This window comes from Euphorbia lathyris, chromosome 3, assembly GCF_963576675.1.
Source record: "Euphorbia lathyris chromosome 3, ddEupLath1.1, whole genome shotgun sequence".
NCBI lineage: Eukaryota > Viridiplantae > Streptophyta > Magnoliopsida > Malpighiales > Euphorbiaceae > Euphorbia > Euphorbia lathyris.
Window position 1 is genome coordinate 65,270,853 of NC_088912.1, and position 72,089 is coordinate 65,342,941.

Below are 72,089 nucleotides of genomic sequence, written 5' to 3' on the forward strand. Positions count from 1 at the left end.
TAATGAGATTCCTTAGGGTTAGATTGATATCTAGCACAGTAGCATACTGAAAACTGAATGTCCGGTCTACTGGCTGTTAAGTAAAGTAGAGAGCCTATCATACCTCAATATAATTTGTTGTCTACTGACTTACCATTCTCGTCAGCACAGAGGACAGTGTCAGTGCCCATAGGAGTGGATATTGGCTTGCAATTTTCCAAATCATATTTCTTTAATATCTCCTTGGCATACTTGGCTTGACTGATGAAGATGCCATTCTTTCCTTGTTTAATTTGAAGACCGAGGAAGAAATTGAGTTCTCCCATCATGGACGTTTCAAACTCAGTCTGCATTTGTTTGCTAAACTCCTTGCACATTGATTCGTTAGTTGCACCAAATATTATATCATCAACATAAATTTGGGCCAGCAGGGTATCTTTACCCTTTCTCTTAATGAATAAGGTTGTATCAGCTTTGCCCCTGACGTAATTTCTAGTCAGCAGGAAACTGGTCAGCCTCTCATACCAAGCACGTGGTGCTTGCTTGAGGCCGTACAGAGCCTTTTTGAGTTTGTAAACATGGTTTGGGAACTTAGAGTCCTCAAAACCTGGAGGTTGATTTACATAAACCTCCTCGTTTATAACTCCATTAAGAAATGCACTTTTGACATCCATTTGGAATAATTTAAAGTTCATGTAAGATGCATATGCACATAGAATTCTAATTGCCTCTAGCCTTGCCACTGGGGCAAAGGTCTCACCGTAGTCAATACCTTCTTGCTGACTGTAGCCCTGAGCTACAAGCCTTGCTTTGTTCCTGACTACATTCCCTTGTTCATCCATCTTGTTCCTGAAGACCCATCTTGTTCCAATGGTCTTTTGACTCTTTGGATGAGGCACTAGCTCCCATACATCGTTTCTTCTGAATTGATCGAGCTCCTCTTGCATTGCGTTCATCCAGAATTCATCGTACTCAGCTTCAGCGAAATTTTTCGGTTCTTGAACTGAGACGAAAGCAACATTACTGAGGTACTTCCTGAGTTGATTCCTCATCATCAGGGTATTCCCAGCAGAATCAAGGATCGCACTCTCTGAGTGCCCTCTTGGGATCCTTATCTCTTTAGGTAGATTCATGTCTTGTGCTGTTTCTGTTTCAACAATCTCTGCAGAAGTAGATGGGTCAGTAAAAGTAATTTTAGGTTCACTCTTACTCTTGGTCAGCCTTTTCGTGAATGACTCAGTAGCTGGTTCTTGGTCAGCGGTGGTTACTGAGTGTGGATCATCTTCGGTCAGCGGCTGGTATCTACCTGCAGGGTCAGTTTCGTCGAACTCTACATGTACTGACTCTTCTAAAACTTGAGTTCGCTTATTAAAAACTCTGTATGCTTTGCTGTTTGTTGAGTAGCCCAAAAAGATAGCCTCATCAGCTTTTGAATCAAACTTTGCTAAGCTATCTTTGGTATTTAAAATAAAACATCTACAACCAAAGGCACGAAAGTATCCAATATTGGGCTTTCGCCCTTTCCAAAGTTCATAGGGGGTTTTCTTTAATATAGGTCTAACTAGAGCCCTATTAAGAATGTAGCATGCTGTGTTAACAACCTCTCCCCAAAAATACTTTGGAAGCCTATGCTCATCCAGCATTGTCCTGGCTATTTCAACCAGAGTTCTGTTCTTCCTTTCTACAACCCCATTTTGCTGAGGTGTTCTAGGAGCAGAAAAATTGTGGTCAATACCGCTGGCTTCACAGAATTCAACAAACTTTTGGTTTTTGAATTCTCCACCATTATCACTACGGATGTGAGCTAATTTTAGGTCTTTTTCATTTTCAATTTTTCTAACCAAATTTGAAAATGTCTCAAAGGTTTCATCCTTGCTGGTCAGCAAGATGACCCACGTATACCGAGAGAAGTCATCTACAATGACCAAGGAAAATCTTCTTCCACCCAGACTCAGCGGCTGGACTGGACCGAAGAGATCCAAGTGTAGTAACTCTAACGGACGCTTAGTTGAGACAATATTTTTGCTATGAAAAGATTGTTTGGTTTGTTTTCCAGCTTGGCAAGCGTGGCATAATTGATCTTTTTCAAATTTAAGTTCAGGCAGTCCCTCAACCAATTGCTTTCTTGCTAGTTTGGCCAGGAGGTCCATGCTTACATGACCAAGTCTCCTGTGCCATAGCCAGGAATTTTCTTCCTTTGATACTAAGCACACAGTTTTTGAAAACTTTTTCTCTAAGTCTAGCATAAAGACATTATCTATGCGAGGGGCAGTTAAAATTAACTCATTTGTATTACCCTCGTATATTTTACATCCAGTAGCATCAAATATAAATTTTCTCCCATTGTCACATAGCTGAGCTACGCTGAGTAAGTTATATTTGAGTCCACTGACTAGGGAGACAGATTCAATAGTAGGATTACCTCCGATGGTTCCTGACCCTACTATCTTACCCTTCTTGTTGTCTCCAAAACTTACACTTCATCCTCGTTTACGCTCAAACGTGATGAACTGAGTTTCATCACCCGTCATATGCCTTGAGCATGCGCTGTCAATATACCACATCTTTGACTTCTCGGCACATCTCAGGCTTACCTGCATTGTAACTAGTTACTTTTAGGTACCCAATTCTTTTTGGGTCCTTGCTTGTTAGGTGTAACAGGTAAAGCATCATATTTTGTTTTATGGCGGCATACATGGACAGTATGGCCATTCTTTCCACAGAAGTCACAACTGACCTTCTGTTTAGGATGTTTTACTGACTTGTCAGCACCCCAGTGCTGAGCGTGCCAGCACACCTTAGTGGTGTGTCCTAACTTCCCACAAAAGTGACACTAGACCTTTCACTGGGGATTCCATCTCTGCTTAGTACCTTGGTACTGAGTTCTCAGAGGAATGTTTCCTTTATTTGGAACCTTTAGTTGGTTCTGGATAGTTGTGACGTCCTTTCTCAGTTTCTTTGAAACTGACTGGACTTCAGAGACAGACTCATGTATGATCTTTATGTTATCATGCAGAGTTGTATTGTCCTGAAGAAGGAATCTGAGGTCACTCAGTTTGACCTCTTCCACTTCGTCACAGCGCCTGCTGAGTGCTCTAACTTTATTATTACACTTCTTGACAAGTGTGTAGAGATCACTCAGGGCATTAACCATATCGTTTCTGAGCTGGGGAAGAGTAATTACCTCATTTGATTGCTCCTCGTCATCTGATGCGACGGATAGGTCAGCATGCTCAGAGATGCATGGCTCAGTAAGTTCGTCAGCCATGAAGCATATCTTCGCTGACTCGGTGGCCTCAGTTTCTGTAGATGAAGACTCATCACTGTCGCTCCAAGTAGCCACCATTGCCTTCTTCCCGCTCTTCTTGTCTTTCCTCAGTGTGGGGCAGCTTGACTTAATATGGCCAGTTTGATGGCACTCAAAGCATGTAATGGGCTTTGAGCTGTCCTTTTTGTATTTGCTGTCGCTTGAGTCAGCTTTATACTTATCAAACTTCCTGTAAGGCTTCTTAGAGTATTTGTCATTTTTCCTGAATAGCCTTTTCATCTTTCTTGTGAACATAGCCATCTCCTCATCATCAGTTGAGCTCCCGTCAGTGGAGTCAGCTTTCATGACAAGGGATTTCTGCTTCTTGTCTTCAGATTTTTCCTTCACCTCGAAGTTCTTCATAGATATCTCATGGGTCAGCAATGAACCGATGAGTTCGTCATATTTGTAGGTGGTTAAATCCTGAGCTTCCTCAACTGCTGTCTTCTTTGCTTGCCAATCTTTAGGAAGACTCCTGAGTATCTTTTTGACTTGTTCTTCCTCAGTGAAGATTTTTCCAAGTCTCTTGAGCTCATTAATGATGTTGGTGAACCTTGCATTCATGTCTTAAATGCCCTCATCATTGTTCATCTCGAACAGCTCGTACAGTCTCATCTGCTGATTCACCTTGGACTCCTTTACTTTATTTGTTCCCTCGTAGGTGACTTCCAACTTTCTCCAGATCTCTTGTGCCGACTCACAACCTGAGATTTTATTATATTCTGCAGCATCGAGCGCACAGTGAAGCATATTGATAGCCGAAGCATGGTTTTGGAGCTTCTTAAGATCATCCTCTGTCCATTTGGCCTCAGCTTTTACAACTGTTTGACCAGCCACAACTTCGACAGGTACAAATGGGCCTTGGACTATAGATAGCCAGGCACTCATGTTTGTAGCCTGAATGAAATTTTTCATCATATTCTTCCAGAAGGTATAGTTTGACCCGAAGAATAGGGGAGGCCTAGTAATGGACAGTCCCTCAGGCAGTATCTGAGTTGTTTGGTTTCCAGGGAGAAATCGAGTGCTGTTTTCGCCCATGGTAGGGATCAGCTCAAGGTTGTTAGACCTTTTACAGTGAGCTTTTAAGGCTCTGATACCACTTGTTGGTCCCTTGTAAGGTTGCAAGTATAGTTCCAAGGGGGGGTTAGGAACTATTTAAACTTTTTCGCAATTAGGGCAGACTTCTTTTTCTAAGGAAAAAGGTTTTAACAGCGGCGCTGAGTAAACAGTAAGATACTGGCTTAGTCAACTGGTGACTAGGCCAGTTTCTTAGCTTGAGTCAGGAGATAGCACTTAGAGTCTATTCCTGAGCTCAGACGTTTAACGCGCACAACTCAACTTGACCTCTTTACTTGGTCAGTTTTTGGTTATTTTAAGCAAGCAATATAAATAAGGAGTTAAAGGTAAGAAATACTTCACTCAGCAGATTTATCCAGGTTCGGCTTCTTCTAAGCCTACGTCCTGTCCCCGGAACACGTTCCGAGATTTCAAATCCTCTACTGAGCTCTTTAAAGGTAGAGCCTCAAACCTTTTACAATCTTAGCAACTGAGTATAACAAGAGTACCTTCCTCTATACCTCTACTCAATCCTAATCTCACGCTGAGTACTAAAACCGAGTACTCAGCCTCTCCTTTCTATCTCTAGAAATGATAGGTGTTTTGTCCTATACAAAGATTTGCTAAGACACTTTAGACGATTGAAACAATCACTCTAGACTTTTACACAAATGTATGAATTGTAGTGTAAGATTTGCTTTGCTTCTTTGCTTGCAGAACTTGTGTAGAAATTTGGTCAGCGTAATGGCTTGATCAAGTTCTGTGTAGAATGAAGCTTGTGATGGCACTATTTATAGAGACGTCTGGGCATCGGTCATTTCGAATTTCGAAATAACCGTTGGAGGGAAACGGCTTCCTGTCGTTGTCATCCTGACTTGCTCAGAGCTCTCGGCCAATCAGATTTGTGTATCTTCTGTCCTCGGTCAGCTCAGCAGACTGTCTCTCCTTTTATGGTAAAGTCAACTGGACAACATACTGTGTCGTCTGAACTTTACCCAAAGTAGAAATACTTTGTCTGGAAGTTTTCATTTGCCAGCTGCTGTCTTGTACGCTTTATCGAGACTACTCAGCAGCTTCATTTTGAAGTTGTTCCCGAAGGTCTTCTAGATCCTTCTCTTGCTGAGTTGCGTTTTGTCCAAAGCGACAGCGTTTTAACAAACGCGGGCCGAGTTGTACTGAGTTGTTTGACTTGGGCCTTGACTTCCATATTGGGCTTGGGCCTTTTAATTCTTGTGTCTTATAAACAATTTTAACTCAACATTGAACAAACACATTAGTAGAATAAATCAAAGCATTTAAACTTAGTGTGTTTTAGAATATGTATTTTAATTATACTTAAACAATTTTGTCAAATCAAAATTATGTGGAAAGGTGTTTCAACAAAAGGATCCGAAGTGGATTGCCGGTGTTTTCATTAAAACGTAGTTTAATTCAAAATCTTTACAAGGAAACTTTGTTGAACACTTAGACAAATTATTATCTCGGTAGAGTTTTAATTTGGTTAAGGTAGTGATCTAACCCGACCATAGGAGGATTGACTACAGTTCAAAGCCTAAAAATTAGAGGTTCCGTCATTTATTTCATCGTTATAATTTATACAAAGTTTAAAGTTGTTTTCTTTGCTTAATGCAAACAAATACACTTGTTTACTTTTCTAAAGAATTAAACAATCCTGTTTTGTTAATTTATTCCTAAATCAGAAATATTTTCTAACATTTTTATACTCTAATCTAATTCTCATTCTAGCAATTTCAAAACCAAATCCGATTTAACGATTTTCCATATTATAAACCTTAAAAGTATATTTAACCAATTCAAAATAAGTTTTTGTTAAAAAACATTCCCTGTGGGATCGATATCTTTTATTACTACAAGCGTATACCGTGCACTTGCGGAAATCGCTCAACAGGAACTAATATAACTTTTTCGCTTAATAATGCTGACTTAACTAAATGTTTGATAATTTAACTCAACTTTAGGTCAGCAAGGCTGAGTGAAGTATGAGACAACTTTAATCAGACGCTGACTAGAGCTGTTTCAATTGTGAGTTGGGAGATAACACTTTAGGTCAGCTTCCAACTCAGCATTCTGATTACTCAGCGCCGGCTTATACAAATTATATACTGAGTGATTTAAGCAAGCAACACATACATATATATCAAAGGAAAGGGTTAGAGATTACTCAACAGTCTTATCCTGGTTCGGCCTCACCGCCTACGTCCAGTCCCTAGAATCCCTCCTGGCTTTTTCAATCCACTACTGAGCTCTTTAAAGGTAGAGCACAAACCGTTTACAAAGCAATTGAGTATGCAAGAGTACCGTCCTATATTCGTCTACTCAATCCTACTGAGTGCTATAACCGAACACTCAGATTTTCTCTACCACTAAGTACTAAAACCGAGTACTCAGCTTCACTCTTCTATCCTTTACGATTGATACAAAATCGTTCTCTCTAAATGAAGAACACTTTAGATGAATACAGATTCACTCTAGACTTTTACATAATGATTGGAAATTGGGTGTAAGAACTTGCTTTGTTTTCAGACAGCTTCTATTTTGGATTTTCACTCTTGTGAAGATTTGCTTTTCTGTCTATATTGGCTTGTATGTGTCGTGAGGATCCAAGTGATGATCTTGTCCTTTTATAGTGAATTCTGAAGCTTCAAATCATTTGAATTCCGACATATCTGTTGGGAGTAACGGTCTTCAATCGTCATTCATTGGTCAGCTTCCAGAATCGCAGGCCAATCTTGTCGTCTGAATTTAGCAGGCATCAGGCTTGCCAGTTTCGTCTTCTTCCGCCAGGTTCGTCTTCTAGCGCCAGTTTTGTCTTCTTGCCAAATGCCAGTTGATCCATGCGTCTCAAAAAGGTCTCTAGGCGGATTTTCGAGGCTTCTGAATTGTTGCAGACCTGTGTCGGACTTTGTCTTCTAGTCAATGGATCATTTGCGTTGTCCTGACGAATGCTTAGCTTGATTGTTCGGCTTTGCCTTCAATCTTTTTCTTTATCTATGCTGAGTTACATTCTACTCAGCTTCTTCGGTCGGCTTCGCCTTCAAGTGTTATTCTGAAGAAGACTTTTCTTTTATCAAGGCTGAGTTACATTTTACTCAGCTGTTGCTGTGTGTCTTTGCTCATGCTGACTTCGTTCTGTCTTTCTTTTTGTTGAACTTTTAGTTCATGTTCTCGTTAGTAAATATACTCAATATTGAACAAACACATTAGTACAATTAAACCAAAGCACTTAAATTTAATTGTCCTGATCATGGGATTAACTTAAATAATTTCGTTAAATCAAAATCATGTGGAAAGGTGTTTCAACAATCACTTCCACGAATATTGCCACTAATTCCCTATTACCTCCCTCAATCACGTTACTTTCCTTTTGTAATTGTCCTATTTCAACCTCCATTGCAACCATTATTGGAGCACCTCCACCACTTCCTTCTCAAAAACTAGATTCTATAACCAACCGACGAGCCCTTTTACTTTGCTGTATTCTGCCTATTGGAGCCAATATATGAAAACTATAAGTCTTCTCCATAGCTTCTCCTTCAACTTCATGAACTTTTGGACATGAAACGTCAATATGGTCCAACCGTCCACAAATGAAACAAAAAAAATTCAATCTTTCATGTTTGAAATCCACCCAAAACTAGTCCCCTGAAGTTTTCTTCATCTTCATTCTCCTCATAAGAGGTTTCTAAACATCAACTGAAACCCCCATACGCATATATTCACGCAAAATACCCCGAAAGTTGTTTATGTCTTAACTAATGAAAACTCCCATAGGATTCCTAATCATGACAACAACTCTTTCTGACATAAACCCACTCGGAAGATTATACGCTTGTACCCAGATATCAATCTGAACTAGGGGAACTTCAAACCATTAATATCTGTTTAGACCAAACGTTTAACAATAAGAAGCTTATTATCAAAAACCAAGCACCACTCTAAATAACCCTCCTAATATCAATCTCATAAAAAAACTTGAAACAAAAATCGATTGGAATTTACAAATTTTACCAGAATTCTTTTAGTATGTCACCATAGGGAAGCTATAAGATCCTTCACGGAACGAAAATCCATAATCTTGTTACTAAGCAATCACCTAAAAACGCACCAACACAAATCTAAATTATCCATACTTAAATCATTCTCTTAAAAAGTACATTATTATTATTTTGATGTGCATTTCAAGTTATTATCCCAATTTAATTAATGATGTTTTAATTAAGTTATTCTTTTTATTAAAATTATTAATAAATTATTTTTATTGGTTTTAAACATTAGTTATATTACATCATAGAAAATCCACTATAAATATATAAAGTTATTTAGATATTTTTTCACATATGTGAATATATATAATTTTCTTATTATAATTAAATTTTCAATGAAATAACATGCTTTTATTCTATTTATTTTTTAAAAACTATTTTGATTATTTTAAATGTTTATTTTAATCGGTTTCATGATTAAATTTTATTTATGAATATTATTTTATTTATTATAAGTTTTATTTCAAATATTTATATTTTATTAAAAGAATTTGAAAAGGTTATCCTTTTATTTATATGTTTATTGATTCTCTTAATTTTTTTAAATACCTAGGTATAATTTAAGAGGTAGATTAATCCCCACTTTCGGAGTTTTCAATGATTCCCAAATTAATTAGTCATCAAAATACTCCAAAAAAATTAATTTAAGAGTGTTATTTCAAAGTTTTAGACTTTAACAGTTTATTTTGAAAGAGTAGTAATTGCAAAGCAAGAATTAATTTTCTCCCATCTTCTTCTTCCCCAAATTTGCTGCCCCCTTTCTTCTGCATAAAATTCATTTTACTCCAGTCACGCTTTTTTTCTCCACCTTTCCTCTCCTGTTATTCACAACAAAGTCCGAAATAATCGTAGACAACTTATAGATCAACTTGTTGTGCTCCATTTTCTTGTTGTTTTGGATTTCATTCTCGTTCGAGTTTGTATTGCTACTATCTAATTGAGGAGGAGGAAGGAATTCCTCCCACCATTTTTTATTTTTCTGTTTTCCTAGTTGTTTTTATTTTTTGTTTTTGTAAGTTTTATTTTAGTTGGATCTCATATATTTGATCAGATCCCTTACTTTGTTTGAACTACATCCGTTGTTTATAATCTTTGCTTTTGTAACCTTTTCTGTTTTAGCAAAGGCAGAAATGGTAGATCTTATCCGTGATCACTAGATCTACATGGTTGCAAAAGAAAGGATTCAGATCCGAATGTGTAGAGTTTAGATGATGAAGATTGGACTGTTGCGGAAACGACTAGCAAATTGAAAGCTAAAGCATAAAATAAATAGAGAAAACACCATAATTTAACGAGGTTCGACCAATATTGCCTATGTCCCCGGACACTACCAACTAATATTTCAAATGAGCAAATATTACAATAGAGAAAGGAAGAGAAAACAACAAAGCCTTAGAATTAGAGAAGGCTTGTTGTGGGATGCTTTAAGCCTAAAGCCCAATGCTCAATATATAGTATGAGAAAAGCTCTACTAAATTATGTTTTTCCAATGTGAGATAAAAATATATATACATCTCCTTTTCCTCTTCTACTATCTTGGCTTCCAATGCGGGTGTAGACACCGAGTCGGAGGACCTGTGATGAAAACCCGTAACAAGATGGTTGGAGTGGTTGATTCCGGGAGTTTTAAAGCAAAAATATATAATAATAAAAAGACGTGAGGTCAGTAGGAGTTGCGGTCGTCGAATGGATGGCTCGCGAGTGCTCGGCGACGTGGTGCGAGCGCCTAGCGATAATCGGCGCGCGCCCGACGACAGTTGGACGCGCGCCCGACAGCATGGGGCGCACGCCCGACGTATGCTGGGCGCCCGCCCGACGTCCGCTGGGCGCGCGCGCCCGACGGCCGTTGGGCGAACGCCCAACCTGCGTTGGGCGAACGCCCAACGCCTGTTGGGCATGCGCCCAACTAATGTTGGGCGTTCGCCCAACACATGTTGGGCGTTCGCCCAACCTAGTTTGGGCGACGCCCAATTTTAATCGGGCGTCGCCCAATTTTAATCGGGCGTCGCCCAAAGTTTCCGGGGATCCTTGCCTATATAAGGCACGGATCCCCATGCATTTGGGGGGAGGAATTTTTGGAGCTTACTCTAGACATTTTTAGAGAGAGAAAGTCAATTTTTTGGAGAAAATATTTTTTTTCCCAAAAAATCCAAATTTTCCAAAGTTGAATATTTTATCGGAAATACAAAAAACACCGGAAAATCACGATTCGCGGAATCAACCGACTTCGACTGTCAGATACCGATCTTGAGGTATTATCCGAGGACTAGACTCGTTTTATTTTATTTAATTTATTTCCTTTATTTATTTATTTTTATGTTATAGTTTTATTTATTTAAGTTATTTATTTATTTATCACGCTTTATTTAATTTTTCGTATTTATTTAATTTTCGCCTCGTGTTAAATAAATGTTCGGTTTTGTTTTGAAATAAAAACTTCGTTTTAATATCCCAATACGAACTGTGATCAGATTCAAAGGTAGTTCGGGATTAAAAAACGTTGTAATTATAAGTTTTCAAAATTTTTCTAAATAACGTTTTAAATAAAAAACATCGTTTAGGAACCTCCGTTATAGACTATGATCAATTTTTAGTAGTTCGGAGGTCCAAAACGATAGAATAGATCTAATTTAAAGTGTTTGAACAAATCTGGAAATTATTGGACTAAATCTGTAATTCTGCCTTTTCTGTAACTAACAGCAGATTAGCGACGGATTTTCCTCCGTCGGTAATCTGCTGGAATCCGAAAATACTCTTTTAAACCTATTTCTTCAACTTTTTTTGATATCTAATCTCTTATATATATATATGTATAATTATGTAATATGTTAGTTAAAATTATTTTTGAGGCATTCACCCAATAATTATCTATATACTTACTTACTTTGTATATTCAATTATAGTTTTCATTGTTTTGGTTTTATGGAATTATTTTTATATGTATATATATTTTTTTTGGTTTATTTAAATGGATTTAGCCATTATTGAGGATGGGATGTTTTCTATATATTCATAAACTATTTTGGGGATCCAAATTACTTTCCTTTTCTTTTAAAACTTGTATAGTTTTAGTTATTTTTACATAGTTATAATTAGGATAAAAATGTATTTTGTTTAGTACTTTTTTCTCATTTTCTTTATTATATCATATAGTATTTCTTATTCATTTTCATCTATAAATACATACTTATTTTTAGATAAAACTATGTATATATATATTCCTATCTTATTTTTGTATATATATGTTTATATTTCAAATATGTTTGATTGGGTAAAATTGGACCTTGATTTGTTAATTGTTGTAATTATGTTCAAGTAAGGTTCAATTGAGTGAAAAAGGGGAAAACAAACCACAAAAAGAGAGTTTAATTTGTTTGTTTAAATTAAAGCTTTTCTAGATATTCCTAAAGTGTAAATAACGTTTTCTTGTCATTTTTAAACCATTTCCAAAATATCACGTGTTGAAACCTTAATCCGTTCCAACGACGGATTAGGCGAACCTTGTAATTAAAATCGTTTTCATTGTAAATAATAGAGTTTTGAATCATTTTCTTAAATGGTTTGTACAAAATAAATGGACTTGTATACCTAATCACGTTTTTGGAGTTAAAGTTTTTTTTATCCCACATTTTCAAGCACTCGAGTCGTTCCAACGGCGATTCGAGTTGATGTCATGTAAATTAACGGGGTTTTAAAACGTACCTAAATCGTTCCAACGGCGATTAAGGTACGAACCATGTAAATAAACTCGTTTTGGGGAATGAGATTAGCTTAGAGTTAGTGTATAATATAAAGTATAAATCACACTATGAACAAATCAATTCTTCCTTCTCCCATTCTCTCTCCTATGTATTTTAATTCATGTAAATGAGTGGTTCTTTACTAAAGTGGCTTTCAATAATATATGCTCAAAACGGTTTTCAAAACGAGAAAGAAAAGGTTTCAAATGAATTTTAAACTTGAAGAAATATGCGATTAGTCCGTTATCGCCTAACACGCTGAGTAGGAGGCCGGTGGTTCATAACCGGCTCGTACCTAAGTTTCCCGAACCCTCACCGGTCTCCCACAAGGGATCAGTGTTCATTTTCCCATTCGTGGGTGGCGACTCTTCCATACTCCGAGCTCCGGTCCTGCCGAGCAGCTTGATTCCACGATTGGTTGCTTTCGGCACCAATCACCGCTTACGTCGCCATGAGGTGTCCACCCTCCGGTCTGCCCGGGCGAGGCCGTTCGGCACCTCGTCTAACAAGTGGCGACTCTGCTGGGGAAGCGAGAAATTTGATTCCGGAAGGCGTGTATTAAGTCCTTAACGGAGACGGATCGTATTATTTCTTTTCGTATGCATTCATAAAGCATTATTGCAAACCTTTTGGGTAATTTCCGTGAAACCTCTAGCGAGAGTCCATTCGTCGCTCGAAAAAGGCTAGTGTAAGTTCCCCCTTACAGTAAGGCGCCAAAGGGTCCCCATCCATTCGTTAGGGGCGAATTTGTGCGGTCCTATGAGGTCCCGCGATCAGCCGTGTCAGCATATAGTAGCCTTAGAAGTTGCCATAGGATTACCCGTTACTATTTTTGATGTGATAAATGAATCAGTTCGTGTTTTCAAATTGCCATGATACGTGTCTAATCCTAAAATATGTAAAGAAAATGAAACGATACGTTAATATATACTCTTAAACCGATATACAAACTACCCCAAAACACCGAAACGATTCGAACTAAAGACGACTTAGTCATCTCGTATGAATGAACTTGTGCGACCCGCCTGGTCCCTTTCCGTGTCCCGAAGAAGGCACATGTTTAGGAAATGTGTTATGACGTAAGCACGTATTAGTATGAATCGGTTTGGTATTAAGGATAGTTATATCTCGATTCAAAAGACTATATTGACAGTAGCCGTTATTCACATTCTTTAAATACGTTGGGATAAAGCGAAATTATGACAAAACGAAAACGAAGAACGTTTCTGTTTTGAACGACCCCGTTGTAACGTAAAGAGTTTTGCAAACATGGCCCGTCCCTTCCGAATAAAAGACGAGCTCTTACGTTACGCCTTGTGTTGTTCTTAAGAGAAATGGATGTATCCGCAAAAGTGACTAAAGAAAATAAAAGAAAATGAAACGACCAAAATCATTCTGTATCTACGATATATATCCATCCTGAGGGTAGTTAAAGAAAATGAACCAATGCCATTAAATACGTGCCTCGAGCCGATATGTACGCCGTTTAAAATCATAAAGCCGAATTAAGCTAAACTGCATAATTGCGCCATATGGACGAGACTGTGGGTTTGACTAATGGCTCGATCATTTTGACCGTTACCAAAACTATAAGAAGTATGGCCCGATCTGCGTGTTTGCTTAACTCGTGCCTAAATGAAAAAGAACCGTAATATCCCTGCTTCGAATAAGCATGCGATTCAACGAAACATTGACTTTCTATAACCATGCTAGGATGACATATCCCGTAAATTGCAAGAAATAAAATTTGTTATTAGCCGAAAAATTACCGGCGCTCAAATAAGACTCGCCGTCTTTTCATGTAGCCAAAATGAGCAAACGGATTCTTGACGCTAAAAACAAACACGTTACGCGATGAGTCTGTTCCCTAAAATAAAATCCAAAAAGTGATTTCATCACTAAACGAACATGTGGTTACGTCTCTCGATAGATCCAAAAGATCCCGTCGTAATCCAAAAATCGAGACACGAACCCACGCGAATAAAAGGGAACGAGTCATTATCAATAACGAACGATTGAACTATAAAGAATAACTCGTACCATGTCTAAAATCCGAGATACGCTCAAAAGGGAATCATAACCCGAACGAATGCGTCGCGCGAAATAACAAAAGACGAGTTATTCGAAAGGACAATCCAATTTGGTCGATATCTTAGTCACTGAACGTTGATACGTCAAAACGAACTGTATTGTCTGATAGATGATTTATTTTTCGGCAATAATCATCGGCATCACGCTTACCCTGGACCGGAATGTGAGCCCTAAACCAAAATCCTAGGGAAGAGACTTGGACCATCGAGTGTGTGGAGGAATAAGGGTGGAAGAGAGATGTTGTGATACGTGTAATCAGACTGATGTTTGTTCTTCTTATCTTATTTATCCGTAAATAATAAACGCACACACCACGAATCATGCATATAAAAGCATGCATACATACTAATGGACGCCGTTCATGCAGACTTCATCATTAAGCGGTTGTGGTTCCGCGAGAGTAATCGGCTAGTCAGGCAGTTTGATCAGTTACAGATCGTCAGTTCTAAATCAGCAGTTGTGACGTCCGAATCATCGTTGTCCGAATCAGCTCAATCTTCGGTCAGTATGTCTACGCCAGATGAGAGAATATCAGGGTTAGAAAGAGTGGTAAACAACCTCAATGATCAGTTAACCACAATTTTAGTCCAGCTGGACGAGCTTGCAATTAAGAGTAACAAGAGTGGCAGTAAACCAGCTAAGAGCATTGTGAGCACGGGTCCCCGTTTTGGAAATAACTATCAGGATTGCGTAACAAGTAGTTTGGGAAAGAGAAAATAAAGGGAAGAGGAATGGAAGCAGCACATCACTCAGGAAGTGCATGATCTATGCGGGGTAGGCTCTGGGAGTCAGGATTTTTATAACTTGAAGAACTGCTTATCGGCGACTGCTTTGCCTTTGAAATTCCAGCTCCCGAACATGAAGAAGTTCGATGGAACTGGGGATCCTACTGCCCATGTGAACCAATATGTGGCAGCAATGGAACACATAATTCTGACGGAGGAACAAATCCTAGGGTTGTTCAGCGCCTATCTGGAAGGAGTTGCCCTCATGTGGTTTCATGCATTGCCACTAGGAACGAAGAGAGATTGGAAAGAACTAGTGAAGGTATTCATCACCCAATATAGCTTCAACACTATGTTTGAGGTTACTTTGAGGGAGCTAGAGAGCACCAAGCAGCAGGCTGGGGAGTCTTTGTCCAACTTTGTGAGTAGGTGGAGAGCTAAGGCAGCAGTTATGAAACAAAAGCCGTCGGAGCAGGATCAGATCCGGGTGGTAATCAGCAACACTTTGCCGTATGTTAAGAATGAGTTGCGGTGCATGCCTTTCACCGATTTTAATCAGATGTATGGCTACGCTTTGACAGTTGAGGGGGATAGAGAGCCGAAAAGAGCTTGCACTAAATGGACGAAGTCGGGGTATAGTGCCGGAGGGCCAAGTACTAATATAGAACCTACCGTAGTGAAAGTGCTGGAACTTAACGCTATCGGGAAAAGGCAGTTCGCCCAATTTGATCTGACCTATGCAAAAGTTTTCGAACGATAGCGCGATGCAAATTGGGCCTATCAAACGTCCGTTTCTGACTGTCAGCAAGTATAATGAAGGGAAGGACCCCATGGAGCACCTGCATTTTTATCTGTCGGCTATGGGTCCTCTAGGTTTCAAAGAGGAGGAGATTACGAGCTTGTTTTGCAACTCATTGGCAGGAGAGTCACTGGTGTGGTACATGTCTCTTCCAATGCACGTTAAAGTGGATTGGGCAAAAATGACTAAGAGATTCATCAAGAAGTACACCTTAGGGGGATACCCAGAGGAAGTGCCGATGTTACCCGATGAGGAGTCACCTGAGGCGGTGTTAACCATGGCTAAGTACAAAGGAAAGGAGAACCCCATCGACCACATAAACTGTTTTCGTGCCTACATGTTTGGTGCAGGACTCTATCGAAGTGAGTTGGTTCAGCATTTTCCAAAGACACTCGTAGGAGAAGCTTTGGTGTGGCACCGAATGCTCTCGGCAAAGGCAAAAGGGGACTGGGGGTCCCTCATGGAGGCTTTCATGCAGAGATATGAGATGTACATCCCGTGGACTGGGTCGTTGGAAGATTTAGAAAGGATCAAGCAATTTCCCGAGGAAGCATTCGTGGATTATGCTAGGAAATGGAGGTTCAAGTATGCCTCATGTCGGGTCACCTTAAGCGATCAGGAGCAACTCATGTGTATCCGAAGGGGTGCTATTCCACTCGTCGCTAGAAGAATGAATGGAGTGTTCCTCAGGGACTATGAAGAACTGATAGGCTGGGCTCGGTATGGATCATCGGACCCTTCCTACGTAAATCCGAACGTCCCTCACGTAATGGATCTGATGGTCATAGATATTTGGGGAAGTTCCTCCGATGAGGATGGTATCAATCAGAGAGTTCCGATCAACATCTGGGATGAGTCTAATGATGAGCTGGAAATGGCTGCTAGCACCGAAGGAAAGATTCTGCCAGGTTTTGAGATCTTCAATGATGTTACCGACTGGGGCAAAGGAGAAGCAAGCTGTTTCATCGAGGAGATCATGATGTTAGATCTTAATGCTGAGGAGCAGGTGATCACTATTGAGGCTACTGTGGGAACGGTGGATGAGCCCAGTACCTCCAAGACTTATGAGAAACCCGAGAACCCTGTTGATGACAACTAGATTACCGCTTTGTTTGAATCTGATGATGTACTCACCAATACTATCAATGAAACGAATTCTGATTTTGCTTACTTACTTGATGTTGATTCTGATCATTCCATGCATTCTCATTCATATAACATGCCTACATTTGAAATCAATACAATAGAAATGTCAACTTTCAATCTTAGCACGGATGAAAATCCTAAACTTATACAAATTGCTCAAGAATTAACTACTGAAGAGAGGAAAGAATTTGAGAGAATAATTAAAAAATTACGAAATAGTGTTTGCTTGGACATACGAAGACATGCCAGGAATCGATCAATCAATCATAACTCACTGTATTCCGACATACCCCGATGCTAAGCCCGTGAAACAGAAACTCCGACGCATGAAGCCGGAATGGGCAGATAAGATCCGAGAGGAAGTAAAGAAACAGTTAGAAGCAGGGTTCATCGAAGTAATCGACTATCCCCATTGGGTCGCAAATGTAGTGCCAATCGTGAAGAAGGACGACAAAGTGAGAATGGGCGTCGACTATAGAGATCTTAACAAGGCGTGCCCCAAAGATGAATTCGCATTGCCTCACATCGACATATTAATCGATAGTGCTGCATCGAGCGTCTTGCACACGAATGTTGACGGCTTCATGGGCTACATGCAAGTTCAGATGGCAGAAAAGCACAAGGCAAAGACCTCGTTCACAACTGAGTGGGGAACGTACTGCTATAGGGTAATGCCGTTTGGTTTGAAAAATGCTGGGGCAACTTATCAACGGATGGCTACGGCACTGTTCTATGATATGATACACAAGGAGGTAGAAGTTTATGTGGACAACATGATGGTCAAGTCGGAGACAAGAGAGGGGAATTTCGCGGCACTTGAAAAGTTTTTGGCCCGAATTGCAGAGTTGAAGCTAAGGTTGAACCCAAAAAAGTGCTTCTTTGGCGTTTCATCGGGGAAAATCTTAGGCTATGTGATCAGTAACAAGGGAATTGAGGTAGATCCCGACAAAGTGAAGGCCGTACGGGAAATGCCAGCACCCAAGAATGAGAAAGAAGTGAAAGGATTTCTGGGGCAGGTTCAGTATATCAGTCGGTTCATAGCACGACTCACTGCGATCTGCGAGCCGATCTTTAAGCTGCTACGGAAAGATCAACCAACGGTTTGGAATGATAAGTGCCAGCAAGCATTGGAGTGCGTTCGGAACTATTTGTCTAATCCCCCGGTTCTAAGACCGCCTAAACTTGGAAAACCGCTTCTCCTCTATGTAGCGATCGAGGAGCGATCTATTGGGGCAATGCTGGCCCAGGAAGGGGACACCGGTGTGGAGCACGCGGTGTATTATCTGTGTAAGAAGTTCCTGGAATACGAGCTTAAGTATAACATGATTGAAAAGACGTGCGTGGCAGTAGTATGGCTAACAAAGAAACTGCGGCACTATTTTCAATCTTACAAGGTGATCATTATTTCCCGGATGGATCCCGTGAAGTATCTGTACCGAACTCCATCTCTAACAGGGAAGCTAGCCCGATGGTTGTTACTCTTGTCCGAATTTGACATCGAATATGTAACGAAAAAGGTTATTAAGGGGAGAGCCGTAGCGGAATTTCTGGCCAATCAGCCTCTGAACGCAGAAGAGGAGGAGATAGATTATGACTTCCCCGAAGAACATCTGAATGCGATAGAAGTTATACCGTGGAAAATGTTCCCTGATGGAGCAGTTAACTCGAATGGAGCCGGGGTAGGAGTGTTACTCATCTCACTGAAAGGGGAAAGGATCCCTATGGCAAAGAAGTTGTCATTCCCTCTCACTAATAATATGGTCGAGTATGAAGCATGCATCTACGGCTTAGAATCGTTAGCAGCACTCGGAGCATCGTATGTTGAAATCTGGGGCGACTCAAAGCTGATTATCGAACAAGCACAGGGAAATTAGGAAGTAAAGGAAGAAAGGTTGCGCCCGTACCTAGACCAGCTAGAGGGGTTGGTACAGAGGTTCAGCGAGTGCCGCTTTTATCATATTCCTTGAGCGCAGAACCAAGCGGCGGATGCTTTAGCCACTTTGGTGTCGATATGGGATAATCCTCGGAACCTTGCCTCAAAGCCTCTGGTGTTGAGAAGGTCCCACAAACCATGCTATGAAGATGTAATGTTGTTAGGAGTGGATGAAAAGCCTTGGTATTTCGACATCGTGAACTTCATGAAAAGCGGAACTTATCCGGCAGAATCAGAACTTAAGGATCAAGCCGTGATCAGAAGGTTAGCCCAGCAGTTCGTCATCCACAACGATTTGCTTTACAAAAGGCACGCCGATGGTTTACAATTGAGATGTTTAGACGAGGGAGAAGGCCGTGAAGCAATGGAGTCAGTGCACTCGGGAATTTATGGAGCCCACAAGGGAGGAGCAGTGCTAGCAAAGAAGATCGTAAGGCAAGGTTTCTATTGGCTCACCATGGAAAGAGATTGCAATGAATGTGTGAAGAAATGCCACGATTGTCAAATCCACGGTGATTATAATCACCTGCCAGCTATGGAACTGCACGTGTTGGCACCCATTTGGCCGTTTGCAGCTTGGGGCATTGATATCATCGGTGAGGTGAGGCCTAATGCATCAAATGGACACAAGTTCATCGCAGTTGCCATTGATTACTTCACCAAGTGGGTAGAGGCAGGATCGTTTAGTAAGTTGGGATCGAAGCAGATGAGGAAGTTTATTGAAAAGTATCTAATCACCAGGTTTGGGGTGCCTCACCACATGATCACGGATAATGGGATCCAGTTTCAAGGGGAAGTGAAAAGTCTCTTCCAAAAGTACGGTATTGAGCATCATAGATCGTCTCTATATCGCCCATAAGCTAACGGGGCAGTAGAAGCGGCCAATAAGAACCTTAATAGGATTCTCATAAAGACAGTAGAATCGCACTGGAACTGGCACGAACAGCTTCCGCTCGCTTTATGGGCTTATCGCACGATGGTTAGAACGTCAACTGGGGCAACGCCATTCTCCTTGGTATATGGGGCCAAAGCCGTCCTCCCAATTGAGATGGAAAAACGATCATTGAGAATCACTGTAGGAGTAGAGATTCCCGAGACGGAATGGGTGAAGAAGCGATATGAGCAGTTAGCATTGGTGGACGAGAAAAGGATGGAGGCCCTTTACCATGTGCAGTTATACCAGAGAAGGATGATCCGAGCCTTCAACAAAAAGGTCAAGGCCAGCCCTATCAAAGAAGGAGACCTGGTGCTGAAACAGATCCGAGTGACGCACACCGACCCTAGGGGCAAGTTTAGGCCTAACTGGGAAGGACCGTTCTTCGTGAAGAAGATCCTGAGCAAAAGGGCAGTGAAGCTTACTACTATGGACGGCATGGAGTTCTCTGAACCTACTAATCTGGATAGGCTTAAGAAATACTTTTCGTAAAAAAAAAAAAAAAAGAAATGAAAATTCCCGATAGGTTGAAAACCCGCAAAGGGCGGCCTATGCAATAATAAGGGACATCCCAATGGGTGAAAACCCGAAAGGGCACTCATTTAAAAATTCCGGGATAGTAAAAGGAGAGATGAAAAATCGCTGGGATCTGAAAACCGAAAAACAGCGGGTCCTGGTAACAGTAGTTGTATCTTGAGCAATTATAAAAATAATGTATAAGCAGCTAAGTATTTCTGTTGTTTGTAAATAAATAAAGGCATGGATATATTTGAAGAGAATGATTGGAATTATTATGATCGACTGAATGCATGGTATTGTAAGTCATGAGTTATACATTTCTTTTCCCCACCACCAAATAAAAAGCCTACCCAAATATCTTTTTCACATATACCCGTCATACATCACGGTAGTACTAATAAAGTTGTAAACCGAAATAATGACGGGACTATCAATGAGAAGGAATCCCAAAGTCCCAAAAGCCCTCAAACGAATCAAAGCCTCCGAAGTAAGGTTCCCGCTCCTCGGCAACTCGGTGGCTCTCCACCGCAATCCGCAAACTCCCCTCAGCAGCTCGTTGGGCTTCTATATCCACACGGCTCCTCTCCTCGGCTGCTCGGCCTCGCTCCTCCCAGTTGGAGCGCTCATCCTCCCTATCCCGACAACGACGTCCGATCTGAGCGTCAGCATCCAGTAGCCACTCCCCTTGCCCAACCGCCACGTTCTCCTGTAATCTTCGGTCAATAGAATGGAGGTCTCCCTGTAAAAAAAATAGGAGGGAAGCAATGTATAAAAAAAAAAGAGAAAAAGAGAGAAAAATATTCATTTATAATCATGTGCATACATATCACTACACTAGGTCATACCATAAAAATATTCACCAGGTGATGGGCGTGACTCAAGTCAAGCCGCATGCAGAAATACTCGGATAGCTCCAAGAAATCTGTGCGAGTTTAGGCAGGCTCCGATAGGTAAATTAAAATTCGATCAATGGGTGCAGGCCCTGCTATGGACTGTGGTCTACGGCATTATCAATGGGCACAAGCCCCGCTACGGACTGCGGTCTACGGCATCATCAATGGGCACATGCCCCGCTGTGGACTGCGGTCTACGGCATCATCAATGGGAACAGGCCCCGCTACGGACTGCGGTTTACGACATTATCAATGGGCACAGGCCCCGCTACGGACTGCCTTCTACGGCATCACCAACGGGCACAGGCCCCGCTACAGACTGCGGTCTACGGCATCATCAATAGGCACAGGCCCTACTACGGACTTCGGTCTACGGCATCATCGACTCCGGTCAAACGCAGACGATCCTGTTAAAAAGAAGCGACTGCGGTCACAAACTCTCGGACGAGTGATAAAGCCCAAATATCAAAGCGACTACGGTCACAAACTCTCGGACGAGTGATAAAGCCCAAATATCAAAGCGACTGCGGTCACAAACTCTCGGACGAGTGATAAAGCCCAAATATCAAAGCGAATGTGGTAAAAAAAACTCTCGGACGAGTGATAAAGCCCAAATATCAAAGCGACTGCGGTAAAAAACTCTCGGACGAGTGATAAAGCCCAGCTATCATCAACAAAGGACGCCTGCAATCGATGTAGAGATTAGGGTCGAACGGTTGATTTGGAGATGCGCAAACGAGAGGACGCCCGCAATCGATGTATAGATTAGGGTCGAATAGTTGATTTGGAGATATACAAACGAAAGGACGCCTGCGATCGATGTATAGATTAGGGTCGAATGTTCGATTTGGAGATCTACAATACAAGAAAACACCTGCGTTCGATGTAGAGATTAGGGTAGAACGATGGATTTTGAGATATGCAAAATGAAAGAGTACATGCGGTCGAGATAAAGACTAGGGTCGCTAGAAAAAGCAACTTTACCTGCGGTCTAGATAAAGACTAGGGTCGCTAGAAAAAGCAACTTTACCTGCGGTCGAAATAAAGACTAGGGTCGCTAGAAAAAGCAACTTTACCTGCGGTCGAGATAAAGACTAGGGTAGCTGGAAAGAGCAATTTTACATGCGATTGATTTAGAGACTAGGGTAGCTGGAAAGAGCAATTTTACCTGCGGTTGATTTAGAAACTAGGGTAGCTGGAAAGAGCAATTTTACCTGCAGTTGATTTAGAGACTAGGGTAGCTGGAAAGAGCAATTTTACCTGCGGTTGATTTAGAAACTAGGGTAGCTGGAAAGAGCAATTTTACCGGCGGTTGATTTGGAGACTAGGGTAGCTAGAAAGAGCAACTTTACCTGCGGTCGATTTAGGCTAGGGTCGCTAGATAGAGCTATATACCTGCGGTCGATTTAGAGACTAGGGTCGCCGGAAGGAGTGTTCGTCTGCAGTCGATTCAGAGGCAAGGGCGGGACAACCGAGGTGAAGATCGAAGACGAAGCCGGAGCATACGGCGTGGAGATCAGGTATTCTTCCTCCTACTCTATATGTGTCTTTTACTTTAATATATTTCCATTGCATGTGCCGTGTTAGCAAAAAACGTTTTCAAAAAACACACATCACTGTCAAAATAGAAAAGTAGGGGCAACTGTAGACACCGAGTCGGAGGACCTGTGACGAAAACCCGTAACAAGATGGTTGGAGTGGTTGATTCTGGGAGTTTTAAAGCAAAAATATATAATAATAAAAAGACGTGAGGTCAGTAGGAGTTGCGGTCGTCGAATGGACGGCTCGCGAGTGCTCGGCGACATGGTGCAAGCGCCTAGCGATAATCGGCGCGCGCCCGACGACAGTTGGACGCGCGCCCGACAGCACGGGGCGCACGCCCGACATACGCTGGGTGCGCGCCCGACAGCGCGGGGCACACGCCCGACGTCCACTGGGCGCGCGCGCCCGACAGCGCGAGGCGCACGCCCGACGTCCGCTGGGCGCACGCGCCCGACGGCCGTTGGGCGAACGCCCAACGCCTGTTGGGCGCGCGCCCAACATTAGTTGGGCGTCCGCCCAACCAAGTTGGGCGTTCGCCCAACACAAGTTGGGCGTCCGCCCAACCTACTTTGGGCGACGCCCAATTTTAATCGGGCGTCGCCCAAAGTTTCCGGGGATCCATGCCTATATAAGGCACGGATCCCCATGCATTTGGGGGGGAGGAATTTTTGGAGCTTTCTCACTCTAGACATTTTTAGAGAGAGAAAGTCAATTTTTTGGAGAAAATATTTTTTTCCCAAAAAATCCAAATTTTTCAAAGTTGAATATTTTACCGGAAACACAAAAAACACCGGAAAATCACGATTCGCGGAATCAACCGACTTCGACTGTCAGATACCGATCTTGAGGTATTATCCGAGGACTAGACTCGTTTTATTTTATTTAATTTATTTCCTTTATTTATTTATTTTTATGTTATAGTTTTATTTATTTAAGTTATTTATTTATTTATCACGCTTTATTTAATTTTTCGTATTTATTTAATTTTCGCCTCGTGTTAAATAAACGTTCGGTTTTGTTTTGAAATAAAAACCTCGTTTTAATATCCCAATACGAACCGTGATCCGATTCAAAGGTAGTTCGGGATTAAAAAACGTTGTAAGTATAAGTTTTCAAATTTTTTCTAAATAACGTTTTAAATAAAAAACATCGTTTAGGAACCTCCGTTATAAACTATGATCCATTTTTGGTAGTTCGGAGGTCCAAAACGATATAATAGATCTAATTTAAAGTGTTTGAACAAATCTGGAAATTATTGCACTAAATCTGTAATTCTGCCTTTTCTGTAACTAAGAACAGATTAGCGACAGATTTTCCATCGGTAATCTGCTGGAATCCGAAAATACTCTTTTAAACCCATTTCTTCAACTTTTTTTGATATCTAATCTCTTATATATATATGTATAATTATGTAATATGTTAGTTAAAATTATTTTTGAGGCATTCACCCAATAATTATCTATATACTTACTTACTTTGTATATTCAATTATAGTTTTCATTGTTTTGGTTTTATGGAATTATTTGTATATGTATATATTTTTTTTTTGGTTTATTTAAATGGATTTAGCCATTATTGAGGATGTGATGTTTCCTATATATTCATAAACTATTTTGGGGATCCAAATTACTTTCATTTTCTTTTAAAACTTATATAGTTTTAGTTATTTTTACATAGTTATAATTAGGATAAAAATGTATTTTGTTTAGTACTCTTTTCTCATTTTCTTTATTATATCATATAGTATTTCTTATTCATTTTCATCTATAAACACATCCTTATTTTTAGATAAAACTATGTATATATATATTCCTATCTTATTTTTGTATATATATGTTTATATTTCAAATATGTTTGATTGGGTAAAATTGGACCTTGATTTGTTAATTGTTGTAATTATGTTCAAGTAAGGTTCAATTGAGTGAAAAAGGGAAAAAAAAACCACAAAAAGAGAGTTTAATTTGTTTGTTTAAATTAAAGCTTTTCTAGATATTCCTAAAGTGTAAATAACGTTTTCTTGTCATTTTTAAACCATTTCCAAAATATCACGTGTTGAAACCTTAATCCGTTCCAACGACGGATTAGGCGAACCTTGTAATTAAAATCGTTTTCATTGTAAATAATAGAGTTTTGAATCATTTTCTTAAATGGTTTGTACAAAATAAATGGACTTGTATGCCTAATCACGTTTTTGGAGTTAAAGTTTTTTTTTATCCCACGTTTTCAAGCACTCGAGTCGTTCCAGGCGATTCGAGTTGATGTCATATAAATTAACGGGGTTTTAAAGCGTACCTAAATCGTTCCAACGGCGATTAAAGTACGAACCATGTAAATAAACTCGTTTTGAGGAATGAGATTAGCTTAGAGTTAGTGTATAATATAAAGTATAAATCACACTATGAACAAATCAATTCTTCCTTCTCCCCTTCTCTCTCCTATGTATTTTAATTCATGTAAATGGGTGATTCTTTACTAAAGTGGCTTTCAATAATATATGCTCAAAACGGTTTTCAAAACGAGAAAGAAAAGGTTTCAAATGAATTTTAAACTTGAAGAAATATGCGATTAGTCCGTTATCGCCTAACACGCTGAGTAGGAGGCCGGTGGTTCATAACCGGGCGATGTCGGGGTGCCTAGTAGCCTTTCTCCGGAAAGGAGCTAGCCTTCTCGGCTCGTACCTAAGTTTCCCGAACCCTCACCGGTCTCCCGCAAGGGATCGGTGTTCATTTTCCCATTCGTGGGTGGCGACTCTTCCATACTCCGAGCTCCGGTCCTGCCGAGCAGCTTGATTCCACGATTGGTTGCTTTCGGCGCCAATCACCGCTTACGTCGTCATGAGGTGTCCACCCCCCGGTCCGCCTGGGCGAGGCCGTTCGGCACCTCGTCTAACAGCGGGATTCCTAAAAGAGAGCCAATTTTTCTACAATCTCCAATTTGGCGATCTTTCAAGAAACCACAACCAGATTATCTCTTTATCCTTTCCCATACCTAGTAGTGCCTTCACATGCAACTTCGAGTAGAGATGACATTAATCAAGTCCAAACAATATTGAAACTTGATTGATGTTACAACACCATCGTCGACATAACTGCAGGAATGTCAGCGGTCGGAATCTTTTGAAGCTATATTTGACCCGCTTCAAGAATTTCCCTTACAAAATGATAATGAACGTCGATATGCTTCATCCTTGCATGATAGACTTGGTTCTTTGCTAAATAAATAACACTCTGACTGTCACAATGCACTTTGACATGCTTCTAACTAACTCCCAAATCTTTTAGCAAACCCTAAAGCCAAATTGATTCCTTAACAACTTCTGTAACTGCCATGTACTCTGCCTCTATCGTAAACAAAGCACTTATCGACTGTAAAGTAGACCTCTAACTAACCGTTGCCTTTGCCATGGTAAACAAATAACCAGTAGTTGACCATCATTTATCTAAATCACTGACATAGTCAGAATCACAATATCCTGCTACGTATTAGCCGACTTTCTCGTCCTGCTCAAACATCAAACCAACATCCACAGTATGTTGGATATACCGTAGAATCCATTTCACAACTTGTTAATGTCCTTTACCAGGATTATGCATATACCTACTCACAACTCCAACTGCTTATGAAACGTCGGACCTCGTACACACCGTCGCATACATCAAGCTACCAACTGCATTCACATATGGAACATTTGACATATATTCTTATTCTTCATCACTTTCTGGAGATAGATATGCACTGAGCTTGAAATGAGGAGCAAGTGGAGTACTGACTTATCTCCATACCGAGAATCTTCTTCGCCTCACCCAAATCTTTCATTTCAAACTCCTAACTTAGTTGAGCTTTCAATTTCTCAATCTCTCATTTATTCTTTGACGTAATCAACATATCATCAACATAAAGGAGAAGATAGATAAATCATCCATCTAGTAGCTTTCGCAAATATATATAGTGATCATATTTGCTTTTAGTGTACTTCTGCCTTATCATGAACATATCAAATCGCTTGTACCACTGCCTTGGAGATTGCTTCAATCCATACAACGATTTGTTCCAACTTGCACACTAAATTTTATTTACCAGCAACCTTGTATCCCTCCGGTTGAGTCATATAGATTTCATCCTCCAAGTCCCCATGTAAAAACACAATCTTTACATCCAATTGAACTAGTTCCAAATCAAATTATGCTACCAAGGTATTCTAATAGAGGTGTGCTTTACAACTGGAGAAAATACTTCATTATAATCAATTCCCTCCTTTTGAGCGTAGCCTTTAGCCACCAACCTTACCTTGTAGCGAACACTAGACTTGTTAGGAAATCCTTCTTTCATTGCAAATACACATTTGCACCCAATTGCCTTTTTCCTTTTGGCAGATTTGCTAGCTTCCATGTCTGATTCTTTTCAAGGGATTTCATCTCCTCATCCATAGCATTCCTCCATCTTTCATCTTTTGAACTCTATACAGCTTCAGAATAAGAGGTAGGAATTTCTTCAACTGAAGATGCACAAGCCACTATATCTTCATAGCGAGCATGATTTTTCTGTTTCTATATGGCTTTTTCAATGCAATTGGCATATGTTGCTGTGGAGATTCTTGTGCTCGAACCTCACCTTCTTGATCTGATCCTTCTACAATAGGAGTATCAGATTCCATTGCTAGATCAATTTTTCTACTCCCTCAAACTCCACCTGTTTGGAAGTACCCTCAACCTACTGTGGAGTACCATCTATTTGCTTATCTTCTACCTTCTTCACTATGGTGGATTCATCAAACGTAACATCCCTGCTAAACATTATCTTCTTAGAATCACAACACCATAAAACGATATATTTTGACTCTAGAGGAAATGCCCATAAATACCGCTTCTTTAGCTCTCGGATCTAACTTCGATTTCTTAACATGGTAGTATACATTGGAACCAAACACACATAAGGAATTATAATCATTAGCTGGTTTTCCATGCCACACCTCTAAAGGTGTCTTACCGTTGATAGCAGATGATGGTAACCGATTAATGAGATGGCTAGCATATGTTACAGCCTCAACCCAGAACTATCTGCCCAACCTACCATTAGACAACATACATCGAACTTTCTCCAGTAGAGTTTGATTTATCTGTTCTGTCATCCCATTCTATTATGGTGTATTTCTAACAGTGAAATGTCGGGTAAATTACATACGTAGTGTACAACCTTTACCCATAATCACACTTTGGTGTACAACCAAAATTTTGTCACATTAAACCGTACAACCTTTTAGTGACCTCCCACTAAAGTGTACAGTCGGTAATTTTGACCGGTCAACGCCTGGTCAACGCACCACCTCATCACTTTTAACTTCCTAACAAATAAAAGTGGGTCCTATCTAATATTAAATGACTAATTTACCCTTAGTTACATTTTCTTTTATTTTTTATTTTTATTTTTCTTTATATTAATATTCATCTTTTTCTCTCTCCCGTCTCTCTCCCTCTCTTCCGCCTCTTCCATCGTCTTCACCACTCCTCAAGATCTCTGCAAATAAACTCCTAACATGTCAATTTTGTTGGGGTTTAATGTCCTATAGACAATTGTTCTAGGATACGAACTTAATGTAAATGAAGTGTTCTTTATATCGTTTGTTTTAATGAGATATGGTTTCATAACTGTATAAAGGCAATCCCTTTTTAAGAACTAAATAAAGTCTAATAAAAGGAAATCCATAAGTTTGTTTAAACTGATTATAAAGTGTTCATACCAGCATGAAGTGAGACGAAACTTTATGATAAAATAATAAACTTAAAACCACCCCAAGTCAAGTAATATGTTTAGGATTGACATATCACTGCTGAGACTTTCATGTAACAATGTCTTCTGTCGAGACAGAAAGCTGATCTCACAAGCTTCATATATACAGATATCTGGACAGTTACATGGATCCAATGAAAAGAAGTTCATTAGGATTGGGGACCCGACTTGAGATAACAGGATGGGTAGATTCATCCTTGTCACCTGTTCATCTCATTGGTATTAATAGGTGTAAGTAATCCTCAGACTCAAAGGAATGTTAATTGGTGATTCTGGATTACGGAATGTGATGCTTTGATCCTGTTGTAACACGATCCATAACAAAGATAACTCTGGGATGTGAACGGTAGACGTTGGGTATCACAGAAAGTAATTGCAGGATAATTATACATTGGATTGAGCATTTATCACTCCCGATAAATGGAAGATACGTCCATGGATTGCTTGTGGAAGACTCGACTCTAAATCCTTGCAAGGTGATAGCTTAAGACTTGAAATACAGATTTCACTTAACCTATCTAATTGGAGTTGACTCGGCCTGTACAAGTAAAACGAACGTCTCGCTATATGTGACTTGACATTATCCATAGTCATAAGATTCAGTTCAAGGATGTAGTTGATAAAGGATCGAATTATACTGTAACTAATACGGAAAGGTCAACGACAGAATCAACCTGTCTTCTTATAGCTCTGGGGGAATGTTTCAGATTTGCTAATCACATTTCGCGTACTCATTCCGTTATGCAAAGATTAAATATAATTCTTTGAAAATTAATTTAATAGTTGCATACGGCTAGAAGCAATAAGAACCTAATGGGTCACACATAAGACTTGGAGCCCAAAAGAGAAAAAGATGTTAATTAATTAATGGAAGCCCAACTGAGTCCACTAAGGCCCAGTATATAGGGGGGAGATTTTCAGGTATGAAAATACATGAATAATTTAATTTGATTTTAACAATTCTAATTAGATTATGATTGCGAATTAAATTAATAAAAGGATAAATAAGTTAGGAGGTTTAATGAGATTAAAATTACTCCTATTATTATCCTATAAGGTTATTATTATTATCTTTATATTTAGATATATTAATAGATAATAAATAAGAATTATATTCCGAATTAAATTCTTATTCAGTAACCTAATTCTATCTAACTAGGTTTTAGATACAAGAGAATATAAATACCCCCTATATGTGTAATTTTCGAAATACACTAGAGCAACCAAGAGAGAGAATTTCGACCCCCCTAGACGAGGACGAAATAATCCACCGCTTCCTACCGATTCAATTGATTTCATCTCTTTCTCTTTATCCTTGATCTTGTATTGATTTATTAGAGACAATCTATACTTGATTGTTTTCACGGTTGATCACTAACTTGATTTGGGTTGTGTTTTGTTTTGTGCTCATGAACTCGGAGTAAGAGTTGAGGGCACTTCGCTTGCAACGGTAGATAGTTCGTCAAAAGGTATTTCCTTCTATCCCTCTTTATATGAAATAACGATTAACGGATCTTGGGTTAATGGAAAAAGGTTAAAATTTTTATATTTCCGCTGCCATACGTTAGCCTTATTTTTCCATCAGTGGTATCAGAGCCTGCGTTAAATCCGTTATTTCATATATGAAAATTTAGAAGTTTTTCAATCAGATTGAATAAATATTTATAGTTAGGTTAATTAACAAATCTATTTTGATTAATTAGTTCTAAAGATAAATAAGTTTTAATTAATTGTTAATTAAATTTGTTTATGCATATGTTCCTAATTATTTCAGTTGACAATCATTATAACAAAAGCTATTAGTTTTATAGTTAGATTGGTAAAAGTTAATTTTATTGATTATAAAGATAAAATGGAAAATCTATAATAGGTTTTCTTATTTTCTGAAAATCGTTTTAAAACCTTTTTAAAATTGATATATATATATATATATATATATATATTTTTTTTTTTTAAAAAAAAAAAAATTGGACAGCAGCTCGGGTCGCGCCTCACGGCGCAACCCGGCTACTGTCGCGCGGTTGGCCGCCGCTGCCGCAAGGCAGCGGCGGGCCAGACGCGTTAGGGCTGCTGCCAAACGGCAGCAGCCGCGTCCTCGGGCCCGGCCTGAGACCCACTTATTTTAAAATCAGTTTTAAATATATTTGTATATATATATATATATATATATATATATATATATATATGTTTCAGAAATTAATAGTTTTATGTTTTGATTATCGAATGAAAAGTTTATTTAAAAGTTTGTTACCTATTTGTAAATCAAAAGTATTAAATGAATTGAAATCAAAATAATTGGGACATGCATAATTAAAGTTTTGTATAGTTGTATTAATCTAAAAGGTTAATATAGAAGATACGAAACTGTTAGAAGTAAAAGTGGATGAAGTTAATTTGATGTGTTAATATGATTAACCTAAATATTACATAAAGTATTTATGTAATCAACCAATTAAATTTATTTAATTGAGTCTATGCATGTTTGGAGTTATGGACATATTTGGACCCTCTTTTAGTCTTTTGGTATTTTTGAAATAGGGCCTGCGAGTCCTGCCTTTCTACTATCTATTGTAATTTCTCCTCTCATCTAATTCCCTTCAAGTTAATTGAAGTTTTCTTTAGTAGAATAGAAATTAATATGTAATTTCAAAGCGCCATGGAGAAGACGGAGGACCTAAAGAGAAATATGTAATAGTTAGTATTTCCCTAGGTTTGGCCCTTTATTCCGTCTCTGGCTCGACGGAATAATTTAGATGATATGTCCATAACGCCAATGTATGTGTCTGATGTATGCTAAAGCAAATCAAGACTAAGTTAGATTATGAGACTTAAAATAAAAATCCCTCACTAATTAAAAGTTAAGTAAATAAGCAAGTTATTAAAATCGGTTGCCCCTCCCTAATATTATAATTCAGCCGGCAGTACTGGGGGCCCTTGGGTTGTTGAGCAAACTCAAGCTCGGGGTCTTATGGTAACACCTGAATTATCGAAAATCATTCTTTCATGAATATGGGGTAATACTTAAATTAGATTATGATAATTGGATGAACAAACTCATGTTGTCATAAACTAATGGGCAATATGGTTGGGATTAATATGAATAGCATATTAGTTACTAATGTGGTTAGTAACCCAATAACCTAGGAATCACATCAAAGATGTGATTGATTACATGAATCTACCTAACAAATGAGACTAGCTTGTTGAGCAAACACAAGGTGAAATCTCAGGAGTTAGGATCTTAGCTCACTAAAGGATTTGCGAAATTCTTTGAATTAATATGGAGGACTATTAATTTGGCAAAATAGTGGGAGCAATCTAAAATAAACAAAAGGCCTATAATTTTAGATTGATATATTTTAAAGCAAATGAATAACGTACGTTTACTCTTTCTCACTCTCAGGTTATATTAAAACACTCTTAAAATCATGACTAAAACCAATCTGCAAAACATTCTTACCGATAACAAGTTGAACGGTTCAAACTTCACCGATTGGTTTCGTAACCTTAAAATCGTTTTGAAGTTCGATAAGATAGGGTATGTACTTGATACAAAAATACCCCCTATCCCAGCTGATGATGCTCCCATTGAAGAAATTGATGCTTACCAGAAGCACAAAGCTGATGACGATCATGCGGGATGCATCATACTTGCATCGATGACACCAGAATTGCAAAGGCAACATGAGGAAATGGATGCCTATTCCATCATCATGCACCTAAAGGAACTGTTTGGGAAATAGACTAAGTGCGAACGCTACGAGATATCCAAGTTGCTATATCGTTGCAGGATGCAAGAGGGCACATCTGTGATGAGACATTGTGTCAAGATGATTGGCTATATTACCAAGCTTTCTAGTATTGGATTCGCAATGGATAATGAACTAAGCATAGACTTAATTCTTCAATCCCTCCCAGAGAGTTATTCACAGTTCATCATGAACTATCAGATGAATGACTTGCAAACCTCTCTTGAAGAGCTTGCAAATATGCTCAAGTCAGTTGAGCCCAATATGAAGAAAGACAAGGCAATACCGGCTCTTGTCATAGAGGGATCAAAGAAGAGGAAGGGGAATTTTCCCAATCCTAAACATCACAAGAAAGGCAAGGGAGCCATACCCACTAGAGCTAAGGGAAAGGAAGTGAAGAAGCCCAAAGGAGAGTGCCACTTCTGTGGTAAAGACGGGCATTGGAGAAGGAACTGCAAGGAGTACCTAGCCTCCCTCAAGAAGGGAAAGGGCGGTGCTTCAACATCTGGTATGTTTTATATTGAAATAAATACAGTCTCACAGTTTGAATCTTAGGTACTTGATACCGGATGTGGATCTCATATTTGTACAAATATGCAGGAACTAAATCGGACTAGGGAATTAAAGAAAGGGAGCATAAACTTGCGAGTAGGAAATGGAGCAAGAGTTGCCGCCCTCGCCATTGGAGATTATGCTTTGAGCTTGCCCTCTGGGCTTGTAATAGAATTAGAGAACTGTTTGTATGTTCCAGAAATGTCTCATAACATTATTTCTATTAGCCGTCTTGTTGAAAATACATGAATAATTTAATTTGATTTTAACAATTCTAATTAGATTATGATTGTGAATTAAATTAATAAAAGGATAAATAAGTTAGGAGGTTTAATGAGATTAAAATTACTCCTATTATTATCCTATAAGGTTATTATTATTATCTTTATATTTAGATATATTAATAAATAATAAATAAGAATTATATTCCGAATTAAATTCTTATTCAGTAACCTAATTCTATCTAACTAGGTTTTAGATACAAGAGAATATAAATACCCCCTATATGTGTAATTTTCGAAATACACTAGAGCAACCAAGAGAGAGAATTTCGACCCCCCCTAGACGAGGACGAAATAATCCACCGATTCCTACCGATTCAATTGATTTCATCTCTTTCTCTTTATCCTTGATCTTGTGTTGATTTATTAGAGACAATCTATACTTGATTGTTTTCACGGTTGATCACTAACTTGATTTGGGTTGTGTTTTGTTTTGTGCTCGTGAACTCGGAGTAAGAGTTGAAGGCACTTCACTTGCAACGGTAGATAGTTCGTCAAAAGGTATTTCCTTCTATCCCTCTTTATATGAAATAACGATTAACGGATCTTGGGTTAATGGAAAAAGGTTAAAATTTTTATATTTCCGCTGCCATACGTTAGCCTTATTTTTCCATCAAGAACAGAATAAACTTGGAGACAAAGTATTTTTACTTTGGGTAAGGCTCAGAAGGTGCAGGAAGCTGTCTGGGAGACTTTGCCATAAATGTGGGAACATTCTGTTTCATCTGACGGAAAGCTGCTGAGCACTGGCGAAGACAGAAGATACAAGGATATGATTGGCTGAGGACGCTGAGCACGTACTGAGTGAAAGCGACAGGAAGCCGTTTGCCTCCAACGGTTATTTCGAAATTCGAAATCACCGGTGCTTGAAGTGTCACTATAAATAGGCCTTTCAATTGCTTCATTCGATGCAGATCTTTAATCAAGTCAAAACGATGACCAAATTGATACTTGAAGTTCTGTGAGAAAAGCAAAGCAAATCTTACACCAATTCCAATCTTGTGTAAAAGTCTAGAGTGATTTTATTCATCTAAAGTGTCTTAGCAATTGTTGTTTAGGACAAACATTTATCATTTCTAGAAGTATAGAAAGGAGAAGCTGAGTACTCGGTTATAGTACTCAGCGGTAGTAATAGGAGTGAGTAGAGGAATAGAGGAAGGTACTCTTGTATACTCAGCTTCTGTTGTAAAAGGTTTCGTGCTCTACCTTTAAAGAGCTCAGTAGAGGATTCAAAAAGCTCGGACGAGTTCCGGGGACTGGACGTAGGCGGAGAGGCCGAACCAGGATATGTCTGTTGAGTAACATATTTCTAACCCTTAACTCCTTTATATATTGCTTGCTATAAAACTGACCAAGTAACGAACCCACACTGAGTTAAGTGCATTGAGAAGCTGAGTTCAGGAATAGACTCAAGTGCTATCTCCTGACTCAAGAAAAGAAGCAGACTTAGTCACCAATTGACTAAGCTTGTGTCTTAAACTACTCAGCACTACTGTGTAAACCTTTTCCTAAAGAAAAGAAGTCGGCCTTAACGGACAACATTTTTGAATAGTTCCTATCCCCCCCTTGGAACTAATTTTATCACGTTACACGGGACCAACATAAGTCACCCTTCTCTCTTTCTCTCTCTCTAACACCATCTGAAAGTGAAATTGATTCTTAATAGTGCAAAATCTTGGACTTTAATTAAGTTTTGGTGTTAGGATTAAATTGAATCGATAAACAAACAATTGGGAAAAACAGAATAAAAATATTGATAAGAGATGTCAATAGTTAGGTATAAAATCGTGACTAAGTGAGTAAGTGCCACAAAGAGAAAGATCTCTACATCTGCATCACTATCGATAAGGCATACGACATCGCCAAAGATATGTTGATTCTATTATGTTGTTGTTGCTTTTCTTTAAATTTCAAATCTGAATCACCAATAATGAGAGTTGGAACGAAATAGAAGAAATGGAAATCTGAGTTTAATTACCGAAAGAACTAGAATTGAAGAAGAGCGTTTTAATTATGTTGATGGCTATTAGTTAAACGTCATTTATCAAGAGAAAAGAAGAGAATAGTAAAAACCATGTCCATGTGTTTGTTAATAATAATGGAAAATGGGTTCATTTTTTAAATACAAGAAAGGTTGGTAGTGCCTCGCCATGAGCCTCTTGAGAAGACAAGGAAGAGAGATGGGTTCATTCGTGGTTGCTCTTTTGATTCAGTCTTCTTTATTCATGCTCCTGACCTTCCCGTCTTTTTTTACTGTATCCTTTTTTCCTTCTCTATTTTCACTAATTACCCTTCTGAAACTTTCAGATCATGTTAGAACGAGAGAGGTGAGTTGGAAAGAGAAAGAAATTTGAAGAGAGAGAGAGAGAGAGAGAGGTTAAAGAGAGAAATAAATTTGAAGATTGAGAAAGAAATAGAGAGAAGAAGATGAAGAGATGGAGGGATAAGGGTAAAAGAGGAAAATGATTAAAAATTGATTTTTTTTATAATTTATGGATCCCACTTTACTAATTATTTGAATGAAAATGATGAGGTGGCATATTGACCGGTCATTTTTACCGGCTGTACACCAAAGTGGGAGGTCGTCTATAGGATCATACACATTAGTGAGACAAATTGAAGGTTGTACACCAAAGTGTGAAATGAGGCAAAAGTTGTACACCATCAATGAAATTTACCCACTATAGTTGCTCTGCTGCAAATTTAGAATTACGATAAATATATGTTTCAACTATTGTTTATGTTAATTGTACCTTTACTGGATTTTTTTTTTTTTTTTTGCTTTTTATAGTCATTTTCTTGCCATAGTGGATCGTGTATTAGGCTTAGCCTATATGTATGTGATGTTTTATTCCTTACTGCTTTCATGTTGTACTTGCAATCTTATTAGTTAATGAAATATTAGCATTTTCATAAGAAAGAAAGATTAGTAATTGCAGTTTTATCAATTTTTTTTTGTTAGAACATGCTTGTACATAAGAAATGATGTAAACCCCCTTATTGTCCAACTCCGTGTGTTTGAAAGATTATGAATTATGTTTATAATTCTACATTTATCGTTCTCAACGCATATTGTGTTCATCGTAGTAATTATATAGGGTTGAAAACAAAAACTAGAAATAATGAAAGAACCCGATTAAATGATATTTAAGATATTCTAATCAAGATTGAGTAGATGAGTGTCCGCAAACTCGTTTTTTGAAGGGTATAATACTGTATTCTCCATTTGGCGTCTGTTGTATCTATTATTATCGGTATTAGTAGAAATACCGAGTGACAACTATTATTACTCATCAGAAACAGGCATCCCGAAATCACCCCATCCGTCTCGATCCATTAACGCATTTTATTAATTTCGTGATCACTCGTAAATTAAAATTAAAATTCACATGAGAGAAAATGATTCGACCGCTACAATGAGATTACTATTAAAGAGGAGTCAAAGGTCACAATGACTAGTCAATGAATGACTTTTATGTTAGAAAGTGTAAAATTGAGTGGCTTTTATGTTATATTTTGAAGTGCATTGACCATACTGTAGAAACAAGTGAAGTTTAGTCGCTGTGAGTGTAATTCGCCTATAAATGTGTGCTTTCAATTATACTTTTATCTGGACTCTTGCTAAATAAAATGCAAGGAAAAAGCAAAATTTCAAACCCTCATAAGGACTCGTGTCACATTTCAACTAGTGAGTCAAACGTCGAAGAGAATGAAATGATGTTTGACTTTGGGAAGGAAAAACACGCGCTCTAGCCTTACAATGCTTTTAATAACATAAGTGAATATTTTATTCAAGCTTGAGTAGATCTTGATTAATTCCTCATGCTTGTTAGATGCTTGGAACACGCTTCCTAAATCTCTCCCCATAAGATTGGTTATAAGATTCCTTCCTTAAATAGGAATCCTTAGGCAGGCAAATATTGCCTCTTTAATGAGGAAGGCCGAATTTCTCAGTTCCTTTCCTATTCAAACACACCGCTAGTTTTCTCCTATTCAAACACGATGTTAGTTTTAATAAGGAAGGCCAACTTCCTTAGGTACATTATTTTTCGGAGCTTATCTCTCTAACTTCTCTATTTATTTTCTTTATAAGACTATAACTAACTTGAGTGTTAAAGTATTCCTCGCTAGGTATCCGACCAAGCCTTTTCATTTATTTTTAAAGGTATTTGCTCGCATACATTAGTGTCGAACATATCCTTCCAAATATTATGATCAACATATCTGGGTCTCTTTCAAAAGCAGATTCTACACTCTTATCAAAACACACACACCACTACTAACTCACGAAGGCTCAACTAATAACAAACTTAAAAAAAACTAATCCCCAATGAAAACACCTCCAACCTTATACGCATTCAAAAGCTTGATTGCTTTTAATACCTTCTCACCATATTTTAGTCTAAAAAATGAAGGGGCTCTCTAAAAAACCATAGTAAAAGATATAAGGAAAACTGACCTGCATACCCTTGTTTTTCGCGCATTCGCGAAGCACGACGAAATATCTTTAGCCAAGCACTAGGTCATGTGAATTGACTTATGAGGAATTTGGACCTTCCAAAGATGATGCCAGCTAGAGGGAGATCAATTTGAACACGAGGCTCTGTCCGGAATTTCCTTGCATCTGGCGGAACGAACTAGTAGCTCGACTTAACATTATAGACCTTCGATTTAGAATGGAACCAAAAAATAGAATCATATAGCCTTCTTTGGCTTAAAGGCATCTTTAAGACAACCTCCACGACATCTAATGGAAAATAGTGATAAATTAGGCCTCTTCCAATTGAAGGGAATCAAGCTAGAAACCCATAAGGAGAAAATATAATTGAGTATAAACAAAGAGAAATTACAAGGAGTATCTAGAATCCATTTATGCTTCAAAACCTCAATTATTCTAACTGTTCTCCATCCGCCAACAATTCCATTCGATAATGATTCCCCTAGCTTGTATAAGACTGCTTTAGGAAAAAAGTCATGCTTAGCTTCGAAAATACCAGTTCTGGGAAAAAATATTTGAACTTGAAAATTCTTGAACAAAAAGCGTTGCCAACGCCTATTGAAGCTTACTACATAAAGGCTCAGGGAGTAAGAAACAAATCATTATAAATTAAGAAAATGTTTAAGCTATAGATTTAATTAGAACTTCTTCCCCCCCAAAAAGAGTATTTTCTCATGCCTACCCCCACACCTTATTCCACACGCTCTCCTTAAGAAACCTAAAAATAAATTTCTTGAATTTACCAACTATTGCTGAGAGCTTCAGATATGTTGAGAATCGACAAACCTCATTGACTCCGAGAATATCAATCAACTCCCTTCTAGCCATCTCGCTAACGCACAAGCTAAAACTCATTTCAATTTCATCAAAATTAAACCTTTGGTCTAAAACTACTTTGTATAACTGCATAATTCGTTTAAGATTATTACACTCAGATGCAACAATCCTAAAGAAAGTAAGAGAGTCCTATGCGACAAAAAAGATGCAAAATAGAAAGAATCCTCATAATAACTCCAATACCAACAATTAACCTTATACTAACACTAAATTCTTAGAAAAATTAGTGAATGATAAATCAAGGGTGTTGTTATACCCATCCTCAAATTCCCACCCATAGCCCCGTGAAAGGACGAAAATGCCCTTTCATGGGTTAAGGATGGGAAAATGCTATTTTTTTTGCTCTCCCGACACGCGGGCGTGTGGCTATCACGCCTCACCGTGTGGTCGGACGTGATAGCCCCACGCCTCACCATGTGGTCGGGCGTGATAGCTACACACCCGACCACAAGGTGAGGCGTGGGGCTATCACGTCCGACCACACGGTGAGGCGTGATAGCCACACGCCCGACCTCATGGTGGGACGTGATAACCACACGCCCGCGTGTCGGGAGGGCAAAAAAATTAATCCGCTATTGAATTAAACCCGTAAATACCTGTTACGTAAAAAAAAAATTAGTCCGTTGTTGAATTAAACCCGTAAAAAAATTAGTCCGCTATTGAATTGAACCCGTAAATACCTTAATTAACAAAATAAATATTTAGTTAAACTAAATTAAACAAACAAAAAATTACAAAAATTTAATTAAATTTAACTAAAAATCTACAAAATTACACTAAATTAATCTAAAAAGTTAACATATAAATTATAATCAAATTAATATCACAATTTCACATATAAATTAAACCCCAAATTAATCTAAACATTTAACAATTTAATTAAAATGTAAATATAATTTTTTTTTAAAAAAAATTTCAAAAACCCCTCGGGCGTATGAACATCACGCCCGAACCATAGGTCGGGCGTATGAACATCACGCCCGACCTACGGTTTCGGCGTATGAATATCACGCCCGACCTGTGGTGCGGGCGTGATAGCCTCATGCCCGCACCATAGGTCGGGCGTGATATTCATACGCTGGAACCGTAGGTCGGGCGTGATGTTCATACGCCCGACTGCGATTCCGGCGTTTTTGAAAAATCGCCCACAGATTCCATTTTTAAGTTTAAATCAAAAAACAAAAACGGTAAATCTTATCATTTTCGCTTTCCCTTTACGGTTATTGTTACGCTCCATATTTTGGTTCACAAATTAGTCCGGATTTGATCAAAGAATGTGTAGGGTGTTTGAGAGGTTTTGTGTTTTTTCAAATTTTGGGTAAAGGGTAGTTCAATTTTTTCACGGGGCTAGGGGTGGGAATTCATGGCTGGATATAGTAATTCACTGAATCAATTTAGCTAATAATGATTTATATGTAACATAGCTACATGTTAATTTTATAGTTTTATATATACTTACCCATAAAAATTTCCAACTTTTTACCATTTGATATCCTAAATATATAATTAGACCATTACTCACTTAAATTTGTCAATTTAGACCTATTATACACCTAATTTTGTTAATTTTGGATCTCCGACATACTTATTTACTAATTCAACAAACATGAAAACTGACTTGCGAGTAACATGTTTTTGAATTTATTTTTTTACTAGTCGAAAACTCGTGCGATGCACGAGATACGAAACTTTTATATAATTTAGATAAATAAATAAATTGACATATTTACATTTAAGTAATTTTATATCATGCTATGAATTTTTTTATATTATGTATATTTGAAATTAATATTTATTTTTATTGATAATTCAAATTAAATTAATTTTGAAAATAATTGATTAATTTTTTATAGAATTTTAATCAAAGGTGAATGATTTATTTATTTTTACAAAATTCAATGATTTGTACTTTTTAGTAATTTTAATACATTTTCATATTTTAAAATTTTATGAAACAATAATAATAAAATATGAGATTAAAGTTTGTCATAAAACTGTTTTTATGACAAACTTAGCTGATTTCTTCTCGAAAAAACTTTTCTCTATTATCGATAGTTTCAAAGGAGAGTCCCTTGCCAGAGCCTCTCAGTGTTGTGATGTCCATCTCGTGGGATGGAGCAGGCCAAGAGAGGGGGTTGTGAAGCTGAATACTGATGGTTCCTGCCTCAGTAAGGGTAAGATTGCGGCTGGAGGTGTGCTTAGAGATGTAGGGGACGTCTAGCTTTCTGGGTTCTCCCAGAATTTAGGGTTGGGTTCTTCCTTTTCTGCGGAGCTCTGGGCTATTCTTACTGGAATCAATCTTGCTAAAAGGCTGGGTGTTAAGAGGCTCTCTGTGGAGTCTGATAATTTGGAAGCAATCAAAATGATTTCTGAGAATCATTCTATGGGTCTTAACAGTCGCAACCTCATCAAAGCTATTATAAGGCTTTGCTCCTCCTTTGAGTTCGTAGAGTTCAGACACATTTTTAGAGAGCAGAATCGTGTTGCTGATCGCTTGGCGGTGGCGGGCCATGAAGGGACGTTAGGCGTTACTACCCTTCCTGTTTCCCCTAGTTTCATCTCTCATATTCTCTTAGAAGATAGGATTGGGGTTAGCTTCCCTAGGCTAATTCCTGGGTAGTTTGTTGTTATTCATTTTTCTTTTCCTTTTCTACCAAAAAAAAAAAAAGAAATATATTATAATATAATGAAAAAACCAAAAATTCAATTAAACTGCACTTAAAATTAAATATTATATTTACGATACAAAAGAATTACAATCTATGGTAAAGTGGAAGCAACATCAATATATTATGCTATAAACTATTACAATCAACACTTTTCTAATGTTGCACATGAAGAAACTTTATCAATTCAATATATTACATATAAAAAAAATAAAATTCATAAGAATTAGTCACAAATTCATTTTGATGATAATCATCTTGCTCGATGGAATTTTCTGATCACCAAGTATTCGAATTCAATTATTCATTCTGCTATAATAACCCAATATATCCAATTGAATCGGCTTAAGGAGATGATTTCTCATATTTTCATCTCGTAATATCTCATCAAGTCAGTCAATCAATTTGTTCTTCATTCTTTCACTATTTAGAATATCAGTCATGCTCGCAGATATCACTTATTTGATTTCATTAATATTTTCTAATAATTATATATTCTTGAATTTTGTAAGCAAGAATAGAAAATAAAAATGAATGGATAAAAAAGATAATTAGGAGAGAACTATCTTCCTCTCGTTTTTTTTTCGAAAATAAGAGAGAATGTCAAGATATAAGCATATAAAGAGGAGAGTGGAAATATTTTTTTGCCTATTAATTAAAAAATTTATTTTTTCTTAATGAAGTATTAAGTCTACTCAGTAAAAAAAACGTTTTATAATTAATATGTGAATTAATTCTATTAATTAGAATTATTATGCTCAATATTTGAGAATTTGAAGAGATTCAAATAACAATATTTTTTTAATTAATGTTTTCCAACAACTTGTCCTATGATCATGTTTCATTTTCATATGTTAAAAATCTTTAATTACTAACAATTATGTACAAACCATAATATAATAGTTTGAAACTATATAAGCCAATATTGCAAAATCAATTATCTCAATATCTCATAATTAATGTACATTTTTAGGATTTTGAGTATCAAAATTTATTTTTATTTACCTTCATTTTGAATTCGTATCTAGCATAATCCAAATTCTTTAAGAATAAACACCTCATCAAGTGCATTAGACGCTTACAATTTCTTTGTCTAGAGAACTGAAAAAAATAACTTATTGATAATAATAATAATAATAATAATATAACATAATTAATAATTGAAATAAACTTCCTTGTAAGTATAATATTTCAATACCTCTTCAATATTTTATTCAATATGTCTTAAACTTCAATGAACAACTATTGTGTGAAACTTTATATCTATTTGTACCAAAATACATAAAAATAAAAAATACAATCCATATCAGTTAGTTAAAACTCAAACTAAAAAAATGAGTGGATTTCAACAGGTTTCGAATTACAAAAATTAATCTAACTTCAATTAAAGCTACAAATTGAGTTCATATAAAGCCGAAAATCTAAATTAAGTTAGAGTTAACAATTGAAACGATAACACCTAACAACATATACTAAAAAAGAATGCAAATATACAACTTGCCTCGCGTTGTGCACTATGCGCTGGCGACAACGAAACACTGAGCCACCTGTTCATAAATTGTCCAATTTCCAGGACATTATGGACTAGCATCGGAGAAAGGTTCAACGTGCCAATGGCATTTACTGCTGATTTCAATTCTTTTTTTTGCAGGCCTTTATGAGATACGTTTTGGCGCACAAGTTTCCTACTTGTGGTACTCGACAATTGTCGGATGCACTTGGCTCATCTGGAAAACCAGGAATGACGCCATCTTTGATTCACAGCTCCCTTCAATCCAAACTCTGCAACACTCAATCAATACTCTCGTCAAGGAGTCGAATGGCATAGGCCGCGGCTACTGTAATAGTAGGCATGACCGTGACATACTCAATAATCTTCACTTATCGCCCCGTCCGCCGCCGGAGCCTAATATAAGAATTGTTAAATGGATCAGACCACCTGCAGGGTGGATAAAAGCCAATACCGACGGCTCGGCTATAAGCGGGACTGGTGCAGCAGGAGCGGGCGGCATTTTCAGAAATCACCGCGGGTTCGCACATGAGAGCTTTGCCTTTGCAATCCCTTCTGCGAATGCTTTTTTGGCAGAAATTAGAGCAGTAATTTTTGCCGTCGACATTGCTTGGGAAAAGGGATGGACCAACCTTTGGATCGAATCCGATTCACTGGTCGTGGTAACGCTGCTCAAAACCCGCTCAGATTCTGTCCCATGGTCAGTTCGTCAGCAATGGCTCAACTATCTTCGACAATCCTCACAAATGGAAGTCATAGTCACTCACATCTTTCGCGAAGGAAACAGGGCTGCGGACGCCCTTGCACGCTTCGGTGTCGGCGCCAACGACATCAATTGGTGGAACACGGCTCCAGACTTCTGTCAGCCAATGGTTTTTGATGATTTATTTAATATCTGTCACTTACGTTTGTCTTAACTTTTTTCTCCCTTCTCTCCCCCCTATTGTACTTTTTTCATTTTTTATCTAATATATTCGGGTTTTGCTGAGCCTGCGGCTGGGGTGCCAACATACTTGGGATGTCAGTCTCAGTCCTAGTATCGTCCCAGCTTTCATAAAAAAAAAAATACAAAATCTTTATTTTAGTCATTTTGAAAAAAAAGATAAATAAAAAAGAAAACATGGATAAGATAGCGAAAGGTATGGAACCTGGGTAACGACAAAAATGGAATTTCATCTCTGAAAGATGAAACTATAACAACTATTGTTTAATAAAAATAAAACAATAACACAATTGAGAACAAAAATAACTATAACATATTAAAAAAAAATCGAATAATTACCTTGAGAAACGTAAGAATTTCTCAAGATTTTTGACACTTTTGTGTTTCCTGATTTTAGTTGTCCGTGCATCTTCTATTTCTATCGGGTTTCTTCAATTGGAGATATCAGTTTGAAAAAAAAAACAAATAAAAAAGAAAAACATTGATAAGGTAGCGAGAGGTATAGAACCTGGGTAACGGCAGAAATGGATCTGAAAGATGAAACTATAACAACTATTGTTTAATAAAAATAAAAAACAACACAATTGAGAACAAAATAACTACAATATATGAAAAAAATCGAATAATTACCTTCAGAAATATAATACTATCTATCATGACCAATGTATATAATGGCGAAATACTATCTATCATGCTTTATATAGAAGTTTATTTGTGACTTTTGGATTTCATTTCCTTTGTGTTTTTTCATCTTCCCGTAACTCTTACTTTCTTTTATTATTTTCATTAATGGGCTAATAATTGCTTAATTTATTAAAAATATAAATCTGTTATTTTTTATTAATTAAATCTTTTTAATCTTGCTTTTTTACTACGTCGACAACTCATCAAAAATGCTTCTAAAACACTTCTCCTTATTTCTCTCTGCTTTCGCTATTATATATAGTATAGATTAGTGCCAAATTAGCAAATAAGGGCGGATGTCTAAAATTAATGAGTTCGAGTATGTAATAGTTTTAAATTGACAAATTTCAAATGCGCGATAAATCAAAATATAAGTATAAAGTGTCAAACGATTACTGTAAAAGAAGTATCAAATAACAAAACGTTATAAGTTTAAGTGTGTAATTTTACTAAGGTCTGCTTCAAAGGCATGCTATTTTTAGAGTGCCCTTGAAAAATCCACTTTCAAACTTTGCATTAAAAATGTTGCAAGGCAAATAATGTTTTTAGTTATTTTTTTTTAAATTTAAATTTATTATATAGATTTAAGTTTTTCTTTAAATTTAAGTTTAGAATTAATTATCTTATATTTTAGTTTATATGCTATTTTTTAATCTAGTGTTCTTTAAATTTTTGTGTACATTTTCTAAGTGAGTTACATATTAGTCATGATTAGGCTAATTATTTATAACAATCTAAAACTTATAAAGAATTTCTTTAAGTACTTGTAAAGGAAAAAAAGTTTTAGCCTCTAATAAAAATTGTGAAACTGTTTTTATTTAACCTAAAAAAATAATTGCATATTTGACAAAAATATAATAAAAATTTCAAAACTGATTTTATATATATTTTTTTCTATTTTTTAATTAGTGTGCGGGCCTTTGAGATTACCTAAAAAAAGAATTTTTTTTAGTTATAAATAGAATATGGAGCAAATGGTTTAAGCCTTAATTTAATTTATTTTTTTTGGATGAAAATTTTAATTTAATTTTTAATTTTATTGGTCTTTCATTTTAGGAGGCGTTTGTTTTAGAGGTTTCAAAAAAAGTAAGAGAAATATGAGATTTTATTCTCTTCTTGGTATTTGTTTTATCACTTCAATAATTCTCTTTAACTTTTTTAGTTTTGGATTTACTCCCAACTCCTCTAATCTCATTTCCCACATCCCTATGGTTTTTATTCACTTTCCACTCTCTTATTAACTTGAACTTTTACCCTTCTTATAAAATTCTACTTTATTATCTACTTTATTTTTTAATTTTTATTTTAGTCCATATTTTTGTTTATTATTTTCGCTTTTTTTATATTTAGATTAATTTCACTTTTGATCCTTATACTTCTATATTTTTAATTTTTTTCTCCTTATTAAAAACACAACTTACCTCATTTAATCCAACAGTTACAAAGCACCCTTAAATAAAACAGCGCGGTTTGACTTGGATCCCCGAGCTTTATTTCTACGCTTTTGAGAGCCCTTGAGCTTTATTTCTACGCTGAGCAACCCTTATATATATATTTTACGTCTGTCCTGTCCTGGAGTGATCGTTCACCCCACTGTGCATCTTCAACCCAAAGCTCTGTTGTTGACGGCATTCCGGTGTTTCTTTCATTCGCGTGCCACTGTCACCGGAATTGGAAAGGTATGACTTCATCATGGTTGGATAAACTTGCTGAGATTCGTATTTTTTAGTCCTTCTGGTTTTTGTTTATCTCTGGCGAATTGCGAAGCATGGACAATGCCTACTTATTTGCTTGCAGATTCAGAGTTTCCCCATAATTTTTATTTTTCCATTTCAAATTTGAAACTCTACATGTAAGAGAAGCTTCACTGTCCGTTGTAAATGATCTTTGCAACACCTATCCGACAGTTTTATTCAGCTTCTTTGCTGTGGCGCGGACCGACATAGCTTTAAAACATAAAACATTTACCTTTTCCCACTACCTAGAATAGCTACTCAAACTTTCTGCCGTATTTGATTTTTGAGTCTTTTTTGCTTTTTTTGCAGGTATAATGGCTACTTTTGGCGCTGCTGCAAATACAAATGCAAACCCTAACAAATCTTCCGAGGTATTTTCTTTTAAATCGATGCTCTAGCACTTTACTTTGTATTTCTTGTCTTTTTATTTACATTTTGATCTGAATTTTTACGTCTGAGTTTCATGGTTCGTACGATTCTTCAAGGCATGATGTTTTTTTCCCTGTTATTAGGATAAGCCAATTTGCTATTTAGGTAGACGTTTAATTGAATTTGATATTCAGGTTAATTGGAAAAATTAAGTTGATATGAAGATATCTCTGTCTGTAGGTTGCTCAACCTCCTAGCGACTCAGTTTCTAGTCTCCATTTCAGTCCCAAAGCCAATTTCTTAGTTGCCACTTCGTGGGACAACCAGGTTTGTCCATTTTGGTTTTGTTTTATGTATTAACATTGTTGCTTTAATACATAGCCACATTATGTCACTATCATATGTAATGTTTCTTTACTTTGGTTCACCATGAAAGTTAATTCAGGAGAGTTCAATCTCACTCATTTCACTTCACAGCTTAAAACAAAGATGTTCAAATAATTTTGCAGGTAAGATGTTGGGAAATTACCCGGAATGGAACCACTCTTGGAAGTGTGCCTAAGGCATCCATATCACATGACCAACCGGTAATCTATTGAAGAATAGGTGTTAAGAACAACATGTTAATTTTAAATTTATGATAAACAAAATAACCATTCTATCCTTTCTGCATCTTGTTTCATCAGTTTGTTAATTTTTCTAGGTATTGTGCTCTGCTTGGAAGGATGATGGACAAACTGTATTCTCTGGAGGGTGCGATAAGCAAGTGAAGATGTGGCCTTTGCTGTCTGGCAGTCAACCAGTAACTGTTGCAGCACATGATGCACCTATCAAAGAAATTGCATGGATTCCGGAGCTAAACCTGTTGGCCACTGGAAGTTGGGACAAGACCTTGAAGTAACTTCATGTCTCTCTGTCTATTTATTTTCCCTCTCTATGTTATTGCCATATTTGTCAAAAAGATGATTACATAAACAGAGGTGCATTTGGAAGTTGTATTCTTTGTGCACCTGGCTGTTCTATTAATATTATTATTATCATTCGAGAGCAAAATTTAAATGCTATATTTAGTTTAAAATTACAGGTATTTTACAAGAAGCAAAACAGACAAGTTTTTTTTTTCCCCCTCCAAGTTCAAGTAAAGTATTTTACTTTTGAAGTAAAAGGTTAATATTTGTACACTCATTGACTATTGAGGCATTCACGTGCAAGAGTATGTTAGAGATAATAATAAAAATTATTCTTGAACCTTACCTTAGCTTAAGCTTTTGGTCAAATCACTGTTATTAGAATCTTACGGGCGATTCGAATTGTATGATTTGATTCAGTTCTATTTTGAGCCGAATCTATAGGGCGAATCTAAATTATAACAGAATCTTGCAATTCACTATTTGATTTCATTCAGCTCTATTTCGAGCCGGATCTTCATCACCGTTCATCAAAAACTTCAGCAAGGCTAACTACTAAACTCACTCTCCTCTAATCGATTGTTATTTATCAAGTTATCAACTCAAACTAGTTCCATTCCATCATTATCAAGTTGACCGCAAGCCGAAAAAACAGTCAGAAACTCAAAACTCTCAATCTCCACTAAGTGATTAGACAGTCTGATTTGTGAATTAGTTTTGTTAGGATTGCATTTGCATTAGATTTGAATTTTAAGTACTTGGTTGATATAATTTCCTTTTTTAGCTTAAAATTGCATTTCTAGACTAATATTTGATAATATTTTTCACATGGTAAATATTTTATTTTTTATAATATTATGAATTTGAACTTAATCTTATGATTTGATTCACGATTCACAAAATGAGGATTCTATTCACGAGCCGAATCTCGATTTGACAACTATGGTCAAATGGTTTCTTGAAATCTTGTATTACTTTTTGTCTTTAATGCATTTTATTTTACGGTAACACAACTATTTTTTGCTGTATCTTTGACTCAAGCTGTATTAGCGTTAAGATGTGGATTGGGATGAGGGCTCTTAAGTATTGGAGTTATTACTTTCTGCAATTTCATACATTCAATCTGTTGCCCTATATATTATTGATTTTATGTATCCACTTCCTTTATTGACCAGTATTACTGCTGTCATATAGGTACTGGGATTTAAGGCAAAATAACCCAGCGCACACTCAACAGCTTCCGGATCGCTGTTATGCAATGTCGGTGCGGCATCCCCTGATGGTTGTTGGCACAGCAGATAGAAATCTCATAGTCTTTAACCTGCAACAACCTCAGGTAATATTTTCTCATTTTGCAAGATGATTATGTTTCTATTTTATTATTTCTTTTAATGTCTGTAAAACTGGTCTGTTGCTGTACCATGATTTGTAAATTCTCTTAATAAACGTTTTATGCTGATAATGCGATATTTAGTTTACTGACTAAGAAAGCCGATCTTTGGATTGTGCGAATTACATAACAGAGTGGTTTAATATTTTTTTTTTTTTTTTTTTTTTTTTTTGTTTTCAAGATATTTTGGACCATTGCGAGAATAAGTTGTATTTTGTTCTACAATTCTAATACTTCTTTTTTATGCCCATAGGCTGAGTTCAAGAGAATTGCTTCTCCCTTGAAGTATCAGACAAGATGTGTTGCTGCCTTTCCTGATCAGCAAGGCTTCTTGGTATGTGCATGATTGTGTTCACATCTCTCTCTATCTCTCTCTAAGTTTTTTCTGTACATTTGTCAAAGGCTTATAATTTTTGTACCTCATTTGTGTTGGGATTTCTATGCTTGCTAGGTATGTTGACTAGTATATTTATTAAATTAGTGATTTATTTTATTGTAGGCTTTTGCAAGGATAGAAATATAGTTTTCATTTTGTTGATTGTGCAGTGGTTAATTTCACCCTTTCCATGGAGCAGATCTACACTATACAAATAAATAACTTCTATGCGCACATGAGAAACATGATACATTTTTTTTTAGTTATTTATTTTCCTTTTGTTTCTGTTCCTAAGTTTATTTAGTGAAATTCCCACAAAAACTCTGGATGAAATCATGGGACCATGAAATGCAAGGGTTTGGGCTTCTCTGTAGTAGAATTTAGGCCTAATGCTCATCCAGCCCCCTTAACTTGTCCAAATTGGTCATTTTACCCCTCCCCAACTTATCGAATGTCCTTTTTACCCTCTTAACTCCATAAAAGTGGTATTTCTCACCTCTTATGATCCTATTTACTCCTTTAACTCCATAAAAGTGGTATTTCTTACCCCTTTATAATGCAAAATTAATAGGACTTATTCAAATGAGTTTGAAACTATATATTTTTAATATCAACTTTTTATTTTGTTTTAATTTGATAATTATATTGATCCTTCATGTCTTTATTACAATAATATTGTATAATCAAAATTTAACTAGCCAAAAAAGTTGAAAAGAGAAAGAATGAATAAAAGATACAAATAACAAGAACATTAATATAAACAAGTTAAAGACATTATATGTAGGGATAAGGTACCAAAATAGGCCAATGGTTTTTGGGGAAGTGTCAATTTAGGTTCCACGTACAAAATAGCACCAATATAGGTTTACGTTTAAAAAATTGTATAAATTTAGACCTCGATAACGGATTGTAAGGGGTGAGAAATACCACATTTATGGAGTTAAAGGGGTAAATAGGACATTCTATGAGTTGGGGGGTAAATGGACAAGTTGAGGGGGTGAGAAATACCACTTTTATGGAGTTAAGGGGGTAAATAGGACATTCGATGAGTTAGGGGGGTAAAATGACCAATTTGGACAAGTTAAGGGGGCTAGGAGAGCATTAACCCTAGAATTTAAGAGAAAGTTGGAAAGGAGAATTTTGTAAGTACACATCAGCTAAAATATGAATGGAAATAAATTACATGGCACAAAAGGACCATATAAAAGGATAGATGGGTCAACTTCTTTTTATAGACAAAAGTCTACTTTAAAACTGATTGTGTGGGCAATATTATCAGAACATCCAGCTGATTGGCGCCATGAGCAATCCAAATTTGCACCTTAGAAGTTGTTGACTCAGTTGCTTAAGTATAACACCTCGGGAGTTTATAATATTTTTCTGACCCCAAGTCATGTTTCAGATTGCTGTTTTTTTTTTTCATCCAAACTGTTGATCAACTCTAACATCTAGAGACATGAGCAGTTAATTGACTAGTTTTCTTTAAGACATTTCACTGACATGTATTTTCTGAATGCCTTTCCTTTTGGCAAGCTTACTTCGATGCTCTGGATTTGAATACCCGTGTTTGTCCTGTAATTTCAGTGTGTTTAATACACACTTTATTGTCAATTTTCATTTTGTATCATTTGAATGCTTCCATATTGGCTTATTTTTCATTGTCTTCCATTTTCAATAAACTGTTAGCAGTAGCAGCTCATTTTTGGTACATGCTATTGTAATCTTGTATTGTTATTGATTATAATCTTAATGGGTTGTTATATGCTGTATAGGTTGGCTCAATTGAAGGGAGAGTCGGCGTGCATCATTTAGATGATGCACAACAAAGTAAGAATTTCACTTTTAAATGTCACAGAGATGGAACTGAGATCTATTCAGTCAACTCCTTAAACTTCCATCCGGTAGATTCTATTATCTCCTTTCTTTTACTTTAATATATTAAATATTTGCTCAATAGATAGTTTCTTCATTATAAAATGTTAGCAACTTAGTGTTATCAATTGCAGCTATGCATAGAATAATTACATTTGTCTTATTCTGTGGACCTGTAAGTTAATGCTATAGTTTATTTGATTGCTTGAATCATGGAACTTATGGCTTACACAGGAGTTTATATCTATTTTTGAATCCTGAGGTCACATTTTGTTGTCTTATACAATATGCTATTCATGTCAGTTGCATAATTTGGTGGAATTATTAACAGACATATGAAGGATTAAATTTCTGTATGATTTGTAGATGTTACTTGTTTTCCTTGGTTTGAATTTGTAGGAGTGCCATGACAGATTTTCAGTTGTGTTTATCAAATAGTATTTGTGGCACTTTTGCTTTTGGGAATTGAAAATCATCAAGAATGAAATGAATTTGCTACATATTTAGGTAGGAGTATCTGATTTTGCAAGAGATATTTTGCTGTTCGAAGCATCTAAAATCACAATTGCATAATAAGTCGTCCCTTTAGATCTGTAAAGTTTACCCAAAAGTTTTGAACTAGTTTTGTCATTCTTGTATTCTAATATCTAGCTACTTGTTCATTTCTCCTTCAGGTGCATCACACATTTGCAACTGCAGGATCTGATGGTGCATTTAATTTTTGGGACAAGGATAGTAAACAGAGGCTAAAGGTGCATATTCCTGTTATAATTTCACTTAGATTATATATGCTTTCTATCTTTTACATCCCCTCCCCGCCAAAAAAAATAAAAAATAAAATTAAATACAAAGTCTTTTTTTTTTTTTCTTTCAAATTTTCTGGATAGAAATGGTGGTTTTTTTATTAAAAAAGCACCTTTTGTCCTCACTTGTTAAATTCTGAAATTATTTTATTTGGTATTTTCAGTTATGTGGCACTAAAATATTATAGATATAAAGTGGACATTAATTTTGTAAATGATTGTTAAGAACTATATCCATATATGCTGTAAAGATTTCTCTTTACATTTGTATGGATGTAACAGACATGTATTTACTGCAGAAGTATTGCTCTACTTTTAGTTATGCTTTCATTCTAATTAAACCTATGAGATCAGCTCTTGTCTAATAGATTGGTAAACTATGTTTGCTCCAGTCCAGTTTAAATGTGTATAAGGTTATTTCTTAATGTGTATGCAATTTGCATCTTATTAATCACATCCTTTGTGGGTAAGATTGATTATACAGAATCTGCCATCCTGCTTTGCAGCTGGACTAAGCACGAGGATTGGAAAAAAAAATTGCCTTAATCCTGGTTGCATTGGTTAATTTCTTTTTAAGAGTTGAAGTCTAATGTATAGCTGACTTTATGTAATTTTTCAGGCCATGTCACGGTGCCCTCACCCTATACCTTCAAGTGCTTTCAACAATGATGGCTCAATATATGCATATTCGGTAATGCGTATAACTTTTCCATCTTTGTGACTATGATTATGTTCACTGAAATTTACTTTCTGACAAGTGACATTCAAATGTGTTAGTTACAAAGTAGACATGAGTTAAACAACCCTGTGTCTAAACTAAGTGAAAGCTGTAAAAGTAGCTAAATGCAATGCATACAGAGGGAATAATATTTAATCTCATATCATTAAGCAGTGTGTAGTGATGTATGGTTACTTCATAATGTGTCCTGGACCTTTAGGTGTTGAGTAAAAATGTGTAATCATCAGAAGAAACGTCAATCTTAGTGTATCTGAAACATTTCCATCCCGAGTAGACATGGAACGGATGTTCTAAATTGTTGATATGATATGGTTTTGTTTAGGTGTGTTATGACTGGAGTAAGGGTGCAGAGAATCACAACCCACAAACCGCAAAGACATACATCTATCTGCATTCGCCACAGGTAATTTGATTTCTAAGTTGTTCAATCATCTGCTACTAAAGTTGTTGAATCCATCTATCTGAAATGTTTCTTCTATTAATGCAGGAATCTGAAGTTAAAGGCAAACCTCGAGTTGGAGCAAGCGGCAGGCGGTAAAAGGTTGATAGGAGAAGGAATATTTGTCAGTTATAAAGTCCCATTGTCAATATACGGTTGAGTTTTTTTGAATTGAATTAGGCGGTAGAGAAAGAATTGACAAATGTAGAAAATAGGTGCATATACTCATCCCATTGTCAAAATTTCTAGGTTTGTTATGTTATTCAATGCTTTTTGGAATCCTTTATGCAAGCAAAGTCCGTCTTATGCATTCTGTAACTCTTACAAGAAAATGTTTATCTTTCTTCTGTCATCCTCTCTCTCTCTCTCTATATATATATGTAATCCTTAAAGAATAATGCAATTTACAAATTAATCTCTCTCTCTCTCTCTATATTTTTTTCAATCTTCTTTCTTCAACAAAACAATGAAAATATTCATTCTCTGTTTTACCTTTTCCTCCATATTTGCATCCTGTTAGGAAATCGAATTTGAACAGGCTCAACCTCCATACCAAAATTTCAGCTCCACGTGAACTCTAGATAATTGTAAGAAAACAACCTTGATCTACCTTCTTCAAACTATTTTGCTTTCAACATGACAATTTCAATTACAAAATTTTATTTTAAACAAATCACATTCATCTGTAAGAAAGCATTCATCAATTGTTGAAACATAAATAAGACACAATAACAAACTAAATTATATTTCTCAATTGAATTAATTCATCCAATTTCACCCGTTTCACCTATTGTGAAATTGAGTGAAACTGAATGAAATTGGTTGAAACTCATAGAAATTGATTGAAAAAATTAAGCAACATTAATAGCAATATCTGTATCAAGTTAACTTGAGTTTCAAAATGTTACACAGTGTATTTTCATATGAACTTTATCCAATTTCTCCTCGTGTGAAACTCATTGAAACAAATAAACAACATTAATACAATCAAGTTTCACATGAATTTCAAAAGGCCACAGTGCAATTTTACATAATTTTTATCCGATTTCACTTCTTATGCATCTGGGTGTAACTGTCTGAAACTCATGTAAGCCTGATTGAAGCTGTTGAAACATTAAATCCAATACTTCATCAAATTGCAGTTCAGTTTCGATATGATTCAATGCAATTTCATATGAATTTCACCCCAGTTTCACCTCTTGTGAAACTAGCCAAAGCTCATTTGAAACTATTCTTATACTCAATGATCAATGTACAAAATTATTCATGATATTTTTATTTTTTTTTTAAATTTTATAATACCGGTGAAAGTTTGTATCATATGTCTTTTTTTTTCATATTAAGTTACATATAAATTGTCACATTAATTCTTATTTGTTAATGATGAGAAAAAGTTTAAGTTCATTGGTTAAAAGAATACCGAAAAGAATGGGATTGAGAAATCGTGATCCAAAATTTATTAATCAAAATAAACGATAAAGATAAAAAAAATCAATTTTAACTCCAAATAATAAATTTTGTGAAAAAAAAGATAGTAGATCATCACATTCTAATTGTAATGGTTACTTTGTAAAAAACGAAGTAACCATAACTTGCATATGTAATATGTTGAGTGTAGAATTAAACTTGCCATGAAATGATTGTCGTAGAAAATTTTAATTGAGAGATGATTCACCAAAAGGTGCTTGATGAATCTCGAACCGAGAAATCGGATTAAATTATATATATACTGTATATATATATTTTTTGCCATGAAATGATGTAGTAAATCCGAAATGATATTTTAGACATAGTGATGGGTGACATTAAGGGTTATGATTATTCCTTTTTTGAGTAAATAATTACAAAATTAAAGAGTGGATTACAGAAGTCTTTGGATCACTTTGAGTAAATGAGAAGAAAGGGACACAATTAATATTAAAAATAGAAGAAAACAAAATACTATAATTTCCCTTTTTTTTAGATTAAGATTTTGGATTTACGTATGACCAGACAAGCATAGCATGCGTTACCTTTACCCTTTTGTAGCCTTATCAAATTACATATCTCTTTAAAATTCTCTCTAATTTTGCTTTTACAGATTTCCATTTTGAATTTTCCAAATTTTGTTCCCAAACTTTGTAACAGAAAGACAACCTCTACATCACAACATTAATTATATTATTCTTCTCTGTTTTCTTTCCTGCCTTAATTTCAAGGGAAAACACATACATCCCGAGAAATTCTAATACACATCCGGTATTAATTAATAACACCACTCATTAGAATAATAATAAAAAAATCATTAGACACACAAAGTGAGTGAATAATCTAAAAATAATAAGATTGAGTGTGTGAGGTGCATGTGAGGTAGTATTATACCAAAGAGCGATTGTGTCATATAAAATTCTTACCAAAAAAAAAATAATAAAAAATTATATTCTATTTAAACTAGCCCTTCATATTCATCATCCTGTACATCTCAACAATTTAACAATTTAATGTCACATCATATATTTTAGAATCTAAAGTTTACATTTTCTAGAGTCTAGAGTGGATTATATATGAGAATCTAAAATTTTATAAGATACTCATTTTAGTTGCAAATATAAACAATACTCCTTTTTGATATAATTTTTTATTGAGAGTGGACATATATTAGATAAATATTTTCAAATTTGCAGTAAAAATAGAAAAATTGAGTTTATCCAAGTGTATTGATAAGTCAAACTTGTGATAAATATTAAATATTCACATTTACTAGATATAAACTTTACACTCCTCCATTTTGAAGTATTTAATTTAATAGCAATTATATTTTGTTTTGAATAGTTAAAATTGGAAATGTCTGGAAAAAATGAAATTGTGACTGTAAAAATGGGAAATAGAATTTACCTAATTTTGATTTCATCTCTCTCTCTATATATATTATATATATATTGCAACTTAATTTATTAAGAATTTCTTCCTCCAACTTTTACATTTCTATTTACACTTTTTTTAATCACTATTTATATATTACCTATTCAAAATATTAATCTTTATCCACTAAATTATTTTACCCTTAGATGTTATCAAGCATTACTACTCATCAATCTGAAAGTGTTACGGATAAAACCTTAATCTATCTAACATAAACCCACCATCTACATTAGTTAAAATTTTACTAATTTTTATAGACAAGAGAAGAAGAATATTACTAAATTATAGGTCACATGACAAAATTTACTGAGGATGTAAAGGTACAATGAAACATGATGAGGATTCATTTTGTATATTGGGCTAACTACTAATCTGCCCATTTGAAGGGGTCCATTGACATATTTGACTCACTTTGTTTCCATCTCACCAAATTAGATACTTTCATCCATTTTGGACAAGAATACTCTTATTTCAATTCACCTTCTTCCTTAGACTCTCAACGTTTTCTTCGCCATCCCAAACCGATAAAAAGACGGTGGTTTATAGAGAGAAGAGATTATGTTTCATTCAACCCTTGAAGAATTAGTGTTTGCGAAAGAGGATTAGGATGGAAAGCTCAAAAAATGAGAAAGAAAAAATCTAACAATTGAACTGCTGCGATGTCGCATTTGTGACGAATTCGTCACAAATGCGACAACAGTTGCCGCATTTATGACGAAATGCGACAACTGTTGTCGCATTTGTGACGAAATGCGATAAATTTCGTCACAAATGCGATAATAATGGAGGGAAATAGAGAAAAATAGAGGAAATTGAAATAATACCGTTATAGATGAAGAAAGAGACAAGACCAGCGAGAAAAGTAGACGTATAAGCTAAAAACATACAATTTTTATGGGAAATTGAACATAATACTTCAATAATCTAAAAAACCGCTAATGATTGGTATCAGAAATTGAAGAAGATGAACCGAAGAAGAAGTTGAAATGAAGAAGAAGAAGAAGAATGAGAAGAAAAAGAAGAAGAAGAAGCGGATGAAGCGGAAGAAGAAAAAGCGGATGAAGCGGAAGAAGAAGAAGCGAGAGTAGGAGTAGGAGCAGATGGATCGATCGAATAGAACTAAGGATATTTTTATCCAAAATGGATGAAAATGTCTAATTTGGTGAGATGGAAGCAAAGTGGGTTAGATATGTAAATGAACCCATTTAGTTGGACTAGATTTGTAATTTGCCCTTATATATTTCTATACCAAATCTCAACACCTAGTTTCGGATCTAAACTTATTCACTTTTGTTACCAGAATCCCGTACAAATGGTCTAGTATTTAAAACTATATGAAATCTTTTCACTTCCTAAGGGATACGCGTGTAAGCGCACGATACTTTCGGGAAGGAGTCTCATATGAGTCGTCCGAAAAAATAGTGCATCGTATCAGGAGTGGGGCACAGATGATTAACTATGCTTGGTAAAATGTGACATAAAACAACTTATAGTTGAATTGTACAGAGTCGTCACTCGATCTACTACACCGGAAAAATTTGGTATAGTTGGTATAGCACTCCACTACTACACCCTTTAGAGATAGATTCAGGACATTCACTTACTCATCTCTAATATTAAATTAGTTTAAACTTTAATGCTTGATTGATTTTAAATAATACTACGCCTGGTTGATTAATATGGATGTTGATATAATGAAAAAGGTAAATAAATAAAATAATTAATTACATATTTACAATGAATAAATAAATAATGGATACAAAGTGTCAAATTAGGATTAAACCTGCGAAAAATAATAGTTAGGATCACGAGCTTCGAGACCCATCTTTAGTAATTTTGGGATGTCGGACTCGACACATTCCATACTCAAGTATGGACTCAAGGACGACAAATATGGAATATACGAAGTGGGGAGCGTTGCGGGGAATGTCATGGAACACGATTAATCCCAATTCGATAAGTGCCTAATTGTTAGAGATATCTTTGAATGTTATAATAAATGTCAATCAACTCGTTTCGAATATAAGATATTCAAAGGACTAATCAACGTTTACCATGAAAAACTGATCCCTAATCTCAATAACCAAGTGGTTATCAATGATTAGCGGTTTATCGATTATTAGAAATATCTTCGAAATGCCATGATAAAAACTCAATCAACTCATTTTGGATATAATAATACTAAAAAGAGTTAATTGATATGTATGATGGAAAGCTGATCCCTAACCTTAATAATCGATTTATCATTAACCCGAATTACCAAATACGACTAAAATTGTGGATCTAATCATTTGTCACCCTTATCTTTCAATCATTTTGGTGAATACCCAAAATGAACAACAAATAAGTCGACATTCAACTAAACCCATCACTTCCTCGAGTCATTCTTTAATTCATTGGGGTTAATTAAGTCCATTTTCTTTGAGAGCATATTATCGGTGTATCATAGAGGTCTCGTTCTTTTTAAGATTGATTTACCCATTCATTAACCTTAGAATACGTCAAGTCATGTACATCCATGTCCGGGATAAGGTTTTTTTTATCCATTGTCATAGAGTGCGGATGAGAGATGTGGAAATTATTAGAACAAAACAGAACCTTCTAAATTAAGCGTTGAGTGAAGCTTTTTTTGTAGTTTAAAGGTCGATCGGCCTTCTCTGAATTTCTTCTTAAGGATGATTGACCTCCATTTTCAGAGGGGAATATTGAACCTTGATTTCACATGTATGATTCGGCTTTCAACCATTTCAGGATTTTCTACAAAGAAAAACGGACTAAATGACACCTTCCTATCCTTGAACCTTAGGATCTGGGTAGATCAGCTTCATTTAGGGGTGTTCATGGATCAATCCAATAGTTATTGGATAAAAAAACCTAACCAATCCAATTAAGGAATGAATTCATGGATTGGTTGTAAATAACCAATCCAATCCATAAAAACTCTATAAAATTGGATTGGATTGGTTATTAACCACCAATCCATAAATTAATTTCACCAAACCTATTACATATTATTTTAATTAGGTTAAGTAATATAATTGATTTATTTTCAATTAATATCAAATCTAATTTTTTAATGTCTTCAATTTTAATTTTAATATATTTAATTTTTCATATTTTTTTCTTCCTAATCTTGTAAATTTTGCTCCTGGAACGTTTACTTTTTTTCTTATAAATTAATGTAAAGTATTCTTGTAAGTAATTCAAATTAAATATCAATAATTGTGTTTAAATATCAAATTAGATATTTAATTAATCTATTAATTACAATAAAATTAAATATCCTGTTAATTAAATACGAAAAACATCAAATATTTCAATAGCTAAATATCTAAAGCATTCAGTAATTAAATATCGGGTAAATTACACTCATGGCCACTGAACTTTACTCATTTTCACGGTATAACCATTTAACTTTAAAGTTGTTTAGAATGATATTTACTATGAAACCACACTTTTTATTTTCCAAAATGGTCATTTAAGTAGCTTTCTCTCTCCTAACCAAACAACGTTTAAATAGTCTCAAAACGAAATTTTTGAAGAATTAAAGTTTATTAGATTATTATCAATCCTTCAAATTTTTTATTTTGAGGTATTGATTGAAGTTTAATGGTCATAATGTAAAAAAATGTGAAGTTGAGTGACTTTTATGTTATGTTTTAAAGTTTAGGGGCCACATTGTGAAAATGAGCAAAGTTAAGTGGCGTAGGGGTGTACATCGGTGCGGTTTAAACCACATACTGAACCAAACCGATTGAATTCGGTTTTTCGGTTCGGTTTTTTTACAACTCGGTTCCGTATCAGTTTTAATTTTAAGTCTTTTTCAGTATTCGGTTCAGTTCGGTTTGACAAAAAGTGTAAAAAAACCGAACCGCACCGAATTACACATATTTTACATTCTTATATATATATACACGCATATATTTGATTTTACAACTTTAATTTTTTTTATTGTTGAGATAAGAACCCAATATATATATATATATATATATATATATATATATATATATATATATATATTGAAAGTATTTCAACTTTTGTTGTTGTTGAGGTAAATTTAATGAGAAAATATAGTGTTTTTTATTTGTTATTTTTTATTTTTAACTTAATCCGGTTTGTTCGGTTCAAACCGAACCGAACAGCATATTTCGGTTCGGTTTTAATTCAGTTTTACCTATTATTTGGTTCGGTATCAGTGTGAATTATTTTGATCATTTCGGTATTCGGTTTTTTCGGTTCGGTTTTATACCGATACACACCCCTAAAGTGTCCATAGGTGTAATTTACCCATTAAACATCGAGTAACTAAATAAATACAAAATAAAAAATTATTTTGAATTCCATAACTTTACGTAGTATTGTTTTGGTCCTTTTAGTTTGGGCTTACCTTGATCCGTAATTGTTAGGAAAAAAGTTTTGGATGCATTTTAAAAATGTTGGGTTTTTTTTAGTTTGGATTGGTTAATTAACCAGTTAAATTATTTTATCCATGTGAAATTTTTCTATTGGTTTGGTTATAACCAATCCAATATAATAAATAAACCAATAAACTAGATATTTGGGTGTTGGATTAAGTTGGATTGGGTTGGATATTTGGATTGGTTAGAAATTTGAACACCCCTAGCTTCATTTAGACAAATGGTACACGAATAACATTGTATTTGGGTGAAAACCTAGAACCAAGGCTAATCGACCTCAAAGGAGATCCTATTAAGTCCGATCGGCCTTCACCTTTGTTTTCCTTTTCTTTGCTAACCCGACCAAAGGCCGATCGACCTCCGTCTTCCTTAGATGAGGCTGATCGCCTATGGTACGTAGAAAAATAAACAAACACATAAAAATCACATCACAACTCACAACATAATGCAAATGATTTTTAGGTCTCTTAGTTTGTTACATTTAAAGCGTGTATCTAGAGCTTTAAATGAGCTAGATTTGGATGATTCCCTTCCTTTAAGCCTCCAAGAAAGCTCATTGAACCCGAACAAGAACAAAATGACTTTTTTTTTTTGATGATTTCAACACCTTTTCACTAGTTCAAAGAAGCTATCTTAGCAAACCCGACCTTGTGAGTGTGTTGGTGAAGTTAGAAAACAGATTTGTAACTCAGATTGGTCGGATTAATTCTTGGAAGTTTCAAGAACTTCCCCTTTCTCTCTCTCAAGAACCCATTTTTTATTTTGATTTTCCTTTCTCTCATTTTTTCTTTCTGAAAATTGTGAGTAATGAATGCGAATCCTTATTCGCTACCAAAAATCCCCTCCCTTTTACTGATGCCTCGCACCAATTTATAGAGAGGAATGAAGGGGTTTGACATGGCCATAATTGCTTGACAAAACCCTTGTTTCTTGGGATCAAGAGCTGCTCGATCTTTCCTGGAATTTCAGTTAAGGACGATCGACCTTCATATGGTGATGTGATTCGTTGAATGGTCAATGCACATATTTTCTTTAAAGGGTCGGTTGCCCATAATAAAGGCCGATCGCCTATAACGAAGGCTGATAGGCCTCCCCTTATTCCAAATTTATTTTCTTATTCTCATTCGATTCCTCGTAACCTTGCTCACTGCTCGAAGGTGGAACTTCTTTCCTTGATCAGGTTGTAGCTCAAGGTTAACAATTGATACATCATTGAGGTCCGAAAAATCCATGATCAAAATGTGTATCATGAGAATGTTCTCATCTCTGAGGTCACACCACGTGTGAAGACTAGTTCTTAGGTAAAGCAGTAATCATGATAGTCTATCAAATACTCTCAAAATAACTGCAAACCACCACACTTCAATCGATTTTTTTCCATATCTGCTGTAATTATTTTAGGAAGGTAAATTGTCTATTTTACTTATTAAAATTTGATTTTTCAATTTGAAGGTTTCATCTTTTCACTACAACATCTGTCCTTCGTATTTTTCATTAAGGATTTTGAAGACATTCTGTTTGTGTAAGTTTCTTCTATCTTCCTTACCATGTTGTTTCCTCAAATATCAGACGATTCTCAGCATTTCAGGGACACTACTTCCTTTTTTATGAGAAAACCAGCAGTAGTGGTTCATCGATTTTTTGATGCAATTCTACCAAACAATTTATTTCACGATGGTATAATCCTCCTCCTTATACTTCATAAGCTCCTACACCATTAGACGAGACTCTCTTTCGACTCATCGAGTCCCCTCATATAACCATACCTAGATCACCTAAATAGGTAGTACCTATTGCCCCTAGTTCCAACCACCCTCAAACCCCTAGAGGCCATAAGATATGGAGACCTCCGAGCATGAAGAATGATAAATCAACTAAAACTAAGCTCGTTGTGGGTGTCTATTCTGATGTCTTTTCTTGGTTGGGAAAATGCATATGCCTAGTACAAAATCGAGATTAGAGAGTGGACAATTATGCACCCAGATATTTTTCCATATACTGTTGTTAGCTTTACTATGCATTTTTATATCCCTTACTGGAACCCATTTTCGGAATACCTTAGAATCTGTCCGACTCAGATTCATTTAAATGCCTAGGGAGAATTGATATCCTATTATTAGTTGTGCAAAAACATGTGAATTTCTCCTAGCCCCTTTTTATGCCACCAAATGATTTATCTAGTTAAGAAAGATTCAAATTAGACCCAGCAAAGTGACACACGACCCGATGACACGACACGAACATGACATGCTTTTTTAGTGTTAGTGTTTAGGGTTTTATGACACGACACGAAAGTTGACACGACACGAAATGACACGTTAATTTTCGTGTCAACCCGAAAACACGAAACTGACACGGATATTGAAAATTATTGTTATATTCTCTCGTGTTTTTTATGTCACTTTATTAATAAAGATAATAAAATTATAATTATTAATTGCAAATATTGATTTGAATTTCCTAAATTGTTATAAACACATTACATGACCCTCTAACATGATATTATCGAACATTTCGATAATTATTGTTAACATATTTTAGATATAAAACGTTTAAAAATAGTACCATATCTTTTTATATTTGCCATGTTGAAATAACAAGTAGGTACCAGTCCAATCCTGACTAAGCTCATTGGAAAAAAGTAAAAAAGATATTGAGATACTTAAAAGGGACTGCTGACTATTCAATATGCTAACAAGGGAATGATTTTCATTTGAAAGGTTTCATTTTGATCATTGAGGAGATTTAGAGGAAAGAAAGTCCACCTTTAGATATGTTTTCTTGCTGAATAATACATGGTCACACAAAATATTATTAGCATGTTGTAGAGATTGATAAAAATTTGGCCCCATCAAACGTGAATGCAAGATGGTGGATATTCCGAATGGATCACCTTTGATGGAACCGGCTCGATGCATTTATTATCTATATAAATATAAGTAATTTATAATTAAATAATTTAATTGAACATAACGTTAAAACAAGAGAAACAACTTTCTTTTCTCTTTGTGGCAATAATGAGGGCATTGATATGAAGGAAGGGGAGAAGCCTTAATATATGACTCATACGACATGTGAGGTCAACCACATATCACGTGGGTTAAGTGGACATCTGAGGAAATTGGATGAGGAAGACCACACGAAGTGTCATTCAGACCATACAAAGTGTGTGATTCTTGGCGAGTCTCTAAATCTATTTTGGTAATTCACATGATGTGTCACTAATGCCATACTTATTGTGAATCATCGTTGTGCCAGCCCCCAACTTGTTCGAAAGAAAAGCCACACGATGAGTCCATCATAAAACTCATCGTGTGAACTGCTCAAGTTTTATCCACACGACATGTAATGATCCAGTCCGGAGTGGGTGGTGCCAGGGTAGAGGTCTGAGCAAGGAGCGACCCTAAAAGATGGTGATGAAGGCAGGAATGAACTGAATCCCACATCAGAAATAGAGAGGGAGTAATTGAGATTAATTAGTAAGGTGTGAATCCAATACATATAGGCGCGTTTTAAAACCGTGAGGCCCAAGGTGTTGGATTTGACCCAAAGCGGACAATTTCTACATGGTATTGGACCATGGTATTACACAATATGTCACCAAGGCCACACACTGTGTGACATTACTTCATCAACAAGTTATGCGATTCTGCCACATTCTGCATAAGTGATATTTACTATTTTGCCATTTTATATTTACTGTTTTGCCACTTAATCTTATTTTCTTATTTGCCCTTATTTTATTTCCACCCATTTTATCCTATTGTTTAGATGATGTTAGTATTATATAGGGGGATATTAGATCTTTTCTCACCTAGGGCTAGGAAGATATATAAGCCTAATATTTTGTAAGGAAGACAACTTTTTTTTCCATCAAACTTATTTCTTCTCAATTGGAGTTCATACCTTGTGAGATTATTTCCTTTTGGATTTAGCTAGAAAAGAGTATTATCTTTCTTGATTTACAATCAAAACCTTCATTATCGTCACGATTCGTACCAAGCAAGAAAGACAGACAATCCATCCAACTCCATTTCTACTCTATAATTAGTTCTTTGTCTTTCTCTATGAAACAAAGTTTTGCTTGGAAGTTGTTATAAATAAGTCAATGTAATAAATGTAAGCATGCCTAAGTCAACTAAAACAATGTCTCATTGATTGAAGGAGAACCTTGTATATACATGTGTATTGTTCTTAAGTAAAGTATATCAATGTAGCATCTTACTCTACATGATATCTCATATATTCCTAGTGTATTACATGATTTATAACAGAAGTCTACGAGATGTATTTATAACGTGAAACTAATCTACATAATTTGTCAATTTTCGTTGATGTGATTGTGTTTAATTCATGTTTATGATTTTGGACATGATTAATGGTGTTATTACTCATATAAAATTTTCACTCTTTTTGGTTTTGTTATTCTCTGTAATTTTGTAACTCTACTTGTTCAAATCCAATGAATATTTCTTTCTTTCTTTCATGGATTCATCAATAGTTGATAGAAGCCATTTTTTTTATCTACATAAAAATGAAACACTTAGTGATTTCACAATCCAAATTAATGCAAAGAGAGAATTCTTATCTGATTTGAATTGATTGATGTTTACACGATATATAGGGCTTATAGGAAGAGTCTTAAATTGCGAAAATGGGTTTAGGTTAATCCTCAAGATGAAATAACAGTAACTTAAGTAAGGTTAATTTTGAGAAGATGAATGCATAGTTAAGTGAAGAGGGTATTGAATGAGGTAAAGGTGGTTGTGTATGGAGCATCTATCTAATAAGTAATGAAAAATGATCCATCCGAGAAACGAATCAAGAGGCAGTTGAAATTGATGATTGAAGAAAATGGCCAAATAAAGAGACTGACTGCCCTTTCAAATGCCAATCCCATACCTTTCCTTTCTTCACTGAGCCACGTACTTGTGTCTTCTTCTCTTCTCTTCATTTTAACTCAATCTTCATATATCACATTGCTATTATTGGATTGAGTTTTATTTTCTTATAAATTCTAAATCAGATTTCTTTGAATCAACTAGTTTTAGGTTACAATGCCCACCAACAACAACTAAGGATTTCAACATCATTCTTCATATATATCTTCCCAATTCTCCCAAATCAATTGCTTCTAGACCAAACTATAATTTCTTCCATAAATTTCCAAATAAGAAAAACTAGTTAAAATATTTCAAAATAATTCTCATATTGGATCAAATTACACCTATTAAGAAAATAATTAATTTATATTAAATTTATGAAAATAGACTAAAAAACCATTTATCTCCCTTTATTAATAAATCTCATTTTTTTTTGTGTCACTCATGAAATTCAACCGCTAATCATATATGGTAAAAAGTATAATTAAACCCCTGAACTTTACATGTTTTAATGATCAAACTCCTGATCAATTATTTTTCCATATTGAGCCATTGATTATTGATTTTGTTATGGATTTGACCCTTATTTAACGTTTCTGTCGAGTTTAGGAGATGAGAAGATCGATTTGACGATTCTAATGTTGAAAATCACAAAATGGGAGAGGACAAAATCGAGTTTGGAAGAATATACTGGAAATTAATTTCTATAATTTCATTTTAGTTTTTAATTTCTATCTCTCCTAGTCAAGGAATTCTTATTTTTATTTGTTTATATCAACAAGCCGAATCACCCTAACAATGTATGCAATCTAAACTTGACGAAAAACTTAAATAAGGACCTAATCCATAATAGAAACAATGATCAAGAGCTCAATGTGAAAAAATAAATGACAAGAGGCTTAATCCTTAAAACAGACAAAGTTTAGGGGACTTAATTATGATATTTGCCATCATATTTGAAAACTTAAAATGATAAAAAGTACTATTAATATTAAATTCATTAATAAGGGTAACAGGCTTGATCACATGCACTTTAACGAGTATGAAATAAGATTTTTTCTTTTTTTAAATGTGACAGAGGGAGTAATATTCTAGTTAAAGTTGATAATTTTTTTTTTTTTTTGTTGAACCACTTAAATTTGATACTTACTGACTAGTGTATAATTTCAAGTGAAATTTAATGAGTTTGTTCCACATTTTGTAAATAGTCATATACATCATGTAGAGACATTATTGAAAAAAAGGAGAAGAAAATCACAATTGATTAAATTATTATCTTAAATGTTACATCACTATATTGGAGGATTAAATCCATATTTGGCTTTTATAGTATTCAATTTATTTTTTGATATTTACCTCATTATGGTATCATTTGATAATATTTGTCTTTTGAAGTATTTTAGTATGTAACATGTCCATTTTGGATGAAAAACTAACCGATTTGTTAACTTTTTTTACTACATTACACAATTTTTAACATATAACATATATACGTGACAATTGATTTATTTTTTTCCATTTAGATTTAATATGTAGATAAAGAAGGAATTAATTTTTTTTCTTCTTTATCCACATGTTAAGTCTATATAGATTTTTTTTTAAAATTGTTATATTTACATGTCCTTGTTATCATGTTTCAAAAATTTAACAAATTAATTAGTCTTCCATTCAAAATGGCTTAAATGTTACATACGAGGATACTCTAGGGGAAAATATCAAATAATATCACATGGACCAAATGATAAAATTTTAGATATCACAAATAAGGGTTTAATCAGTGGCGGTGCCAGAGCTCAAAGTCCAGAGGGGCTCCACTGTATGAAGATTTTTTTTTCTTAATAACGATTTAAGGCTTTGATTCATAGTAGTTAAATTAAAATTTTCAAATTTTTGATAATGTAAGGGTAAATTTGATCTTAATTGGAAATGTTAAGGTGCAAAACAACTGAGCTTCACTATAAAGTAAGGATAAGGTGCAAAAATACCCTAACGTTTACACCTAAGTGCAATTTTACCCTATAATGTCTAAAATGGTGTAATATTACTCTTAACGTTGGCAACCAAAAGCAATTTTACCCCTAACATTGACAAGTTTGTTAAATTGGAGAAATTATTCATCAAATTGTCTTCTCGGTCATGAATCTTGCCATCTACACTTCACATATGTGTGTCATTTTATTATCCATTAGTAACATATCACAAATATATGATTAAACGTGAATTTTTTAAAGTATAAAAATATATTGTATTTTATCACTCATTAGAGGTAAAATTACTCATGTCTATACACGTTAGAGGTATTTCTATAATTTATCCCTATAAATTAATATTACTAATGAAGAGATAAGATACAAATAGTCAATTTAGAGTAAAAAAAACAATTAAAAATAATAAAGGAGAATGAGGTTTAAAGGAAAAAATTAAAATGGGATAAAAATTTAAGAGATGGAGAGTTGAACATGAGACCAATTGGATGTGGAGGTTCCTTTAATTACCACTAAGACCAACTATGCAAAATTAATTTTATGCCACATAATCACGCCCTATATTATAAGTACTAACTTTAACTATCTTGGGGGCTGCTCGGGACTGAACCACTGTTCCTCAAGGGTGTTCCGGAGGGCCGGAGGGTCGGTCGATCCTCCCCGCCCTCTCTGGATCCGCCCTTGGGTTTAATCTTTATATTGTACTCCTTCCATTCTATAATATTAGTTTTCTAGAGCATTTTTTTTTTGTTGCATAATACATGACGTTTTGATTCAATCTATGAACATTAATTGACTATTGCCAAATATACCCCTATTTAAGTTGCTTTATTTATTTTGGAAATAGATAAAAATTAATTAATGCATGCAATTAATACAAAGGTAACAAATTCTTTTTAGTTAAAATTAATTACACTTCTTAATTACTGTGTCTTAACCTTAAAATGCATCTTAACCTTAAAATGCATATATTGTGGAAGAGAGGGAGTACTTTATATACAAAAAGGAAGAAATAGTACACACAAAAGAGACGTTACAATAAAGGGGTAGCTGTCATTCATAGAAAAGAAACAGAAAAAACAAGAGATAATAAGCTGCAGTAAGGAGAAATAAAGCATAAAATGAAAATGCGTAGAAGGCAAGGGCTTTGTGAGTAGATAAGCTAGTTGAGCAACATAAGAAATAGGAAGTAAATGTAACAGTAATATCAACAATTTCTCTCTCACAATTTGACAATCAATTTCAGTATGTTTTTTTCCTCTCATAGAAGACTTGATTCTCTGAAATCCTCGAGGCATTGGCTGCAGCGGGATTTCCTTGGACAAAGGTGTGTTTGTCTTTGCCAAATCAAAATATCCATCCCAAGAGCTGGATTTACGTAGAGTATTCTTTTTGAGGAGTTCCAATATGTCCTCTTTGCTGAGTGGTGTGTCATCTTTCGCCTTGTCTTTTCAGGTTCAGACTTCCGATGGTGGCTACTTGGAGGCTTCAATGGGGAATGTCGTTTGCTTCACCCATGAGATCAGTCTTTTCCCTTATCTTTAGGGTTTTTCGGTTTCATATGACGCCGTAGTGGGCTTATTGATCAGAAATATCTTCTCCTGGTGGACTCACTACTAGATTCTTCCGTCTGGACGAGTTTTTTCTCGCTAGATCGTAGATAATCGAAGTCCACGCTCACCACACCAATGATAAGTTTTTACCTGATTTTGCTTTCGTGCCCAAGCCGCGATGATGATCCGACATCGTAGTGGTCTTACAAGACAGTATGCAGGTAGACGGGGCTGAAGTCCGATAAACCCGCTACGATGCCTAAGTTAGTTTATGATTAGGACCGAATAGAAGGGTATGAACTAGTTATGAGATTTTAGTTAATGTACCGAACCTTATGTTTGTACCTGTCTATAATGTTCGATTAGGTTTAAGGTTGTCACCTCCTTAGAAATCTTTATGGAGCTAGGATTCCTAATCCCTCAAGGAGTCCGAATCCTGAGAGGAATCCTTTGTCTCATGGGATTCTGAAAGATTCCTTTGTGTCGGGAGGTTAGAACCATATTAACCGCGTTGGGCCGTTGGACTTGGACCGCTATGAATGCATTCGGGCTGTTGAAGTGGGGCACGGATCATCATAGACGTGTTTGGGGGCCTTTATTACTTTGGATTTAGACCGTAATAAGAATGGTGTTGACGTCATGCATGTGACATCATTTTACATGATATCACATATTATTTTTTATTATATCATATTATATTTTAAAATAAAAAAATTAACTACAATACTAATTTTTATAAACTTTAGTCTAACATTTTTTTATATACTAATTTACCTATATACTAATTTCATACATTATTTTACATACTAATTTCTAAGTTTTTTTTATAATTTTAAAATATCAATTAATATATATAAAGTAATTTCTAGGCATAATTATAGTTTATAAGTATAATTATAATTTCTACGACATAATTATAAAATATTACAAAATTAAGTCAATTATGATATTTCTAAGTAATTAAGTCAATCATTAGAATATATTAAACAAAAATTAATTACTAAGCATAATTATAATTTCTAAACATAATTGTAGTTTATAAGCATAATTGTAAAATATTAAAAAATTAAGAGGTTTTTTAACAAATTATAATTTCCAAGCATAATTATAAACAAATTAGCATTTCTAAGCATAACTAAGAGATTTTCAAACAAATTAAAATATATTAAACAAAATTAAAATATATGAATAAAATTAAATTACATAAAATTATATAAAAGCATACTTCAAATTGAAAAGGAATCAAAATAGAAACGGAATGATCTTTTGTAAGAAAAGGAGAAGCAAAAGAAAGATTGCAATTTATGCAATCTGCCTGAGTATACTTTCTCCCTTTTAAAGGGAGAAGGAAGACCCCGTCTTCATAGGTCAAATGACCCGCGAAGACCTGCTTCCTTTTAAGAAGCACATGCTTCTAAAAAGGAAGAAATTAGGTATTCTTTCACTATCTATTACGACACACCTGTCGTCGTAAGTACAACACTGCGCAAAGCATGAGTCAAATGACCCGTGAAGATCTGCTTCCTTTTAAGAAGCACATGCTTCTAAAAAGGAAGGAATAAGAGATTCTTTTACTATTTATTACGACACACCAGTCGTCGTAGGTACAACATTGCGCAAAGCAGGTATTGTGCAGTATTCTGTTATTACGGTGTCAGGTGCACCGTAATGGTGTTGAGAAACAGTTTTTTCCAAAAAAATTATTTCTCAATCCTACCTTTTTTGTAAAAATTTACATAAAGAGCTCCAAATAAAGGATTAAGCAGAATAAATAGAAGTTTTTTAAAAATATAGATACCATTTGTTTTTTTTATGGATAAATATAAAAGGCTAATGATACATTAATTATAAATATGAATTTAAAGATAAACATTTTATTTTCAACTTTCGTAATTTGAAAAAATTAGTTAAAGCAGTTTAAGGTAAAAAAAATCTTATGATTGTCATAATATACTCCTGTTTAAATTTGATATTTATTGATTAATTTATAATTTCAAATGAAATGTAACTAGTTTGTACCAGGTTAATGATTAATGTACATTATATCTGGACATATTGAGAAACAAAAAGATAACTATAAATAAAAAAAGTAAAATAAAGTGTAATTCGGAACATGCCAAACTAAAAATTATGGACTATGTATTATAAAGAAACGGTGCATGTAATGTAATATGGAATCTTGTTGGATTATATAACATTGTTATTGTAAATAATTTCAATATCATTTAGGAATGACATATGCTGCACATGAATCTGTTTTTTCTACAAAAATTTAAAATTGAAAAGTATATTACCAAAGAGGGAACTTTACTATTAAGAAAGGTATACTTCACAAATCAATGTCAAGTATTCTTATTTGCAAAATATTCACTTAAAAATTGATCAATTTATTGAATTTATACGGAACTTATTTAAAATGATTTATTTATTAAATGTTTCTAAAGTAATCTAATCTAATGTTTTTAAATTTGCGTACAATAATATATCACTTCTTTGTACGTACTTAAAAGTGTAAGGCTATTTGATAAATAGATGTTAACTGTAACGGTAAGCTATTACATTAGTTGTTAGTTTGATTACATTTTTGTTGAGCAGATTTAACTAGCTGTTTGTGTAAGTTTGTTTGGTAAAACTTAACTGATTGCTGATAGTTGTTTGTATAAAATGACAAATAAGGACATTAATATTTTATGACTATTATTTTATTTTTTATAATTCATATTCTTAATCACATTTTGAAAAAATGTTATATACAAATGTTATAACTTAAGTCTTTATAATACATAAAAATATATTTAAACAACGAAATTATTCTTAAATTTTTGCTAATAAAAGTGAGATTTTCATCTATGATCCTAAATGTTAGATCAAGAACTTTAAACTTAAATTGCTAATAGTATATTAGATATATAATACACTTTCTCATATATATCAATTAATTTATAATTTTTCATTTTACAAAAAATAAAAACCTAACCTTTTTATATTCTTCTCATGGTTTCCAATAATATTCATTAGTTTTTAATTTTAATCTATATAATTTTGAATAAAAATATAATTTTCAAGAACATAATAGAGTTAACTTTATTAATTAACATTTACCACTCTGCCTTAGCAATGGCAGAATTGCTGCTGGAGGAGTTCTTCGGGATGCTGGTGGCAATTGGATGGCGGGGTTTACCCATAACTTGGGGACGGGCTCCTCCTTTTCTGCGGAGCTCTGGGGTATCTTGTCAGGTATTAAACTCGCCATTCGCATGTGTGTTAAAAAGCTCTCGGTGGAATCTGATAATCTAGAGGCTATTAACAGGATTTCAGATAGCCAGGCTGTTTGTCTGAAGAGCCAGAATCTCATCAAAGCTATTTTGAGGCTTCGTCCTGCCTTTGAGTATCTTAATTTCTCCCATATTTTTAGGGAGCAAAACCGCGTGGCGGATCGCTTAGCAGCTGCTGGGCATGGGAGAATGTTAGGTGTTTCTACC

General features: G+C 35.5%; 1 protein-coding gene across 1 annotated transcript; it reads left to right on the plus strand.

Moving 5' to 3' along the window:
• The first annotated feature begins 45,741 nt into the window (after positions 1–45,741).
• LOC136224079 (protein RAE1) lies at positions 45,742–53,288 on the plus strand. The gene is made up of 12 exons (XM_066012321.1): positions 45,742–45,914; positions 46,281–46,342; positions 46,581–46,667; positions 46,850–46,927; positions 47,044–47,237; positions 48,443–48,584; positions 48,892–48,972; positions 50,787–50,915; positions 51,561–51,638; positions 52,309–52,380; positions 52,751–52,831; positions 52,916–53,288. The coding sequence occupies exons 2-12, from the start codon at positions 46,286–46,288 to the stop codon at positions 52,964–52,966; spliced, it is 1,050 nt and encodes a 349-aa protein (XP_065868393.1). The 5' UTR covers positions 45,742–45,914; positions 46,281–46,285; the 3' UTR covers positions 52,967–53,288.
• The last annotated feature ends 18,801 nt before the right edge of the window (positions 53,289–72,089 follow it).

Coding starts and splice junctions, on each gene's coding strand:
- LOC136224079 (XM_066012321.1), top strand. CDS start 46,286: ATGGCTACTTTTGGCGCTGCTGCAAATACAAATGCAAACCCTAACAAA. Junction 48,585..48,891: donor TTAACCTGCAACAACCTCAG/GTAATATTTTCT, acceptor TTATGCCCATAG/GCTGAGTTCAAGAGAATTGC. Junction 52,832..52,915: donor TCTATCTGCATTCGCCACAG/GTAATTTGATTT, acceptor CTATTAATGCAG/GAATCTGAAGTTAAAGGCAA.